The following is a 72,089-nucleotide window of genomic DNA, read 5'->3' as shown; positions in this document are numbered from 1 at the left end:
GTTTAATCCAAAATTTTAGTTTTAGTCCTAAAAGTTAGCCACTTACTACACATCCATAACAAAAGTTAAAAATAGTTTAAATTTCAAATATATCAACAACATCAACAACCTTTAAAACTGAGAAAAAGGTACGTAACATTTTTTATGAAGTAATAAATTAATACTTATGGAAAAAAAATTTAAATTGAATTTGACATAGAATTATACAAATGATAAATATAGTTTCTATTACAAAAGAAATTTTTTTACAACGATTTCTTAGATAACAACCACTTTATGTGAGGTTTAATACTTTTAATAATTCTTGTAAAGTCTCTCACCCGAACTTATCTAATATTCTATTCCAATGACTCCTCAATGCAATCCAAAAAATTTGTGCGTACGTGAACCTGAGAGAGATAAAAAAAATTAGGGTTAAACCAAGTATTTAAAATAAAAAAATTAATCAACAAACCAAAGTTAGAATTTAACTATATCATGGATTCTTTAAAATCTAATCATCAACTATTTAAATAAATAAGTAAATAAAAACAAAATTTAACGCCGTGAATAAAACTGGTGAAAAACACTAATAAAGGTGACAATTTTACAGTGAAACGCATAAATGATTATGTTATGGAATTCAAGATAGAGAGATATGCAATCAAAGAAATTAATCCTTCAAATAGAGAGATATATGCAACGCAAATAGAGAGATATGCCATCAACAACCATTTAAAATAAAAACAAAGATACTTATTCAAATGGGTTTCTCTGAAGAAAAAAAAAAAGAACACACAAACGTGAGCAAGCAAGAGCAAGCAATTCACACACTTGAGGATTGAGAGCGCGAGAGAGAAGATGATCTTCTTCTTCTTTTTTTGAGAAGTCATCCCTGGGATTTGAGAGAACGGGATAGGGAAGATCAAAATTACATCTTAAAAAAAAGAGTTAATGTGATACATATAAAAAAATAAAAATAAAATAAAAATAAAATAAAAATAAAATAAAAAAGTAGAGCTCAAAGAAAGACAATCATAAACCAAAGAAAAGAAAGCGAAGAGAACTTGCAAAAGATAGAACCTGGAAATTTGTTGGAGCCTCTGACAATAAATTTCTTTAATCTAAAGAAAAAGAAAGGAGGATGTAGAGCTAAACTAAATGTCTTCAATCTGAAGAATAATGAGAGATAAAAACTGTAAAGCGTACGTAAATTTGTAGGTTTTAAAATGTAAAAGTTTTAATTTACATATTTATCCTCGTTAGTTGAAAACTTGTAAGTGGATATGATGAGGGTACTTTAAGCATTCAAACTGTAGAATCCAAACAGGAGAAATCCCTTAAATAATAGTATAGATAAATGCTAGAACAAAAATAAAGCATTTCCAACTTATATTGTCTTATTAATGTATTATACCAAGGTCTTTAGGAGTCAATATGCACTGCTTTCAAAGAACATTGAACACCAAGTTGAACCTTTTTATTTATTTATTTATTTTTGAACAAAACAGAAACCTTGAGGTTGATACTATAGAATAAAGTCTTTATCCAAAGTGTAGAGCCTATATTTTTAAACTCGCAACCATTACCATTTTAACCATTTAGAATTTAATTTGTCTAATTGGACAGTGTTGAATTAATCCTTGAAACAAGATAAATTAAGTTTAGAACAAGTGAAAACTCAAGAATGAAGAAAATATAGTGCTGGAATATTGCGTATTGACTGCAAGCTTGACAAGTCAAAAGTCACTAATCTCAACCGGACAAAATGCACATCTTGACCAGTTGAAATTTGTATTGATTGGAATTTCAGCTTCTTTTTTCAGCCGTTTAATTTAGGGTTTTGATGGATTTTAAGTACATATATATACACATCCTAGAACACGTTTTTGAAGACACAGGAGTATAGTGTTTTGTACTACCTGAACTAGCAGTAGATTTAGGGTTTTCTAATGTACAAATTTCAATTATAAAAATAGATATTTTTCATTGAGGATTATTTAAATTAAATCTTTCTCAAGTTTTTAATTGTTAAACAGACAGTTTCATTGGTTTTCTTTGGTCATCATTTTATTTTTTCTATATGATTTGTACTTGTGTGATATGTTAATCAATTTAATCAAGAGCATAAATAATTAATTATTTAGTTAAATTTGATTAAGTTTGTGATAACCGGGGCCTAAAACCCTAACACTAAGATTATAGTATAATTTTTGCTTTGTTTAGGCACACAAAAGAGCACACTTCGTTGAACATAATGATTGGCCAAGAGAATAGTTATTCTTAAACTTTCTTATTATCTAATTAACTCAATTGGATAAATCTACTGTTATCGAATAAGAAATTTAGAGTTTAATTTTTGTAATTGATATTTGACCATAGAGTAGATGCTATAAATTTAAAATACTATCATATCAAGAAATGAAATATATATATATATATATATATATATATATATATATATATATATATATATATATCAAGAAACGAAATTTGAAAAAAAAAATTTCATATTCTTGAACCTTCCCTTTGTTTATTCCTAATAATTATACATAGTTTATCCCTCAAAGCAAGTATGAGATAATATACTATGTCAGTGATGTGATAAGCATAGACTTTAAAAATTGTGGGCTGGGAAAGGATGTACCACATTCTCCATCATAATGATAATATTATCATAATATTGTTGAAGTGCTGATCCAACTAATGATCCAACTAATTGTCTTGTCTAAACAACACCTCATAATACTGTTTAAGTCCTTTTACAGAAAATTTGTTACTTGCTGGTTTCAAATATTTTTTTCTTAAATTATTTTTAAGAACTGTTTGACTTCTCACTTATTCGAGAAATTATTGGTTCTTAATTAAATGGGAATATACGTGCCACCGATCCTTCCAACCAAAAAATGTGTGTCATGTAATTAACAAAACCCTTAAATGTATGATTTGTGAATTAATAGTATTTAGAGATAACTTATTTTCTTAAAGAAAGGAAGAATATAACTACTACCTTTTTTCTTTTTCTTTTTGAGAAAGAATATAACTACTACCTTTTTTTTTGAGAAACTAATATAACTACTACCTAAGTATATAAATTGACTTATCATACATGCTAAGATTCAAATTATTTGTTTAAAGTCTTCTTCTATCTTATTTTTAAATCAATAAGCGACCAAACATGACTTCTCAAAAACACACGATTATTCATTGACTAAATCTCTCAATGGGATCATGTTACATGGACTTCCAACCTTAATAAATAAATTTCATGTGATCAAACAAAAACTTTATCAAAACTGTACTGTACGAGAAATGTTAAATTCACACAGTCTACAGGCCTTTTGACATGACGGGTTGAAAAGAAATTTTGTTCTTATTCATTATTGAAATCGGAAATCATCATAAATCATACTTTTTGTACAATTATTTTTCTAGGAAAAGCAACATCAACACAGCTACCGTAATCATTCACCCTTGGATTTTTTAGGGGGCAGGGGACTTTTTTTAATTCTTACATTTTTCTGTGGCTATTTAAGCTCGTGGCTGGACAGCAATGATTTTTTTTGGTTGAAAGTGTGGAATTTATTCAACTACTGAAGGGTTAGTGCATCAGAGTTTGTCCACGGATCACCTCGGCTGGGTGATTACTTACATCAGAATCCATAGGAAACACTCTAGGGATGCCATATTGCCAAAGATATTATTATTATTATTATTATTATTATTATTATTTATGGAAAAACAACAACTTTATTAAGTATTTGCAAAAGATAATACATTATGGAGGAGAGCTTGTTTTAAAAAATAAGAATTATCTTCCAACAAAGTAGAGAAATCAACAATGCCCTTAGCATGTTTGGCTAAAAGATGAGCCAATCTATTACCCTAATGGGGTACATGGGAAAAGGAAACCTTGCGAAATTTCCTGCTAAACTCTAATAGTCCCCGCACCATAGAATCCTCTGAAGACGGAGGTGGAGACAGTTCCATTAAAGTGCGAAATAAAGACAAGGAATTGCTTTCTAGAATGAAGTCCTGAATACCAATGCCCCTATCAAACTGTATCCTAGCCTCCAGCGCTTTCGCTTCTGTCTCGACTGCCCCTAGAGGGGCCTTGAGTTTACTGCTTAGTGCCGCTATAACCTGACCTTGGGCATCTCTAACAACAACCCTAATCCCTATTGCTCCTAGCTCTGAGAAAGTCATGCCATCAACATTGATTTTGAAGGAAGGATCAAGTGGAGGAGTCCATGTTTATCCCTAGACAACTAAAACCGAGGGTGATGGGGTTAACTCTGAAGCTGCATAATACTCTTCCAAGTACTACAAAGCCCACTGCAGCAAAACTTTGCCCATTTTCCTCGCTCCCCCAAGTCGAACCTCATTTCTATTGTGCCACAAAGCCTATGCGCATGTAAGCACCTTAGTTGCGAGCTCAATTCTGGGTTGATCCGCCATCAATAAGCTCCACAACAGGTCCTTAAAGGAAATACAATGACTAGTCTTAATCGAGAAAACCATTTTAGAGCACTGCCACAGCTTTCGGGCTCTCAGGCATATCCAGAATAGGTGGCCTGCAATTTCCTCTTATTGATTACATCCCTCGCACCTACTTTCCTGCACATCAGGTTGCTCTTTGTTGGCAGAATGTCATGACATGCCTGCCAAGCGAAGTGTCTGATTTTGTGAGGTACATAGAGCTTCCAAATATGCTTCCAGAAACTCCTATTTTGGTTATCATCTGAGCACATGTCACTATTATCAGGTTTGTATAACTAAAGGGCACCATAGTAAGTACTTCAAATGCTAAACAACCCATTTGAGTTAAGAGCCCAAATCTGTCTATTAGAAGGAAGCCGAGAGCTAAAAGGGATACTTTTAATTACCTCAGCTTCATAAGGCATAAATAAAGCCTCAAGCACTTCATTCTTCCATGTGGCCTCCTCCTCATTAATCAATTCACAAACCCGTGTATCTGCACTCAAGGACAACCTAGGCGAGGAAACCTAAAATGAGGTAGGAGATAGCAACCACTTATCACCCCAAACATGAACTTGCTCCCCATTCCCGATTCTCCTTCTCATTCCAAACCTCACCAAATTCTAAGCAGCCATTATACTCCTCCATGTGAATGAGGGGTTGTTTCCCATAGATGCATTTATAAAATTACATTTGGGAAAATACTTTGCCTTTAGAACCCGATACACCAAAGAGTCATGCTTTAGCCTCCAACTCTATTTAGCAAGGAGAGCCAAATTGAATTGTTTTTAGCAAGGAGAGCCAAAATTTTCTTTTATTTCATTGAAAGTATTGCGCTTACGCCTCCCAACCAAAGAAGGTAAGCCTAAATATTTTTCATGTTGTTTGATCACTTAAGTTCCAAACCTATTTTTTATCTCCTCCCTAATGTCACCCGGGGTATTGTTGCTAAAAAATAGGGTAGTTTTAGCCTGATTCAACTGTTGCCCAGAAGCTTTATCATAGACATTTAAAATCCTTTGTAAAGCAGTACACTCCTTAGTGGATGCTTTGCAGAAAATCATACTACTATATGCAAAGAAAAGATGAGATAGTTTAGGACCACCCCTACACACTGCAATACCTCCCATATTACCCCTGGCAATTGCAAATTTTATCAAGGCAGAGAGACCTTAAGCACATAAAAGAAATAAATAGGGTGATAAAGGGTTCCCTTAACAGAGCCCTCTACTTGGTACTATGTGACCCGTCAGCTTCCCATTAATTCTAACAGAATAAATAACTGAAGTAGCACACTTCATTAAGAGCTCCCTCCATTTAGCTGAAAAACCCAGTTTCACTATTTTTTTCTCCTAACAAACCCGCTTCACTCTGTCATAAGCCTCGCTCATATCTAACTTCAGTGTCATTTACCTTGTTCTTCTCACTTTCTTTTGGCTGATGTGATGCATTGTTTAAAAGGCAACAAGGATATTATTAGTGATAAGCCTTCCATGTACAAAGGCACTTTGGGTATCACTTTCGGACTGTAACTTGTTATATGGGATCATTGTAACCACATGACATCTTCCTTTTCCAACCAACAATTTAGTTCAACCCTTATAGTTCTCATATCCTGAATGATTACTGAAGTAAATGGTTGAAGCTCCAACCATTCAAGATGCTTTTGCAGTTTGGTAATGGTTCTCCCCACATGGCCAAACTCAGCTTTGTTCCAAGCTTCCAATCTAGTACAACATTTGTCGAGGCATTTCCCCAAAACATAAGTTGAACTCTCCGCTAAACCTTCACCCTACGCCTCTTGAACAATCTCCTCACATCTTAGGTCCTTAAGCCACATCGACTCAAAGCGGAATAATTTTCTAGCCTTTCTTTTCCGTGGCTTAGGTACCAAATAAAGAGACAATGGAGAGTGATACAAAGCTGAAGAAGTTAAGTGAAAAAGCTTAGCTGAAGGAAACTAACTCAGCCAATCCGAAGCCATAAGGGCTTTGTCCAATTTCTCCTTTATTTGAGATCCATTAGCTTTTTGGTACAACCATGTGAATCTCGGCCCTAAAAAACCAATGTCCCCAGCTACACCAATTGATTGTATCCATAAAGCTATCCATTTGCGGTCTATGTCTAGTACTACCCCTCTCCTTCTCAGACATACCCATGATTTCATTAAAGTCACCAATCACCAGCCAAGGCAAAGTAGAGGTACCCCATAAGTGTTTGGGTTTCCCCCAAGATTTTGACCTTTTTGCTGTATCCGGATCACCATAGAACCTCGTCAAGTGCCACAATCCAACCTCCCTCCCACCATTCACAAGGGCATCTATATGGTTGGGAGAATAGGACTGAACATCCAATTTAACCCCCTTCTTCCAATACATTGCCAAACCATTGCTCTTGCCTCTACTTGGTACCATCAATCCATGTTGGATTTTACATCTATCCCAGACCTAAACCATCCAGTCTAAATTTGATTTCGTCTCTATAAGGAAAACGATTGTGGGCTCTTCTTGTAAAATCACATTTTCCAAGGCTTTAACCATCCGGATGTTCCCAACCCCCCGACAATTCCAGCTTAAGAGACTTATTGGACCTGGTGGGGTTGTCCAGCAAGCTCCGCCAATACTAATGATACATCCTCAAAGGAGTCAAAAGTCTTAGAGTCACCATCCATTTTAGATTTCTTATTTAGTTCCAACTCTTCCACCCCATCTGACAATAACTTAGACTTACGTTTCAGGCCCACCTCAACCTCCCCAATTGTCTCATTATCAAGATCATGGGCTTAATGGTAGTTTCAGACCTACCCACATTCTTGGGCCTCTTCATATTTGTTGTAGCAAGTTTGGACTTACCTTTTTTCCTCCCATTCCCTATAGCTTCCACGTTACCTACATTACATCCCATGCTAAATTTAATTTCCTTGATTGTAGGGTCGTGGCTATTTAAACTCAGCACCGGATAATGCAAATCAACATCCAATACTACCATATCCAATCCCTTTGAAATTGCCCCATTATCCGTATTTTCAAAAGGAACCAGATTTCCCTCCTTAGTCACAGTTGGCAGATATGAATTAGATTTTGAGTTCAAATTTCCATGATTCTCGTTAATGGACTTATCAGTCTCCTGGATTAACTCCTCAAATTTAGGAAGAGATTGATTTGCGAAGGTGTTTCAAGAAATAGCTGCCGCTGTCACCACCACCACCGCTGGCCCCGACTCCTCAAATTCCATCATGCACTCCTCATCTGAACCTAATTGTAGGTGGCATGAATCTGAACAACCACCATGTGAGCTCTTTTCCTTTGTTGCAAACTTTTGATTCGCCACCTCAAACCCTTGCACTTTGATAGTACTGTTCTTGTCTGGATTGAACTGGCTTGCTCTAATCCACGCACCAAACTGCTGATCCTCCGTAGATAGTGAACCTTTGCTTTGGAGCCAGATTAAACAATCTTTGTCATCATGGGACATCAACCCACACCAATAACAGAGGTTCAGAAGCCTTTCATACTTAGACGAAATCCATTCGTCTGAAGATTGATCCTAAGTAACACGTCGACCTCTACATAGTGGTTTCGAAATATCCATAGCCACCCTAACTCTCATGAAATTACATCCTCTAATCTCACTAGAATCTTTTGGTTTTGTGACAACGCCAATAGTTTCTCCTCGACTAGGAGCAGTCTCATTATTTAGCAGCGAATGGCATAGGTTGCGAAGTTGAATCTAGAATGAGGTAGTATCAAACTTCAAATTCTGTACTGGTGTAGAGCCGTCGTATCACTCCAAAACCACCAAGTGCCTGTCAAAAGACCAAGGTTCCCCTAAGAGCACCTTTTCCACATCTGCCTCCAAATCAAACTCAAATAGAACAATGTTATACCCGACATCACTAACCTCAAAATCTCTACGAGTTCTCCAAAGAGGGTGAAAAGTCCGAGCCACCGCTTCGATGTTCATCATACGCCTTGTAAGGAACCTGGCAGCCAAAACCAAATTCCCCTCTCTTTTGTTCTTTGATAAATCAATATTTCTAGCTTCCTTCTCTGACAGCAACAACTTCTTCCAATTCTACGTGATTTCCTCCATTCTATGGCCATTGTTGACTCACCTTAACCCCTACGAAAACCAAACTCCAAGCCCTAATAGTAACTTTACTTACTATAGGGGACATATCATCCTTCTCAAGTCGAGAAGGGAAACCTAATGCTACAGTAAGGAAGGATTCAGATCCTCTAGAGTTTCTAGGGTACTCTACCAAGTAGAGTTCATTAAATCCTAACCACTCTTTAAAGATTTAATGGTCTAGATTTTGCCATGTCAGCATTTCATTAACAATCATCTTAATTGTTTTGTTTACAACATTATTTTATTATTTCAAGAATATTATTAATGAAATGCTGACATGGCAAAATCTAAACCATTAAATCATTAAAGAGTAGTTAGGATTTAATGAACTCTACTGGTAGAGTACCCTAAAAACTCTAGAGGATCTGAATCCCAGTAAGGAAAGAGATCACCCTTACCCTGCCGAGAACTTTTTTAATTATTATTATTAGAGCATTAACATCATATACTCCAAAAAAATGTCATTTTAACATATCAAAAAAACTACTTTATTATTTTAACACATCATTTTACAGTTAACCATATATCACATTTTCTATACTTCAATTATATATATTAAAATAATATATACAAATATTAAAATAACATTAAAAAACCAAAAATATATAATAATAAAAATACAAAATAAAAAACCATGTCACCACCCATGATAACTCACGGCCACCCCACCACAACCTATAGCCCACCCCCACCACTATAAAAAAACCCATCACCATAACCCACAATCCACCTCAATCACAGCCCATCACTGTTACAAACCCACTACCACAACCAACAACCCACTACCATAGCCCACCCCCTGATGCATGCCATAGAGATTGGATGTGAGAGACGCAAGTCTTCATCCATTCAGGCAAGGAAGAAATGGCTTATAGCCAAAACTAAGAAAGAGAGATTTTGTTATCAAAGGTCTCATCCTCCTCCATCCTTATCTCTTCAAAAGTACTAGTGAGTCTTTGATGCTTCACAGTCTTTACTGCCTTGGTACCTTCATAGGTGGTCTTAAGAACGGTCCATGCTTCGTTGGCAATTTTCATTGATGATATTTTCTAGAATTCTTCATTGGTCACCTCACAAAACAAAACATTCACGACCCTACTATTGAAATTTGCTGCTTTGATTGTTGCTTCATCCCAATCCATCGCGCTTCCTTCAGCTTAATCTAGCCAACTTCAACAACTTGCCATACTTTTTCACCTAGAGCCTGCAAAAAAACTTTCAGACGAACGTTTCAGGACCCAGAATTAGTGCCATCAAATAGGGGAGGAATCAAAAGAGATTGTCCACGATCCATGACAACAGGGGTCAAGGATCACACTCAGGAAATTAATCCAATCAGAGTGTACTCGCTCTGATACCACTTATTGGAAAATTTAGACCTCGGTTGATAGAATTAATAAGTTTCAAACCCAAGTTGTTAATTAGATTGATTATGAATAAACTTTGTTAAAACAAATTAACATCAACATCATGTCAATATAATGCACAGTGGAATAGTAAATAAGACAAGATATGATGACCTAGGAAAACCAATTAAATAAACTAGTTTCACAGTAAAAAATTAGGGGGGAAACGTTCCTGAAAAGAAATCCACTATAATAAAGAGAAGTTTTAGATCTAGTACAAAACTTTTGTCTCTAGACTCTACAATCCCCATAGAAAAACTTATAGTAGAAACCTTCTACTACATCAGAACCTCTGAACTCTTCAATATATGAACGCTACCCTTTTGTATGAATCCCAATATGTGACTAATTAATGATGCACGGATCCTAGTATATGATTAACCAATGATACACAGATCCCAGTACGTGACTAACTCCACCAATTTGAAGAACATGTTGGCTGCAAAGTTCTTCACTTCATCAACAGTGAAGATCAAGTACTTGGTTACAAAACCCTAAAGCGCAAAAGGCGCAGTAACTTCTTATAGAGCCACTTTTTCACATAAGGCACTCGGTCACTTTTTCATATTTTCTCTATGTGCATACCACCTGTGACGGCCTCTAAAATAAGCCTTATATATGTCTTGAGTCGTGAGAAAAGAAACTCTACACAAATATTTCAGCATGGGTCAAAAATCAGATCTGAAAATTGTGATTTCGTAAGTCTCAATAGATAATGTATTTGTCGAGCAACTGTCGAGACCTCGATAGATAAATCTGTTGAGCTTTAATGAATCAACATTTCTTCACATGTTTCTTGGCTAGATTTGCATGGTTTCAATACTAGACTTGAACTCTTATTATTTGAAGTACTAAACTCATCCTAAATCTACCCAATTACAAGTAATGTGCGTTTTGTCAAAGGATTAGCCAATACTAAATGACATATGTACATAACAATTTCCACATAAAGAGTGCCTAGCCATCTTCGTCTCTCATCTCCACTCCCTCAAGTCCTTACATTAAAATATAGGTGTTCAAATTGGGCATATGAAACTGAAGATTAACTAATGCCCCCACAGGGAAAAGGGAATTGATTAACAAACAACAAAAGAATAAAACTAAAATAATAAAGTTTAATTGAAGTGAATTTTGATGGTTTAGTAAAGTTAATTTAAATTGAGAGAAAATAACAATATATTAAGGCGCTAAGATTTAGGGATCCACACATAACATATATATTCGTAGTCTTAACAATATTTATTTTATAAATCAACTAAAATTCATACGAATGATGATCGTCGTTGGATGATTTAACAATAAAAACTCAAGAATTAATTGTTTAAGGTAGTTTCATGAAATTGATTGACTTTAGGAAAAACAAAACTAGTGAATTAGTTTGCAGGGAATACTAAGCATTTAAAGTGCCTAGAGTCTACGATAAATCAAAGAATTACATAAAACTAAACACTTTTCTAAATGAGTGAATCAATCAAAAATATAATAGAATTAGCATTAAAACCATAAAATAATTGTTAAGAACTTACCAATAAACAGTTGGGTTTCACTTCTAACCTTAGCAAGACTTCTAGCAAGCCATAACACAAATAAAACACTAAAAACTATAAAACAATTTTAAGAAAACTTGAATTACGTTCTATGGCAGCTCTCCCCTGAATTTTTCCTTAAAGAGCCTTTAGATAGGTCATGGAATCTTATTACAAGTTGAATTCCCCATTTGGAGAAAATCCCAAGTTTATAGGCTTCACTTAACCGACGTTTTTTGCTCATTTGACTTCAGATTTATGACCTTTGGTAAATTACAAAGTTGAAGTACTTTAAGTTAACTATCCAGCCCAACTCAAATAATCTCAATTGGACATCTAAACCAAAAGTTATGCTCCAAATACTAACCGGTGCGCAGGCTGGAATCCTAATCCGAATTGGACTTAGATTTGGTGCAAATTTCTTTTGATTCCTTGCTCCAATTGGACTTGAATTTAATTAGGTTGTCCTTCTTTGACTTGATCAAGGCCCTTGTAAAAGTAAAGTCCAATAGCTTTTTTTCTTTGCCAAAATCCACTTATTTAATTTCATTATCCTACAAAAGACAAATTCACGTATTAAAATTCAATCAAGGACAAAATTGATTATTCAAAATTATTCTAAAACTAACTATAAAATGCATGAATTAGCTCAAAATACGTATGATAAAGTTTTCTAATAATGATATAAATATGAAAAGTTAAGCTATTATCCCACTCCCCAACTAGCTCATCGCTAGTCCCTAGCAATTTAATCGACTTGAGACAAAGACACAAAATAACAAAAAATTATTACTTTAGTAGAAATAATTAATTAAAGGTCAAAACACTAACAATCACCAAAGATATTCCACATGCCATCAATACTTAGAGTGTGAATAGTTTAACACAAACACAACCTTAGACTTAAAGATAAAATATGGCTTGAATTTCTATCCAAAGTTATGCTTCAACTCAAATCTTACAGCTGTTAACACTCAAAAAATAAATCACTCCGAAAAGGGTATAACACTCTCAAACATATGTGAGCAGACTAATTTAGAATAAAGGCTAATATCTCACATACAAATAAGATGAACAGTGAAGCAAAATAAATGACATTTATAGTCTCATGAAAGGATGCCAAACACTAAGAATATTACACTACACATATTGATTAGTCATGTCAAGATCCAAACCATACCTTTCTTAAGATCAAATAGGACTCTCATTGGGATGTCATGTACGGTAAAGAGCAAGAATTTAGAACAAAGGGTATAGGTAAAAATAAAAATTGTTCCCAAGAATAATTAGAGAGACAACTTCCTTTGAGTATATGAAAATTGATTTATCCTCTCAAGTTTCTTGAATATTGCACTTTCACTTTCTTTCTTTTCTCTTAAAAATTTCATCAACAAATTCATTCTTTATTTCTTCCTCTTTCACATTCTTTTTTTTTAAACATTTTTCCTTTCCTATTATGACTCTTTTTTTTTTTTGGAGTGAATTCTCCTTTTCTCCCAACTATTTCACCATAGATTTATCGCAATAAGACAATTTGATTGCATTCATTCTTGGAACACTTTAGGAAAGGATTTGAGAAAGAATGACTAAAATAATAGGCTAAAATGGGTGACTAGCAGTAATGTATCAAGAAAGAAAATAATAAAGGCTCAAAATTAACAAAGATGACCTAAAATCATCTCTTAAGGATTGGAAAGTTCTTCAAAATCCATGACTTTAACATATTCAAGTGTGGCATAAAATTGATGAATTCTTAGCATTCAACCAAATCAAAGAATAATGAGACTAAGCAACCACAAAGTTATGTGCTTCCAAATGAAAAATGAGATAAAAAGAAAATAACCCTCTAAAAAAATGAATGGCTCAAGAACTCACTTGGGTTATAGTCTCTACATTTTATTTTCAAGATTTTCAAAGTCATCTCTATCTCTCAACCAAGAAACATGTTCATGTGGCTAAAGTGCATGTGCATAATAGTTGAGCATGAAAAACAATGGAATTCTTTAGATAGAAGCAGCATAAAGAACTTTGGCTTAAAACTCTTGCTAAAGCAACACTTTTTTTTTTTTTGTGTGGAAAATTAGACTAAAAACTAAAAACAAAAATCACTAAAATCAACCCCAAAATTTTTTTTAACATAAAATAAAACCAAATGCAAATCATCTCAAGTTTCTCCCCCCAACCTAAAACTTACATTGTCTCCAATGATAACAAGGAAAAATAATAAAGAGTAAAGATTACAGAGAGTACCTTGAAAGGATGAACATAAATGAACAAAACAAACTTTAACACCTACAAAAAGGGTTATAAAAAAAATAACAAAAAAAAATATATATGTATAGTACGAAACAAACACTAAAGCTAATTGCTAGGAAAATCTTGATAAATTGGATCCTCCAAATTGATGGATTTCTCTTCTTGTGAAAAATTCTCAAGAAATGGCTTAAGACGTTGTCCATTCACCTTTAAAATGTTACCATTTTTACGATTTTCAATTTCTATGACACCATGGGTGAAAACATTTTAAATAATGAAAGGTCTAGTCCATCTAGATCTCAATTTTCAAGAGAACAAATGTAACCTAGAATTATACAAAAGAACTTTTTGAGATGGTTCAAAAGATTTCCTTAAAATTTGTTTGTCATGAAAAACCTTCATTCTTTCTTTAGAAATCCTAGAATACTCGTACGCATCATACCGAATTTCATCCAACTCATTCAATTGCAATTTTCTCAATGGACTATCCTTGTCTTAATTAAAGGTAAACATCTTTATTGCCCAATATGATTTATGTCCCAATTCCACAGGCAAGTGACAAGCTTTACCATAAACAATGTTAAGGACATATTTTATGTAATTGGCTAATCATTTGAAAAAACGCATTTTACTTGTAATTGGGTAGATCTAGGATGTGTTTAATGCTTCAAGAAACATGTTGTTCAAACCAAGTATTAAACTACAAAGATTTGGCCAAGAAACAAGTGAAGAAGGGCTGTTCATTAAAACTGGACAGATTCCCGACAGCTCTCGACAGATAGCTATCTCTCGAGGTTTAATGAGTCTCGACAGCTTTCGACAAATTCTTATCTATCCAAGTCTCGACAGCTCTTGATAGATTCTATCTATTGAGAATTATGAAAATCAGTTTTTCATATCAGATTTTTAGCTCATGCTTATGTATTTCTGTAGGGTTTCTTTTTTCACAATCCTAGACATATATAAGACTTATTTTAAAGGCCATCACACATGAGAATATAAGGAGAACACATGCAAAAAGTGACCGATACCTTATTCTCTCTGAAAAAAGCTACTACGTCTTTGTGCCTTAGGGCTTTGTAACCAAGTGCTTCTTGATCGTCATTATTGATAAAGTGAAGAATTTTACAACAAACAATATCTTCTTTAAGTTGGTGTGTTAGTCACGTACTAGGAACCGTATATCTTTGGTTAGTAACGTACTAGAATCCATGCAAAATGGTGGTGTTCATATATTGAAGAGTTTAGAAGTTCTGAAGCAGTAGAAAGTTTTTACTGTAAGTTCATCTTCGAAAATTGTAGTGTCTAGGAACAAAAGTTTTGTACTAGATCTGAAACTTCCCTTTATCATAGTGGATTGCTTTTTAAGAAAGTTTCCCCTCAAGGTTTTTTTTACAGTGAAACTAGTTTGTTTCATTGGTTTTACTAAATCATCATATCTTGTCTTATTTACTATTCCGCTATACATGATATTGACATGGTATTGATGTTAGTTTGTTTTAACAAAGTTTATTCATAATAAATATAATTAACAACTTGGGTTTAAAACTTATTAAGTCTATCAACCAGGGTCGAAATTTTCCAACAAGTGGTATCAGAGTGGGTACACTTTGATTGGATTAATTTCCTGAGTGTGATCCTTGACCCCTGTTGTCATGCTTCATGGACAATCTCTTTTGATTCTTCCTTTATTTGATGGTACTAATTATGCGTACTGAAAATTTCATATGAAAGCCTTTTTGCAGGCTCTAGGTGAACAGGTATGGCAAGCTGTTGAAGTTGGCTGGATTAAGCCAAAAGAAGCGCCGGTGGATTGGGATGAAGCAACAATCAAAGAGACAAATTTCAATAGTAGGGCTTTGAATGCTTTGTTTTGTGGGGTGACCAATGAGGAATTCAAAAAAATATCATCCACAGAAGTTGCCAAGGAAGTATAGACCATTCTCGAGATCACCTATGAAGGTACCAAGGCAGCAAAGACTATAAAACTTCAAAGACTTACTAGTAGTTTTGAAGAAATAAGGATGGAGGAGGATGAGATCTTCTATGAGCTCCATGTTAAACTCAAGGATATTATGAATTCTACCTTCAACCTTGGGGAATCTATAGCAGAATCCAAAATTGTTAGGAAAATCCTTAGGTCCTTACCTGAAAGATTTCATGCCAAGATCATCGCCATTGAAGAACTAAAGGACATTGATCACATTCCTTTGACTGAGCTTGTAGGGGATCTTCAAACCTATGAGACGTGATTAGGTTTAATGGGAAAAGGTCTTAAGGGTATAAAGGAAGAGAGTGGTGACTCTGAAGATGAAGATGAAGATGAAGATGAGGATGAGGATGAGGACTTTACCTTTACAGTTGATGCGATTATCAAGCTGATAAGATTATCAAGCTTCTTCAATTTAGGAAAAAGAATAAGGACAAACCTCCTAGGAAGTCTAAATCCTATAGGAAGAACAAGAATGAGACACCCCTTATCTAATGTCATGAGTGCGAATGTTTTGGTCATATGAGGATAGAGTGTCCAAACTACCTTATAAAGAAAGAGACCAAAAAGTCAAAAGATAAAGGGTTGGTTGCTACCTGGAGTGATACTAAGGATGACCCTTCTGATGAGTATGTGGATGAATGTGGTTACTTTATGGCTTTTACTGCCACAACCGATAAGGTGATTGTGGAGAGTACTGGTGACAGTGAGGATTTTTCTGATGCTGAAGTACCCAAGAAGATGACCCTTCAAGAAGCCTATAATAAGCTATGCGCTTTATAAAATTTGAAATGACTTCTCATCATTGTAAAAAAGAGCTTAATGAGGTAAAAACTGAAAAAACTTATCTGTTAGTCAAACTAGATGAGACTATAAGGTTAATTGAGGCTCTTGTTGTGGAGAACACCTCACTAAAAGAGAAGGTCAAGAATCTCGAGGTTGAGCTTAGTCAAGCTATAACTCAAATAGAGAGGATGTTTAATGCAAAGCTTGATGAGGTATTAAGTGCTTACAAGCCTTGTTTCGATAAGACTAGCTTAGGATATGCTGTTTCCTCTAGCCTCTCCTCTTCCACGGCTTCTGGATCAAGAATTGTCTTTGTATCCCCATCTGAGAAAAGTGATAAAGGTATAAAATCCAAAACTGATTTGGCTAATTCTAAATCCTTTGTTAGACCTCATGTTTGTCATCATTGTGGTGTTTCTGGACACATTCGTCCTAATTGCTTTAAGTTATATCCTAAAAATTAAGTGTCCAAACGGTCACAGGTTTCTTCTTAAGGACCTACACCTTTGTTTGGAGAGTTATTAAAAGCCTTGAGCTTTTTATCTCAATTTCAAGATAATCTTAATTCTTCTATGTCCTTTAGTAGACATACTAGAATATGTGTCTTTTCATCTTCACGGCCAAAGACTCGTGTTATATGGGTGAGAAAGGAGCCTAAGACTTAATTATCTTTTCTATTCGTCCTCTACCTTAATTATTTCTATCTAAAGTAGGACTCTCTTTACTTGATCTCTTATCTGCTTTTGGAATCATGCTTTCATGCATCTGCATCTATCTTTCATGTCTTCATGTTGTTTGTCTGTTTTTGTTTAGTTGTTTAGTATTCATTTTTTTTGTTTTTCAAAATAAAAAGAGAAAAATTAGAAAAATACAAAAACAGTGTGTTTTGTGTACATTAGTACTTGTGTACCTTAAATGACCAATGAAACAAAGTTTTCTAAACTTTGTATCTCTTGTAACTTTGATGAGCATCTCTATGCATAACTAAGCAAGTGAGCTTTATGGCTTGTGTGTGTGATGAGTAAGATTAAGTAATTTCTTGTACTTAACACTCTTATCACTCTTTTCGACGGGAATGACTAGAAAATTCTAAGAGAAAGGCTAAATGACCATCTTACCTCTATTGCCCACCAATCATGAAATGACATCTGTATGCTTCGGTATAGCAAAAGTGCAATATCAAAAGTTTAACATAATTGGGTATTTCATTTCTCTCTCTTATATATGCATGCATGAGATGCTTAATAAAAGAAAATATACAAAGAAAAATAAAATCTAAAAGAATCAAATTGCTTTATATATGATTACAAGCGTGTCTTCTAGGAGATGTGGGAGTTATATTATGTACCTCGAAGGTGATAGTCTCCATCAAGTAGTAATGATTGTGTGTGAGTTAAAGTGATTTTATCATATCCCAAATTATCATAACATGAAGACACCTATGCAATCTTACGATGTTATTCATACACAACATGCATTATTCTTTACTACTTTTGATACATGTGCAAGTCAATGTGATTTGGCCATCACAACGTTTACATGTGTTAATGTATGTTCACTAAATTGTCTTGGCTTGTTTTTAAAATATAAAATTGGTTAGACTTGTTTTGGATCTATATGCTTAACATTTTTCCTATTGAGAGATGTTTTTGAGAGATTAAAATGTTGCTCGGATCCTTGTTTGTGTAGCATGCTTGATTGCATTCGTATCTGTCTTTCTCTCTTCTTGAAAAACTATTTTTAAGCAATCTCAACAGCTGCTAGACACTTCTCGACAGCTAGGTTATCTATCGAGCTCTTTAGTTTATTTTTATCACATTCTCAATAGCTTCTCGATAGATTCTCGATCCATCGAGAAACTTTCTATCTACTCGATAGCTGATCGATCCATCAAGGTTGGCTTTTGCTCGATGTGTTGAGATCCTCTTACATGCATTGTTTTTTTACATGTTTTGCATTTTCTATTATCTTGTCATCCATAACATCTTGTTTCATTACATTCCTACATTTTTATGAATTCCTTTTTCCCCCTTGATCATCTTTGATCATCTTTATGTTTCTCGGGTGAGACTTTATAGATTCTTGTACCCTTTGTCAATCATGACAAAAAGGGAGAGAAATTGTGGAGAAAATGTGGTTTCTTTTGAAAATTCTACATGTTAAGGGGAGAAATACATACCCTTGTAAGGAGAGATGTGTTTCATCTTGTTAGGGGGAGTGCTTACTTCTTTCTTCTTGTACAACAGTCTTGTGACCAGGTTTACATACATTGTGCTTATCTTTGAGATATATATATATATATATATATATGATGTATGTCTTCTTCACCTATCTCTATATGTGTTGTTTCTCTTCTCTTTTTATACACATGTTTCTTTATTGTATGTAATCTTTTATTTCTATTTCACACTAAGATGCCGTGATGAGTTTTGTTTAAAGTGTTTCAGAAATACAGGTTGTCAAGGTCTTCCATTTTTTGCAAAGTTTTTCAAGAGTTTGTGTTAGGATAAATTTTATTGCATTCAACAATTGGGTATGAGTTGAGTGATTTATGGCTTCTCTCATACTTCATTTGTTTGTTGTAGTTTTGTCACGAATTTCCAAAGAGGGAGATTGTTAAGGACACATTTTATGTAATTGGCTTATTCTTTTAAAAAAATGCACTTTACTTATAATTGAGTAGATCGAGGATGTGTTTAATACTTTAAGAAACATGTTGTTCAAGCCAAGTATTAAAGTTACGAAGATTGGACCAAGAAACAAGTGAAGAAGGTTGTTCATTAAATCTAGATAGATTCCTGACAGCTCTCGACAAATAGCTATCTATCAAGGTTTAATGAGTCTCAACAGCTCTCGACAGATTCTATCTATTGAGGTCTCGACAGCTCTCGACAGACTCTATCTATCGAGAATTACGAAAATCAGTTTTTCAGATTTGATTTTTGGCCTATGCTTATGTATTTGTGTAGGGTTTCTTTTCTCACAACCCTAGATATATATAAGGCTTATTTTAAAGGCCGTCACACATAAGAATACAAGGAGAACACATGCAAAAAGTGACCAATGTCTTATTCTCTTAGAAAGAAGCTACTGCGTCTTTGCACCTTAGGGTTTTGTAACCAAGTGCTTCTTGATTTTCATTTTTGATGAAGTGAAAAAATTTGCAGCCAACAATATCTTTCTCAAGTTGTTTGTTATTCATGTACCGGGAGCCGTGCATCTTTGGTTAGTCACGTACTAGGATTCATGCAAAATGGTGGCGTTCATATATTGAAGAGTTTAAAGGTTCTAAAGCGGTAGAAGGTTTATGCTGTAAGTTCATCTATAGGAATTGTAGAGTTTAGGGACAAAAGTTTTGTATTAGATCTGAAACTTCTCTTTATTATAGTGGATTGCTTTTTAGGTTGGTTTCTCCCTAGGTTTTTTACTGTGAAACTAGTTTGTTTCATTGGTTTTTCTAGATCATCATATCTTGTCTTATTTACTATTCCGTTGTGCTTGATACTGGCATGATATTGATGTTAGTTTGTTTTAACAAGATTTATTCATAATAAATCTAATTAACAACTTGGGTTTAAAACTTGTTAATTTTATAAACTAGGATCTAATTTCTTAACAAACAAGTCTTTATGGAGACAAACCAATAATATTTTTATAAGCAGTGCGGTACGCCCAAAGTGCATCATTCAACATCAAAGACCAATCTCTAAGATTTGGGTTAACCATCTTTTCCAAAATTTGTTTAGTCTCCCTAGATGGTGTGTCATTGTCTTTTAAATAAATCCTATGGGTACAAACCAATGGACTAAGTTCTTTTATGTTAGCCATGTTCCTTCCTATGACACCCTCATGTTTACACAAAACATTTAAATAACTTACATTCCTGCAAGGAGTCAAGTTCTGAAGATATTACCATAGGAAAAGTCTCATCGGTTCCTAAAAAAGCATACTTGAGATCATTTGGCCAGGGCTTCAACTCCCATTTAGGTACTTGCTCACTAGATGGCAACAAATTTATCTCACAAGGTGGCAACTCCTCATATTTCAATTTCCAATTGCTCACTTCCAATTCCTATGCAAATTCAAAGAGACAATGAATGTATACAATTTCAGAATTCTCATCAGAGTTAAAATCACATGTATTGACTAAACAAGTTTCTAATGTTTGGTCTTGAACAACTGTTTCAATCAAGTTAACTTCATGCACATCCTTTTCATCCCTAGTTTGCTTGCAAGTATTAAAAATATTAAGCTCAAGGGTCATATTGCCAAAAAATAATTTTAAGACCCCACTTCTACAATTTATCAATGTATTAGAAGTTGCAAGAAATGGGCGTCCTAAAATCACAGATATTTGAGAATTAGCATTAGAAACAGCTTGCATATCCAAAATAATAAAGTCAACAAGTAAATGAAATTTGTCCACTTGAACCAAAACATCCTCAACAACACCCTTTGGAACAATCATAGATCAACCAACAAGTTGTAAAATTATGGAAGTGGATTTTAACTCGCATAGACCTAATTGCTCATACACTGAATACGACAAAAGATTCACAGTTGCCCTAATATCAAGCAAATCTTTCTCTATTTTTGAATTACTATTCACACATGGAATAGTGGGACAACCTAGATTTTTGAACTTAGAAGGTCTGTTGTTTTGAATAATTGCAATAACTTGTTTAGTAAAAAATGCCCTCTTATGTACATTTAGCTTATGCTTAACAGTACACAAATCTTTCAAAAATTTAGCATATAATGGAATTTGCTTTATGGCATCCAAAAGAGGAATGTTCACTTTAACTTGCTTAAGCACTGCAAAGATTTTAGAATTTTGATTCACTTTTTGAGGTGGAATCAACCTTTGGGGAAAGGGAGAGGATAGGACAAATTTCAATTTCATTAGATTTAGGCTCAAAGACATTATTACTACCCTATATTTTGGAAGATTCATCATGTATATTGCTTTAGGAATATCTTTTGCAATGATTTTTCCACTATGAAGAGTAGTTACAGATTTAACTTGACTTACTTTGTTTTCAAAGGAACTACAATTATCAACACAAAATTGACCTTGGGGGTTTGGTTGTGGTTGAGATGAAAACTTACCCTTTACTATTGTGCTCATGGATGTGGTCAACTTAGTGAGAGTGCTCCTAATGTCATTTATGGCTTTTGAGTTATGATTATTAATGGTAGATTGAGTTTGCATGAATTGTTGCAAAGTGTCCTTAATACTCTTCTTTGGGGGGGGAGGGGGGGGGGAATTATAGGGAACAAAATTTAAAGAACAATGTGTAGGAGGTGAACCACATTATCATTCCTCTAACTAAAATTTGGGTGATTCCTCCACCCTGAATTGTATGTCTCTGAATAGGGGTAAGGGTATGATTTTTTCACCATGTTCATAGCATTTGCTTAATCATAGCATTGGTAAGGTGTTCCATGGTCTCACGAATTCTATAGACCTCATCAATTTTAGGCACAGTATTGACTCCATTGACTTTCCTTAATTCCATGGCTTCAAGCTTCCTAGTCATACTAGCCACCCTAGCAATAAAGTCATCATCTTCCCTAAGTTGGTACTTACCACCCCTAGAAGGGTTGGTAAATACTCTAGACCTATCTGAGGTATTAGTGGTATCCCAAGATTGGGCATTCTCAACTAAGAGATCAAAATAATCAAAAGTCTCATCAGGATCTTTATTCAAAAACTCTCCATTGCACATCATCTCTACAAATTGGCTCATCTTTGGAGTCAAACTTTCATAGAAAAAACTAATTATACACCAAGTTTCATAGCCATGATGTGGACAAGCATTAAGCAAATCTTTAATTCTTTCCCAACATTGATAAAATGTCTCATTATCTTTTTGTGAAAAATTCATTATTTGTCTTTTAAGTGCATTAGTCCTATAAATTGGAAAAAAATTTCTCTAAAAATTCAGTTTGCAACTCTTGCCAAGTACCAATTTACCAAGGTCTCAAAGAATTAAGCCAAATTTTTGCCTTGTCTTTAAGAGGAAAAGGGAACAACTTCAACCTAATGGTCTCTTCATTACGTGATTGGTCATGGAAGGTAGAACATACCTCCTCAAATTCTTTAAAGTGTAGGTAAGGATTTTCAAAATCTAAGCCATGAAATTTAGGAAGTAATGAAATCATACCAAGCTTAAGATGAAAATTATTTGCATTAGTTGGAAAAATGATGCATGATTGTGCACTACTCCTACTAGGTTGCGAATAATCCCTGAGAGTTGTAATGGGTTGGTGAGCATGAAAGTTTTCATTATTTAAATTATTCTCATCACCATGATTACCCTCTAAGTCCGTCATGATATCAAGTGTGTGGGAATGTGTTAAAGAATTAGATAAATTGCCAAACAAATTATTAGACTCAATTCTAACCATGCGATTATCACTATCATGAAACCAAACACGCGTGCAATAGAAAAGCAAGAAAGAAAAAGAAAAAGAAAAGAAAAGAAATACCTTTAACAAGAAAAAGAAGTTAAAAAGAAGAAAAACTCTAAAGGAAAACTAATTACTTAAAAAGAAAAGAGTTGGAGAGATATTACCAAATATGTGAAGAAATTTAATGCTAAAAACCTCTCCAAATGAAGTGGAATGCTTCTCTACTCGCCTAATCCCGGCAATGGCGCCGAAATGACATTGGCAATCATCCATATTTTTTGGCATTAAGTACCAAACTGCAAAGACCTGATAATGGACATACATAAAAACCTGACTATCATAAAATGACACTAAACAATAACATTCATTCAAACCTGTTGGCAATCATCCAAATTTTTTGGCATTGAGAAATACTAAATCGTAAAGACAATAAGGAAAATATAAATGACAAAAAAAGGGCATCATAAAATGACACTAAACAAAAACATCCATTCAAACATGTTGGTAATCATCTAGAGTATCCAATGGTCAAATTACATGACATATCAAACTTGTCAATACACAACATAACTTAAAATGAAAATCCAAAGTGCATGAAACAAACTAGTAATTGACTTAAAACATGAATCCATAATAGAATATAACTCAAATTAAATACAAATTCCAATAGGTCTTTAAAATGAACATACTTGGCAGTCAAGAATCAATTCATGCACCACCGTCATGGAATATATTCATTTTGTAGACATGTTGGAATTTCATTTATTTTGAGTTGGCTATCACTTTTTTGGTTGAACCTTTATGTAGGGTCTGTAAGAAAATTAATTTGCCTTGGTTGGAGTTTTGTTTTCATGAAAGTATTAAAGAAATACTCGAAACTGGTTATGAACTATTTATGATTTGCCTCTCCACTGTGTTGTAGTCTCAAAGAAAGTAGAGTTTCTATTACCAGCACCAAGTAATCTATTTAAGGAATTTTGTGGTCAAGTAAGCTGTCTGAGGGCATAGTTGTGGAACCAAAACTGCGTGGTCAAGAAAGTTTATAGAGAGACTTTCTTGGAAAGCTCTATGCCATGGATAAGCCCTCTCATTATTCCTTGTTTGCCTAACTTATTGAATTCCTTATTTGCCTAACTAGATCTTGATGGAGGCACAAAGCAATTTACACTTGCTAGTAGGCAAAAGTTGCAAGCTGCTTTTTCTTTGTGTTCTTCCTCATCCATTGTATCAAAAAGTGCTCTACCCCTTGTCTTTGGCAGGCATAAAGAAAACAGCCCACAACACCCTATCACCAACCCAAACACCACATAGGATGAAATTCCATCTCTTCTCTCAGCAGCCACCAGCATCGAACCAAACACTCCACCCCCACATTCACATAGGTGAAATTTTGTCAAGGATGCTCTTGTAATTTTGACACCCCACTCATACGAGGTACAAATTTCATTAAGATTTTTTACTCAACCTCTATACATTACAGGATAAATGCACTTACATCATAGGGATGAACAATTAAAAAATTATTTATAAAATAAATAATTAAAAAATAAATAGTGCATTTCTTACGACCATCGTGTGATTCATTTTTTCCATTGAACCCAATTCTCAGGATCTCTGGTCCTTGGGTTGGGTATCCTCATACATGGCTCATGAATCTATAAACTTTAGTCTTATCTCCCTCGATGTATTCCAAACTCTATCTTTTGCCAAGACCTTGAAAAATGGATCTACAAGATTATCATTAGATTTAATATAGTCCATAGTTATGATGCGACTACTCAAATAAGATTGCACGATACTGTGTTTTCTCCTTATAGGTCGAGATTTACCGTTGTAATAACGGTTTTTAACTCAACCAATTGTGGCAGTGCAATCACAATGAATTAATATAGGTGGAATTGGCTTCTCTTAAAGTGGAATTTCATATAACTAATCTCTAAGCCAATTTGCTTCTTCACTAGCTTGACTTGCTCAATAGCAAGCCAATGATCTTTACTAGGCTTGCTAGTAAATCTACTACGCACTTCTACTGCATATGTAATGTTAGGTCTAGTACAATCAGTAACATAACACAAAATACCAATGATGTTAACATAATCCTTTTGATTAAAAATCTCATCATCATTATTCACAGGAATAAATGAACACTAGAATAAAAAGGAGAAGCTACACTTTTGTGATCATGAAAATTATATTTTCTCAATATAATGTGATTGATCAAGAAATATTCCATCACATGTTTTCGTAATTTTCATGCAGAAAATAAAATTAGCATCACCAACATCTTTCATATCAAAATGGCTTTTAAGTATATTTTTTTGTCTCATTTATAACATGCATATTTGAGCCAAAAATCAACATATCATCTACATAGAGGCTAATAATAACATGTAAATTATTTCATGATTTAGAACAAATATATTTATCACATTTATTAGATTTATAACCATTCCCAATCTTGCAAGGATCAAAATTTTCATGCCACTATTTAGGTGCTTGTTTTAAGCCATATAGGGATTTAGTTGGCTTGCATACCTTGCTTTCTCGTCCAAGCTCTACAAAGCCTTCGAGTTAGTCCATATAAATCTCTTCCTCAGGTCCTCATTTAGAAAAACAGTTTTTACATCCAATTGATGAATTTTCCCTTGCCATTGCTACAATCAAGTGTGGGCTGTAGCTAGGCTTGTGTAGGCACACCTAAGTCCGTTGTGTCCAAATTAACCATGCCGTCACTAAGAAGAGTTCCAGGTGGTGCTCGTTTGTAATAAGCCAAGACAGTAGCTCCTTGAAATCAAATAAATGATTGGTTTGACAATAAGCCCATAGAGAGGCGTCTTCCCATACCACACCCAGTTCAGAACACAACCATAAAGCATGGAGAGCTGATTCGGTTGTGGCCTTGCAGCGGCCACAAACTAGATTTTCGATGATGGTTTAGATTTTTAATTTTGTTTGGTACCTGTAAGGACGAGACACCACTCCACAAAGCTCTTTCCTGCCTCAACTGTTCTTCATTCTCCACATCTTCTTCCTCAGATTTTAAGAAGTGGTATTTTGACTTACTTGTGTATGACCCATTCTTAGTGAAAAGACCAAAACTAGCTGTCCTCCGCCTCATGCTGTGGAAATGGCAATTTCTTGATCAATTTGGCCTCCTCAAAAACAAACATGCCATCAATGAGACCTTGGTTCCATTGCTTTCCTTGTTCATCTATTAGAATTTCAACTTTATTACTCAATGTAGTGTTGATGATAGGAGATAGTACCTATGGTGAGTTCTTCCTTGGCAGCCATGAATCTTGCCATATACTCACCGACTTCCCATTGCCAATCCAACATCTACATCCCCAAAGCAAGACATCCCTACTATGTAAAGTGCTAGCCCAAGCATAGGATCCAAACCTTGAATTTTTTGCTTCCATTATAGAGCAATTTGGGAAGAAATGGTCTTTGAAGACTTTATAAAACAATGAATATGGATTTTGCAGGAGCCACCAAGCATGTTTCTCCAGTAAAGAGTAATTGAACATGACCAAGTCCCTAAACCCCATACCACCATCCTCTTTGGATTTTGTCAGTTCATCCCATTTTAACCAGTAGATATTCCTTCTATCCCCCCTTTGACCCCACCAATATTTTTTTTTATCATTGTTTCAATATCTTGGCACATACCTGTGGACACAACGGGTTTTGGAGTCACCACTTAGTTTTTGCAATGGCCTAGGAACCATATATATAGCGTCCTTTTAAGGAATGACCTTTTGAACTTCTTACCAAAGATATGGGTTTGGAGTTAAGGTACAACATTGGGAAGGTGTTAGGCACCCAAAACTGCCCAACCTTAAGGTTGGCATCCTATCACTGTGTCTTATGTCTTAACCTTAATAAAGGAATACTCAATACTTGTATCTAACTCACACACACATTAGCATACATCTAGTAATCAGCATGGCGTCAATCGTCCCTAACCATACATCTATCATGGCAATCAAACAAGACCTATCATGCATATAATCATGGCATATCCTATCATTCATCTAGCATACATGTCATAGTATCAAAGCATTAATCACACTACAAGCCCTAATCATACATCTAATCATGTGAAACAGAAGCTTTGAAAGTACAAAAACATGGAAAAGAACCTGAGCAAAAGTATACATGTGAAAGTGGAAGCAAAACAGAAGAAAACAAAAATTTGGGTTTTGGGGCTGGTTCATACTTACGCTTGAACAACCCTGCGTGCACATAATTAAGCCTGTGTACACAGCCATGATCATGCGCATGTGGGTTTCTATCTAGAAACCCTAAAAACACAGCAAATACAACAGAACTTCAAAACGAGAATTCTAGTAGCCTAACATGCTTTTAAAACATACAATTCTATAAATCTAAGCTATATAAACATATTAAATCATATTATAACAAAGAAATTAAAGCAAACAACAAGATTAAAGCAAAAAAGAAAAGAAATGGAAAATAAAAGTTTAGACTAAATACCTTGAACAAAAGCTCTTCAAGCTTGATTTTAAGCTGTTTCCTTCAATCAAATCTATCACAAATCAATAAAAATGTGATTAGTAATATTAAAATTCAAAGATTAAGGCCAAAAAAAGTGCTCTAATCAAATAAAATTTACTTGAGGATATTTTGTGAAAACCCCCCTCTTTGATTCACTATTTCTAGTGAATATTAATGTTTTCCCGTGGAATTTCGATGTGTTTTTAAAAGATACTATGTAAGGCTATTTATATTGTGAAAATGATGGTTTGGAACGGCTCCTAGACGATGTAGGATTTGTTTCAAATCTCAGTCTTTAATGTAGAAAACTTGCATTTCTGGTGCTTTTGAAACCCTACCAGTGCGCACAGGCTCTTGCCTGCATACGTAGGCTTCTAGGTCACGTACCCAAGTTCGTGCTTGCGTACGCAAGCTCAGAGCTTCTTTTGGCCTTTATTTTCCAAAAATAGATTTTTAGCTCATTAAAAAGTTATATTTCCCATTTAACATCTCTCAAGTCAATTTGTAATCTGATTGGGCTCTATAGCAACTTTGGGCCTTAAAATTTCAGCATCATTGGAGAACGGGGGCCTAGGTCATAAGGGGTACAAAATGCGGTATCTAAAAAACCCAATGAAAGTTTAAAGCACTCAATTGCATATGTTGGAATTGCTTGTATTACTGCCTTGATCAAAACTTCACAGTCATATTAGGACAATAGCTTCCCTTCCCATCCCTATAGCTTTCTCCACACCTTTTCCTTGATGAAATTGAAGCTTTCCTTTTTCCTTTTGCCCACCAATGATGGCAGGCCGAGATATTGGTCATACTGTAAGATCTCTTGTACACCAAAAGTATTTTTTATCTCCTGTTTTGTGCATTTTAGGGTGGACTTTCTAAAGAAGATGGCAATTTTTTTTTTGTTCACCTTTTGACCCAAGCCCATCTCATAGCTCTCTAGAATCTCAACAATCTTCCTACACTCTTCCATAGTTGTCCTGCAAAATAGGAGACTATCATCTACAAAAAATAAATGGGTTAGTTCAGGACCTTTCTAAAAAAGAGAGAAACCCTTAATATCCCCCACTCTTGCAACTTGTTGAGTTAGTCCATGTAATCCTTCTATGCATAGAAAGAAGTGAAATGGAGACAGTCTCCTTGACAGATGCCTTTGGTAGGGTGGACGATTCCATGAGGCTCATCGTTGGCAAGGATGGAATATGTCACTATTTTGATGCATACCATGATCAGTCCAATCCATTTCTTAATGAATCACATTTTTCTCATAATATTTTCTAAGTATACCCATTTCACACAATTGTAAGCCTTGCTCATGTCAAACTTGATAGCCATGTAGCCTGTAATCTCTATACTCAATTTTTTCATGCAATGAAGTGACTCAAATGCAACAAGTATATTGTCTGTTATCAGTTTGTTTTTGTCAAAGGCTAATTGGTGTTTAGTTTTAATAGAGGGTAAAATTTTCTTAAGTCTATTGGTTAAAACTTTGGAGAAAATTTTATACAGCACATTGCACAAATTAATAGGCTAATACTCTTTAACAGATTCAGGGTTTTCAGTTTTGGGGATGAAAGTGATAAAGTGTGGTTTAACGGATGAGAGATGGTACTTGAGTTGAGCCAAGATAATACTGAGCTTGTTACATTGGTGTCTACCACACCCTAAAAATGTTGATAGAACAACAGGGACATCCCATCGGGACTCGGAGCTTTGAGATGTATCATTTGCTTTAGGGCGTCTTTTGCTTTTGCTTCTTGAAAAGTACCAGTAAGTGCTAAATTCATTTCTTCGGTGATCACCACAAGGATGTGGTCTAGAGGTGCCCATTGTGGGTTCGGGTTTGAGGTAGTGAAGAGGTCTTTGTAGAAATTAACCAAGATTGATGCTATCTCCTTTGATTGTACCCTCCAAGTATTTGATTCATCCATAATTCGCCTAATATGATTTTTCCTATGTCTTTGAGTGGCTTTTCAATGGAAGAAATTTGTGTTGTTATCGCCATTTTTTTAACCAAAGTATACAAGACCTTTGACTCCATAATTGGGCTTCCCTGTCCAAAAGAATATTGATTTCATCCTTTAGGACTCTTACCCTATTATTCTACCCACTTGCGAGAGTTTAAATTTCGGCCTTGATTAGTAGTGCTCTCTTTTTTTTCTAATTCTTTCCTTACATTGCCAATGATGTTGCGATTCCACCAATCTAGATCCCTACCACAATTTGCCACCTGTTTTAGGATATCACCATCATTATTGCCATTGGAGTGTGAGGACCATGTACCTTTCACCATTTCAGCACAATGCTCATCTGATAACCACATCTCCTCAAACTTGACAGATTGATTAGTAAAGGGCAATGGTCTGATGAGGTTCTTTGGAGGTGATGAACAATTGTACAAGGGAATTTTAGGAACCAAGTATCATTTTCCAAACCTTGATAAAGTCTTTCCCAAATAGAGTGTCCATCTGCAAAGTGTTTGCTCCAAAGAATATGGGACCTTTGACTCCATAATCGAGCTTCCCTATCCAAGAGAATATTGATTTCATCCTTTAGGACACTTACCCTATTATACTTCCCATTTGCTAGAGCTTCAATTTCAGCCTTGATTAGTAGTGCTCTTTTTAAATTTTTTTTTTTTTTACTTTTTTCTAATTCTTTCCTTACATTGCCAAAGATGTTGCGATTCCACCAATCTAGATCCCTTCCACAATTTGCCACTCGTTTTAGGATATCACCATCATTACTACCATTGGAGTGTGAGGACCATGTAGCTTTCACAGTTTTAGCATAACTCTCATCCGATAACCACATCTCCTCGAACTTGAAAATTCTTTTTTGAGGTGATGGTTCAAATCCTAACAAATTGATTAGTAAAAGGCAATGGTCTGATGAGGTGCTTTGGAGGTGATCAATTGTACCTGGGAATTTTAGGAACCAAGTATCATTTGCCAAACCTCGATAAAGTCTTTCCCAAGTAGAGTGTCCATCCACAAAGTGTTTGCTCCAAAGATTACGGGACCTTTGACTCCATAATCGGGCTTCCCTATCCAAAATAATATTGATTTCATCCTTTAGGACTCTTACCCTATTATTCTATCCACTTGCTAGAGCTTCAATTTCAGCCTTGATTAGTAGAGCTCTCTTTTTTTCTAATTCTTTCCTTACATTGCCAAAGATGTTGTGATTCCACCAATGTAGACCCCTTCCACAATTTGCCACCCGTTTTAATATCACCATCATTACTGCCATTGGAGTGTGAGGACCATGTAGCTTTCACCGTTTCAGCATAACGCTCATCCGATAACCACATCTCCTCGAACTTGAAAATTCTTTTTTGAGGTGGTGGTTCAAATCCTGACAGATTGATTAGTAAAGGGCAATGGTCTAATGAGGTGCTTTGGAGGTGATGAGCAATTGTACCTGGGAATTTGAGGAACCAAGTATCATTTGCCAAACCTCGATAAAGTCTTTCCCTAATATAGTGTCCATCCGCAAAGTGTTTGCTCCAAGTGAAACGGTTGCCCACAAATCCAAGGTCCATGAAACCACACTAGTCTAGCACGCCCCTGAAAAGTTACATTTGTCTATGGTTTCAGGTTGCTCCCCCTAACTTCTCATCTTGTTGAGTCAGCTCATTAAAATCTCCTACACACAACCATGGTACATTTGGGTGGTGATTTAAATTTCTAAGACTATCCCATGCCTCAATTCTTCTTGAGGTATTCGGTTCTCCAAAAAACGTGTGAACCTCCACTCATTGTTAGAACCCTTGTCAATCTAAGCATCAATGTAGTAGTGTGATGACCCAACCACCACCATATTCACTGATGACTTCCAAAAGAGAACTAAACCACCACCTCGACCTACTTTTGGAACCACCTTTTTATTTTTTATTTTTATTTTTATTTTTTATTTTTTCAAAATCAATATTCCTTTGCACTATATCTAGCCTTGCTTCATTTGCCAATGTCTCGGCTATAAACACGACAGATGGATCTTTTGCCTAGATTATATCTTTAAGCTCTTTCTCTGTACACAAATTCCCAAGCCGCGATAATTCTAAACTAGGCAATTCATTATGACTAGCAGGGCTAGATATCAGCTTCCACCAATTCAATATTGTCATCCTCCTCACTCCTTAAAACCTGAATATGTTTATTAGATAACTCGGAGTGGTCATCCCTTAGCATGAAATTTCTTTCCCCATGGCTCAAAGTAGCGTGAACCGAGGGATCACAATCAGTTTGGTTCAGTGTATCAATTCTGGTCCATCTTGGCTTAGGTGGGTGAGAAGAAACCCTAATGGTCTCTTGCTTGTCACGTGTTACATGGCTGGCAACACATGGAGTAATTGTAGGACTTGAAGCCAAAGATAATGGTGATGGAAGGTTTCCTATTCGGATAGGGAGTGTTGAATGGTTGACAACGGGTATAGCTGTGAATGGACTTGAATCCAGAATTAAAGGTGTTGGTGGGTTTCTTTTTTGGATAGGAAATTTAATAGGATCAATCACATGTAAAGCTGCATCAATCTCATTAAGTTGCAATTCAAAGCTCCGTGTGGCTGAGGGGGAGGAGCGGCTATTGATATTTAGGGTTGCACTTTGGAGCGTTTCTGATGATGGTGAGTTAATTTAACGGTTTCCTTGACTTCCGTTGTAACCACCTCTTTTGAACTGTTTCTTTCTAGGTTCTGTGCACCTTAACCAAATTAGGTTGGTGGTGGGTGTAGTCCCGATTCAGGTATGTCACTTCGCGGAACCTGTCTCGCTTCCTGTGTGTCAGTTCCAGCCATGGGAACAGTTGCTGAAGTTGAAAATGAATTCTGTCGAGACTTGTAGAAACCTGGAACTGAAATAACATTCCTTCGAGAGGATGAAAACGGTGGTGCTCCGAGGCTGAGACTGAACTGCCTCTACTCTTGTGAGAAAGTGCCTTCGTTGTTCAATCGTATATCGCAATTCATGTCGTCATGGTCGAAGCAGCCACACCAGTAACATATGTTAGGCAAGCACTCATATCTGAAGCTAATCCAAACCTCCTTCTCTCTTCCCAATGATACAAGACGTCCACGGCGCAGAGGAATGGTTGTCCATTGAAACTCTGACACAAATGAAATTTCCTCCCTCCATTTCATTTGGATTGGCAGAAGGAATACCTCTGCCAAGGACATTAAAGATTTTCTCTGCTGCCTTCACCTTCATAAACTTGATAGGAAGACCATGAACTTGCACCCAAAAAGTTGTCCTATCAAATTTCAGCTCTTCAGTGGAAAGATTTTTGTCGTACCTTTTTATGACCATTAAGTGTTTGTCAAAGCTCCATGGTTCACTTTGGATCACTTTGTCATCCTCTTCCTTATTTTCAAACACAAACAACACTCTATGGCTTCCTATATTACGCACCTCAAATCCGTTTCTAGCGCGGCAAAGTGGGGTAAAGGTCTTGGCTATTGCATCAATGTTTCTCGCCATTTTGGTTAGAAACTTTGTGGCTAGGAAGAATTCTTGAGAACTCACTTCTTCATTTAGACGGCAGCCCGGCCCTTCTTTGTCTGATAGTGTAATGTGATTCCAATTGGTGGTCAAATCTTCCATGGTATTAAGAAACAACAAGAAAAACCGAGGCAATAATGGAGGAAAAAAAAAAAACACAACTGTTTCCCAAAATCCCACGATAAAAATAAATAAATAAATAAATAACCCAACAAATCTTAGAAATAAGGAATACTAAATAAACACCTCCGTTAAGAAGAGACCCCGATTCTACTATCTAAGAGAAGCTAAAGAGAAAGCTTCTTAGAAACAAAGGAACTCTCATTGAACACCAAGTTGAACCTTTTCATTATTATTTTTAAAAAATAAAATTCAAACTTTGAAGTTGATACTATAGAATATCGTATTTGTCCTAAGTGTAGAGCCTATAGTTTAAATTCGCAACCATGAACTATTGTAACCATTTAGATTTAATTTGTCTATGAACAATTGTAACCATTTAGAATTCAATTTTTCTAATTGAACAATGTTGAATTAATCCTTGAAACAAGACAAAATAAGTTCAGAACAAGTGAAGACTCAAGAATTAAGAAAAACAGAGTATTGGAATATTGCATTTTGATTGTAGGCTTGACAAGTCAAAAGTCACTAATCTCAAGTGGTCAAAATGCACATCTCGACCAATTGAAATTTGTGTTCATTTGAATTTCAACTTCTTTTCTCAACCATTTAATTTAGGGTTTTAATGGATCTTAAGTGTGTGTGTGTCTATATATATATATATATATATAACTGCACAAAGACCAAAACTGCTACAATACTTACTCAAGGTTAAAGTTTCGATTATTACTCTACTTGCTCCAAGGACTGCTAATGCTTTCGGCACAAAACAGCAAACTACTTTTGGCACAAGATGCCAACCTGTTAAAGTTGGCTCTTTTGATAAAGTTCCAAATTTTGCTCCTGCTGTCCCTCACAGACCTTGATATAAATAGTGAAAAAGTCACTCTTCACTTTTACTATTTACTGCTTTATTTACCTATATAAGGGGGGTTGTCCCTTATTGCAAATCAGAACTTCTTAGAGAGAGAACTTCCTAAAAAATAGAATTTTCTCTTAGAATTTCCTTCTAGGATTCCCCTCTAGAATTCTCATTTGTTTATCCGTGCTCACAAAGCTTGTAACTAGTGTTAGGGTTAATGCCCTTAAATCCTATTGTATAATACTATGTAGGATATTAAGTATGACATTATCTATGACTTAATATTGTAATTGATAAAGTTTTTATTATTATTATCTAAAAATAAAGGTAACATGAATATTGGGACATTCTCATATAGTCCATGAGATGCATAGTATGTGATTAATGTGAAAATTCACAGAAGATATAAATCACAAGTTCTTTGTAAACTCAGAATTATAGTTTGTAGTCGGTGATAAATTTAGGTATTTCATTTGCAAAGTCTATAACATATCAACTAAGATAATTTGTCTTGATCATGGAAGTAAAGACTTCTAGTTGATATGTTGATATGTTTTAAAAGTTAAGACATATTGAATTGGAGCGCTATGAGATTTATTATTCTCCTAACGACTATTAAATGAATAATAAACTCACGACTTCTATTTACATGAACTCTTAATCCTGAGAGGATAATGGACTTAATCATGAAATGTTGATTGCTTTGATATATCAGAAGTGAGGTCTAAAATCACGATCAAAACCTTAGTATGTTGAGCATCCACATTTAGTGTTGATGGGACATATATTCTCAAGATGGAATTCATATTCTCTTAATAGAGATACAAAATATTCCCTTAAGATAAGTTTAATGAGTTTGGTTATTCAAAGTATTAGGCCTAACCACTATAGTAAGGAGTTACTAAAGTATATATTTATGGAATTGGATTTTATAAATATATGATGAATAACTTAAAGAATTAAACTTAGTACTCAAGGAATTAAGATGTAGTAATATTCAAAGTGGCAGTCTATATTCATGACTTTGTATTACTACGAATATTTTATGAATGGGTTGCATGTATAACAAAGTCTTGGGATATAATTTATAAATAAGGTCTAGAGTGCAACTATATTTATATAGTGGTATTGAATATAGTTAATAGTAACTTTGGACTTATCAAGAGTTGACAAAAAAGCCCAATGCCCATTGGAGCTAGTGTCTTATTGGTCCCACTCCAAGCCATACACTTAAGCCCAATTGGGAAGGTCCAAAAGGCTAGCCCAATTAAATAATCAATTAGATACAAAGGGAGAAATATACAGAATTTACATAGAGAAAACAACACTCTTATGAAATTGTGTATGTGTGAGTGTAAGCCACTTACTTTAATCGTTCATTGGAAAACTGATTAAGAGACCACACTTCTTGGGCGTTAGTAGAATTGGAGTGAAGATTAAAAGTGTTCCCAAGTGCTTCTGATCTTCGTTTTTGAAATTCACCGCACCAATGTACATTCTTTTGTTCTTAAATTCTGAAACTTACATAATGCATGTTATTAATTGCTAATAAAGTAGATCCGTTATTTTTCCGCTACATATGTTTTGTATGCGATACAAACAGGTATTTATCCAACAACTAGAACTAGTCTTCAAGTCTTGTTGCTAAACCTGTTCAACACTATCCTGTTGTAATCTTGTAACAACTACTATTGCTATAAGTATTTTCAATCTATGTTCAATATTATCAACTACTTTCTGTTTTAATTACTTTGAATTATTAAAACTGATTGGCCAGTTCTACCGCCTTATTTTAATTATTTATATCTTCAATATATTGTTCACAGATTTTACCCATTTCATATTTAGCTTTTTTCTTGTTTTTTAATTGTTGTCTTAACAATTTTTCATCATTACACATGTTGCTTCCAAGTTTTTTTTTATAGTACTAAAAATATCACCATAAGTTAAATTATCATAGTCAACAGAATCATTTTTACCAATTAATTCTTGTTTTACCTTATGAGCAAAGATAGAAGGCAGACTATCAATAAACTTCTCTTTCCAATAAGGCTTCGTGGAGGCTTTCCAGGGCATTACTCTAGTTTCCCTGTTTAATGAATTTATTTCTACCAAAAACAGAAATAAAAAGAAAACTTTACCAGAGCACTTTTCCTCAATCTGAAAAAGACCGTGTTAAAAGAAAATGGAAAGGAAAAAAAATCATTTGCAAAAGCATATTTTGTTTTTTGATTTTCTTGAAAACTACTATGTTCCAAAAGATGAAGCCTCTAAACTTCATTTGAAAGTAATAAAGAAATCAAATTTTGTCAAAGAAGACAAAACCATTGTTAGGTCTACTCATCCACCCCTTGAGACAGTTCCTGTAGCCTATCAAGGGACTAAAGTGAAGGTATCTCCTTTCAAAATTGCTGATGACAAAACCCTTGTTTTTACTATTATTGAACAAAACAATTTTGCTAATGAATCCTTGCATGTTATTGGTCAACAACTTGACCGTATTGACGAAAAAATTATTGAAAAAACTGCTGTTTCAAACCTTGAGTTGCCTTTGATTGATTTACCCAATCAAAAGGAAAAATTGAGTTTCAAAGCCTCTTAAAGTAAAACTCTTAAAAAGGTTGAAAAAATGCTTATTGATTTAAAAGTCAAAATTGAGACTGATACTTCCACCAGTACTGCCTATGCTATTTCAAGAAATGAGAAAGAAATTGTTTCAAATGAAAATACAATTTTGAACTCATTTTTTAAATAAGCAACAGTAATTCTTGTTTAAGATTAGCATTATCATCTTTAACAATTTTGAACTCATTTTTTAAATTAATTATGTCTTGTTTAATAGTATCAATTTCATGTTAGAGATCATTAACATTTAAGTCTTTGGGCTTCTTTTTATTAAATCTTTCCAAAGTTTCCTCAAAACTGATCTTTGATTTAAGTTTTTTAACAATTCAACTTCTTATTAAGTTTTGCTTAAACTTATCAAGATATTCTTTTTGTAGTTCAAGGTTTTCAATTTTACTTATACTAGCAAGTTTTCTTGTTCTTCACCTTTGTTAACACTACTGCCATAAATGAAGCCTATACTAGTCAACTCTTTGGCAAAGAGGAGATCCATTCAAAGGATAAAATGGCTGACTATAATGGGTACTGATTATGCTGGATTGAGTCTTAAGACTCAATCTCTGCTAAGAAGTGCTATTGCCAACTTGCCAAAAGAAATACAGTATTGTATTCTTGAGAGCAAGGCTATGTACAGATCTCTTGATCTCTGGTTCAATCATTTTAAGATACTTGTTACAACTACTATTCTTAACCCTGCTAATTCAAATGACATTAATGACATCTACATGCAGTCGATATGGGAAGAACACTTAGGGAGCAGTCTTAGAGTGTATGAAAAGAATTATCCATTTCCTGGCCTTCTGGTCAGCTATGAGGATGGTTCAGATGATGATGATAGGGATCCTTGCTGGCTTTCCCAAATGTTTTAGTTCGGCTTTATCAGACTCATAAAACTAACGAGTCAAGACCAAATTAGCCAATTACCACAAATTATTTAGAAGGCTGTTACAATGATAAATAGTCTTTTTGTCTTTATCAGATGCTGGAGTACCTTGCCAAAATGGGAAAAAGATAACTGGATGAATGTCTAGCCATCAAAACATTTCGTCCTTATCAATGGTTACACCCACCAGGGACAATGGTATGAAGGAGATTCTTTCTTATCATATAAGAATCCCTATGCTTTGGCAGAATGTTGGAGAAATCATTTCAATAATCAAATTCTTGATGCCATCCAGGACCTATGGAAAGACTACCATTTCATAGGAAGCACATATAGAATTAATGTTTTCGGTATTAAACCTTATTTTTCTATTGTCCATCATCTACAGAGAACTAGTCAAGATGATCCAAGAAGGTTTCTTACACCAGGGAAAAGTCCTGCGTATGAACCACTTCTGTATTGCGGATATTGCAACCAATATGCTATCTACCATGAACATGAATGTAATGATGATCCCCCATGGGATCCCTATGATGGCTATCCATCTGATGCCCCTGACACTGATTGATGCTCTCACTATTTGACTAACCTGCACAAAGGTCCTGATTGATGCTCTCACTGATTGTCTAGCCTGCACAAAGGCCCTAATTGATGCTCTCACTATTTGAAGACATGGGAGGATAGTGTTTTGTACTACATGAGGTAGCAGTAGATTCAGGGTTAAGTCTACTGTACAAATTTCAATTCTATTAATCGATATGTTGCCTAGAGGATTATTTAAGTTAAATCTTCCTCAAGTTTTTAATTGTTAAACATACAGTTTCATTGATTTCTCTTGGTTATCATTTTATTTCGTCTATGTGATTTGTGCTTGTGTGATATGTTAATCAATTTAATCAAAAGCATAAATAATTAATTAGTTAGTTAAAGTTGATTAAGTTTGTGATAACCGAGGCCTAAAACCCTAACACTAAGATTATACTATAATTTTTGCTTTGTTTAGGTAGACAAAAGAGCGCACTTCATTGAACATAATGACTGGCTAAGAGAATAGTTATCTTTAAACCTTCCAATTATCTAGTTAACTCAATTGATAAAATCTATTGTTATTGAATAAGAGATGTAGAGTATAATTTTTGTTTACACAAAAATTAAGTGAATCGATATATTGACTATATAACAAAAAGAAATCGATATAGAGTGGATGCTATAAATTTAAAATATTATCATATACATAAATAAAATAAATAAATAAATAAATAAATATATATATATATATATATCAAGAAATAAAGAAAATTTGAAAAAAAAAAAAAAACTAGCATATCCTTGAACCTTCCCATTGTTTATTCCTAGAAGAGAGAGATATATATATATATATATATATATATATATATATATATATATATATATCCCTCAACCAATAACATTTATTCCGTTTGTTTACTACTATCAAAACATCCCTTCAAACACAAGGACCGCCTACCCATGACAAGACAGCCAACAATTTCTATCATCTACCATTAATTCATGAACTCACCAAGATAATTATCTCCCAGCTCAAGTGCATGTATGGTGTAGTTTTTTCTCACCTTTTCTAAACACATTTACACACTTCTTACCCAACTTGGTTTAGATCAAAATAATCGTATAAAAATAAATTCTACAAAAATAATAATAATACTAAAATTATTATTATTATTATCCTCATCTCTTCGTATGTGCCTGAGGCTTGTTGCTTTTTTTTTTTGGAGCAATTAGAGAATGAGAGACAAAGAGAAAGACAAAGTGAAAGAAAAAACAATAAATAAAATTTTTTTTTTTTCATAAACAACAATAGATAATTCTAAGTACTTATACATTTACATCTAAACTTTCTTTATCAAATATGGTAACAACACATTCACAACAAATTTTAGACGGTAAGTTGTTAAGTAACAACCCACCACTTAAGATTTCTTATTAAAGTGTTGCATCTAATCCGGTTATTGAAAAATGAATTATACATATACACACATATGTGGCAACAGATTTTCAGAACAACTAGATTCTATTTTTTTTACAATTGAATAATTCGGAGAATGAGAGTTTGATCCTTAGATTTATTTTTTTTGGAAACACCAAAATGTGCCAACTAATTAAGTTTCAAGATTCTTGGCACAACTAGATTCCACTTTGGACCAATTTTCATTTCATCCTAAAATCTTACCCCCTTTTTTTTTCCTTATCTTTCCCCCCATCAACAATAATCTGTCAATTTCCTTTTTTTAGAGTTACAAATAGTGATAAACTATATTAAATTACATTAATTATAACTCAAAAGATAATTCATAATAGACGCAGAATTTGTCTTTTTTGGATAGTTTACTGGTTAACCTTTTTTTTTTTTTTTTTTTTTTAATTATGAGAAGAAGAATTCAATACTTAAAGCCAAAAATATTTATTCATTCTTTCCCATAAGTAGATCAATCTTTTGCACTTTTGGTTTCCCATGACCATTAATGCTATCAGCCAATTTGGAAATTATTGCCAACTCAAATCCGTCATAATATTTACTTCTGTCAACGCTTTCTAATACGCAGACAATGTAAGTATTCTAGTGGAATTTGTATCATTATAGGAAAATAAGCTGTAATGTGTCTTCAATCACATTACAAAAGTTGTTGTTTCATATACTTCACGTTTCTAATTGAAATCCACACTAGCTAATTTTTAAGGATAAAAAAATAAATAAAGAATAAGACTGGCAATGCCTTCCATTGCTGCTCAGAAATATTTAAAACAAAAGGCATCTACAATATGGGTGCAAGTTGTAAGGCTTCCTCAATTTTGAAAAGGATTCTATTTCATGTATAGTTGAACATTACTACACTAGTAGCTGTTCTGATACTGTCATGGAAGAAACTGATGCTCTATGAGGGCATGTTATTTTCTAACTTTAGCTTGTGGTGCTTGTAACACAACTAACTGATTGAAGTATGTTTGTAAGCTTGAAATGCATGTTCTATATTCTTTTGTACAAATTTCCATAGGTTGATTTCATCTATATAGACATCAGTAAATCATTTTGTACCTACTACTAAATCGACTTTTTTGATGTCTTCACTAACATAATACCTATTTGACATCTTTACTGACTTAATATCTATTTAACATTATGATTGATGATACACAAAAATCATCAATGAGTTTATCATCAACACGCATGCCAAATAGGGTACTTGAAGAACAAAACATGAGAACCAACAGAGCACCAATAGGGTGCCGACCAAAGACTCTTTGAATGTTAAGTAGTGATACAAGAATCTCCAATAACTCAAAGGTGTAAGAGTTAGGAAATTTCACATATCTTAGAGAAGATGAGGCTTGGTGTTTATATAGTAGTATAGGGCTAACTAAGATCCTATGAACGTAGGATTTTTCCTTGTAGGGAGGATACAGAGTTAATATTCAGAGAACTTAGGGCTTTACTTCCCATTTTTGGAGAATATGAATATGTAAAAGGATCTTTACACATAATGTGCAAATTCTTTCCATATAGGGATGCATGAGTGGAAGACATGCAAAAAGAGTGTGGACCAACTACGCATTCTTACCCGACGGTTACTTTACTACTTGTCGTATTGGGTAACCAGACAGGGAACACAAGTGGAGAGCTTGGCTAATGGTGCCCTAATCAACCTGAAAGGGGCCTAGTACTCGAAGCATAAAAGAAGGAGATTGAAGGGTGATCCGAACTCGAAGGAGAAAAGGAGTTAGAAAATTTTTATGTCAAAATATTCTTATCAATGATCTAATTCTTTTTCAAATATATATTTGAAATATGTTATAGTTTTTGTTTGTATATCCTAATTTGTTATAACATTATGATCTAATGGTTTTCTAATGTGATATGTGTCCTAATTTGTGTTTGTTTTTCGTAAATAGTAAATTTAATGATTCTTAAAATTAATGATAAAATTTTTAGGCTCTTTAGAAATGAGATGGTTTTTTTTTTTTTTTTTGTTATAAATAAATTCTTGTTTTGACCTATACCATTATTCTTTATAATGAAATGCACGTGTCTTACATACATATGAAACCCAACCTAGTTGTTCAACAAAAAAAGGCAGATAGTCTCAACTCTCAAGCCATTGTTAGAGATTGCTGGACTTTAACGGTTGGACTAGTAAGTTTCTTGACAAATCCATTTCAATTCCATTTTTTAAACGAAATCCACCAGGCCCATGTCTTCACTTATTTTGACAATGATCCGGTGGCCTATTTTTTAGGCCATCGGTTTTCAAATGTGTAAACCAAAGTATGGTCATTTGTTTAAATGCCAAAGCCCGTGTCTTCGTTAGAATTTTTTTTTTTTTTTTTTGAAAAACACACACGCACATATATAGAAGAAGGGGATGAGATAATGGAATACACTCACAAGCTAACATCAAAACTGCATGCCGCAGTTAGTATCGCGGAGTAAGTGATTAACCCTTCTCAATATCACACTTACCGATGTGGAACAACTTAACAATACTGAATATATTTTTTTTTTAGAAACACACACACACACACACACATATATATATATATATATAGGAGAAGGGGGATGAGATAAGGGAATACACTCACACACCAAGTGTTGACTTATCTTTTCTCACTTTCTTTTTATTTTTTTTTTTGTAAAATATTATCCCAACACTTCCCTTGAAATAAATTCAGAAAAAAAAAAATCATTTTTACTTTTGTTATCCAAATATTAACTTAAATGGGTCACTTTTAGCATGCTACACATAACAAAATTGATCTTATTTAATCACTTAAAACACTTCTTGTTACTTTCGTTATTATTATTGCGATGGAAGCAGTTTGAAAATGAAAAATTGTCCTGTCTAGAATGGGCTTCTAGCGAGATTGCTAAGATGTTAAAAATAATTTAGAAGAAATTATCATTTTGGTCCTAATATTTTGAAATGTATCAATTTAATTTCTCACCTCTTGATGTGTCAAAATTGTATATGTCCTTTAGTAATGGATGGAAAATGTTGACTTAGCTAATCGTGATACTCTATTAAATAAGGCTAGAGGTATTTCATATTGTACTACAAGTCATATCCTTTACAAAACTGAGATGACCTATTACCGCATCAACTATTAACCACTAAATTACCAATTTATATCTAGTTTAAAAAACTAAACAACAAATAGAATTGAAAAAAAAAATCTTAACCAGCAAAATCACCCCAATCACACTTGTCATATGCGTCCAAAATTCCCTTCTCACTGTCGGCATCATTCTCAATTTGCTTACTGGCAATCAGATTTTGACCATTCATATCCTCCTTAGTCCTCACATTTAATCACTGCATCATTGAGTAATCTGCATCTCACCTAGCGCCACCGTTTGTTTCTTCCACTTGGATTACTATCATTCAATGGAATATTAAAAGAGAATATTCTCATGTATTATTAGACTCTAGAACTCTACTTTCTATTTATTATTATTATTTTTTTTTGCTAAAGAAAAATACAATAAACTCTCAAAACACAAACAAATAAAAAGAAATAAAGACTACAAATTACAAGGTGATTGAAGGATAGATCTCATATGTAGAACTCTACTGTTAAAGTATTGCTTTTCCTAACAATATCAAATAGATCCGTTCGGATTATTTCAACGTGTAAAATTTTTTAACATCAAATAATAGACTCTATTAAAATCTCGCCAATATATTATTATATTTTAAAAATAATAAAAAAACAAAAACAAAAAGTATTGATGTCTCTAATAATAAAAAACAATTACGATATCATAAATTTCAAATATTATCATATATCTAAACAAAACAACAATAAATAAAAAAATCAATCAAACAAACAAACAAACAAAAGAACCTATCTAAATCGATTTCTGCGGGTCAATTTAGAGAAATTGGCCTCTGTCATCATTTCATTATTGACGAGAAGACTCGTGAATTCTCTGGAACTTCAATCTATTGGGTCTATCTTTATAATGAAAGGATAACAGCAACTAAAGTGAAAAAGAGACACGCTGGCTGCCGGGACCTCCTATCATTTAGGAGCGCCCACGCCGCCCAGTTACTTTCATACTTTAACAATGTCCAAAGCACATGCAAAGCAAAGTAGCAAAGTATGAGATAATAATATATTAATAATTGTATATTGTGGCAAGGATGATCCATTCTCCCTCAGAATGATAAAATAGTATAGTGCTACTCGAACTAATTGTCTTTTCTAATCAAAAGCTCAAAACCACTTATTTAGCGTGCGTTGATGATTCAGCATTTGTATTTGGCTGGTTCCATGGCATTATTCATGGCCAGTCATAACCTAAAAACACATGAACAATATTTTTTATTTTTAAAAAATATTTAAATATAGTATTTTCAGTAATAAGTTTTCAATTTTCAACAAATAAACGATATTTAAATAGACCCTTAATTGAGTTGGAAAACCTCGATAGAAATTTTGTTACTTAAAATCATGTTTAAGTTGTTTATACAATTCCAATTAATAAATCTATATATATAGACAAAATTTATATACAATACCTTAGGTACTATTTCTTAAATTTTCCTCTTAAAATTCTGTCATATAATCACTTAACTAAAAAATGCACTTTCATTTAATGAGAAAAAAGTCACAGATCAGAATTTTAAGAAAAGAACAAAAATAATAACACATAAGTATTATATCTAAGTTATGTCCTATATATATATAGTAAAATGATACTTTTTACATTTTTAGTGTCACACCATATATAGTAAAATGGTACTTTTTACATTTTTAGTGTCACACCATTTATTATTTTAAGTGACTTAATATTTTGTATACTGTTACATTTTAAGAATAAAATAAAATCTTAATATTAAAATGAATTCTCTTTATTTCAAGTAATATAAAGAGAATCTTGTTGTAAGATTCATCACCAACTCTATAAAAATAAATAAAAAATAAAAAAACTCTAAAAGTAAGTCGGTGCTTTGTTTTGAAGAATTTTACAAGCGTGCTATTTCATAAATTTATATCTTCAGGCTGTCAACAAAATAAGATATTGACAATATATCATTTTAGTAGACATTTCAATTTGACATGAACAAATAAGTAATGTTAGCATAGCATTCTTTTTATTTATTTATTTATTTTATTTTTTTATAAGATAGAATTTCTACTATAACCTAATTTAAGTGTATATGTGTGTGAAACTTCTTCCTAGAGACTTGAATTTCAGTTTTTGCTTACAACATTCCACAAAAATTTATACTTGTGGAGTGACCGACGCACAAGAATGTGCAGTATGGCATTTTGAATGTGAAAGACTTCCACACACAACTCCTCATATATTTTGCGTGAATGTAATGAGACTAATAGCTGTTAGCATTTCCTCCACACAAGCATAACAAATAAATAAATTCACAATTAGCATATTGTCATATATTGTCAATATGTTCTATCATTATCTTAACATTATAAAGATGTATCCGGCTAGGCTTGTGGATTTAGGTCTTCAAATCGAATTACGTTAGCTCATGTATTCTATTATTCTCTTAAATTTAATGGATACTATATATAGATATCATTATTGATGACCAGCTCACATAAAAATAGAAGCACCATCTTCTTCCAAAAAATTTAATTCATAAAACATTAAAATATATTTATCTTACATTTCCTGATATTTGTATTTCATTTCTAAAAATCAAAATTAAAAATGATGTTTTAGAATGGCTTATGCACAGGATGTTTATAAACTTAAACATTATGAATGGTGTAATATAAATAAATAAATAAAATTTAAAAAGAGAGATTTTGTATTTCCTTTTTAGATGGTTAAAATCCAGGCCAAATTCACATACACTCAGAAAAGAAATTAAAAAAAAAAAAATTACCACCAAATCAATCTTATGAAATTCTTCACAAGAAAAAAAAAAAATCAGGCTTATGAAAGATAAATGTTGTTTATTTTAAAGATTCTTGACCAATCACTGCACACAGTTTTTACATAATTTGAGCAAACCAAAAGCTAATTAAGCCAAGACATCACCTTCATCATTACAAATTGCCTTCTCTTTGTGCTCTTCCTCATCCATTGTATCACAAAGTGCTCTACCTCTTGTCTCTGGTAAACAAATTGCAAACAGCCCACAACAGCCTATCACCAACCCAAACACCCCATAGGATGAAATTCCATCTCTTCTATCAGCAGCCACTAGCATCGGACCAAACACACCACCAAACACAACTGCTTGTCTCACCAACGAAGTAGCTGAGTTCCTAACACAAGTAGGGAACAACTCTATTGTGAATATGAGTAATATATCGACAGCAGTACAAGCACTGAAGAAGGAAACTAGCTCAAGTGCAATCTGCAATCTTGTCCACACCTCACCTTTCAAAGCACACATAATACTGAAAATCCCACTAAGAGTAGTGAAAGCAAGCACAGAAAATTTTCTGTTCAACTTACCTATAAGCAACATAGTGATCAATGAAGATGGTATCTCAGCTAAGGCATTTAATGTGACACTCAAGTAGAGATTGAATGACAAGTTTCCTAGGCCTAATGGCATGCCATAGTACACCATTCCACTCCCAAAACCTATCACCAAAACCGGTAACAACCTTCGGAAAGCCCATCTTTTCTGCACCAACATCTTTATAGTCGAGAAAATATTACCATTATTACATCTTTCTTCCTGAAACGAAACCTCAGAGAAGCTCCAAGTTAAACAACTACTACGGCTAGGTGTTGCAATGCTTTTCAACGTGGCCACTGCTTCCTCTTTTCGTCCACGCACAAAGAGCCATCTAGGAGACTCACGAACAAAGAAGTGAACTAGCATAGAATAAAAGATTCCTGGGATAGAAGTCCATAAATAAAGAGATCTCCAAGATGAACCTCTATTCAAATAAGCTATAGCTGGTAGTGATAAGAACCCAATTGTGAAACAAAAGAATCCTATCACACCCACTTGGCCTCGCCACCTTTTTCCCACGAGCTCAGCTGTTAACACAAGTGCAGAAGTTCCAATTGTTGCACGGCCAAACCCACAAACCAATCTTAAAGCTGAGTAAACCCATATGTTGGTGGAGAAGACAGTAAGCAAAGAAGATAGGGACATGGTAAGGCATGAAAGAAAGATCATGTTTTTGCGACCAAGTGAGGAATCGGCAAGTGTGGCAAGAACGAATCCACCCACTAGGCAACCCATGAAGAAGGATGATGCAGGCAAGCCAGTGATAATGGAAGAAGAACATTCTAACTTCCATTCTGATATGATTGATGTATAGGAAGGCCAATCCCATGCCCATGAATTTTTTGGAAGATAGCAAATGTTGTAGACCGAGTCGCAACCATGTTGATGAGTAGTACAGTGCCATGTTGGATATGCATCAGTGAAGACACTAATGAATGTTTGTTGTGCATCAAATAGCCATGCCAAGGATACAAGTAGAGTTTGGAAGAATTGGGCCCACCCAAATACTCCTATACACCGTTCAATGATGGAATCAAGGGATGGACGGTGTTTCTCTAGAGGTGGGGTGGTGCTTTGTGACTCGGCCGAGTTGGGTTGGGAAAGAAGTGGTGTTGAATCGGCCATTTGGAACTATGTTTATGAAAAGGCAGAATTGGAGTGAGTGATGTCTGAATGAATAAAGGCTTTTACAGTGTTTTTTAGGCTAAGGAGAGGCGAGAGTCTAAAACTGTGTGCCAACTGCCACGTCTAGCATCTATGTATGACACATCACACATTGTAGCATCTATGTCTATGTATGACATATACATACTGTATGGGTTTTGATTGTCACGCATCCATTGTTTCCTCTCTCTCTCTCTCTCTCTCTCTCTCTCTCTCTCTTTTGCTTTTTCTTTTTTCCAGCTACTTTTATAGGTTAAAATTTAATCATTTTTCATCAATTATGAATATGTGTTTGAAATAATGGATATTTATATTTTCCTAATATTTTTTTTTATCTTAGAAAGATCAACTACAGTTTTTAAATTTTGATTGGATCTAATATTTATATTTATACCAATGTTATGAATACCGTTTAGAAATCTGTTTTGATTTGTTCATTGGAATGAAATATTTCGATACCGGGCAATTTCGGGTACCGTTTCAGAATTACTACTAAAATATATATTTATATATTATTATTACTATTACTATTATGTAAAATAATAAATTTAATATAGTTTTCTATTAAAACAAAGTGGGATTATTATTATTTTTTAAAACATTTATTTTATGGTTTTTTTCAAGTAAAACTCACATTTTGGGTAATTGTAACAAGTAAGTAGTACACTACAACCTGCTCAAATGCAACTTCTTCTATCTTTCATTATTGTAGATTGCTATAGTCTTTCACTCTTTCTTAGTCTTTTCTCATCTTTTTCATCTCTTTTTTTTTTACAAGTCATGCCATTTTCACTTCATCTTGGTCTTCAATTTTATTTTCAAGTTCTCTATCACGGTTAAGAGGGTCAGATAGTGAGAGATGAGAGAGAGGCTAGGAGCTACAGGACGCTAATCAAGTTCAAGAAGGTAAAATAAGAAGCCAAAATACATACTGGCCAAAAAATGAATTTCGGCCGAAATTGGCCGGAATTGATTAGAACAGGCCGAAATGAGGCAAAATTTAATCCGAAGTGAAATGGATGGTATTATCATTCTGGTTTACTTACTGATACAAGAACTTCCAGTCGTTCCAATTAGAACAAAACGAAATCCATAACATTGAAAAGGGCTTCTGTTGTTTGGGATCTTCATTTTTTTGGTTAAAAAATGCCCTTATGCCCCTATGTTTAAGTAGAAACAAAACTAAAGGACAATCTGGTAAGAATTCTACTCTAACTCTCACTAAAAAATTGCCTAAAAATATGGTCACTCTCCTGATAATTTTCAAATTACTTGATCCACTTATAAATTAGATTCTTAAAATAAAAATTATATATAAAACATAAAGACAAAGGTTTTTTTTTTTTTTGCTATAAAATAGGACCACTAAGGCTAACATTTTCATTTTTTTTCTGCTCATTTTTTCCCTTTATCAGGACTTAATGTGGCGTTTGGTATGAGGTAATGTTTTAAAATTTCTAGGAATGTTTAAAGATTCTCACATTTGGTGCAAATCACACTAGGGAATCAAATGTCAAGGGTATTTTGATTCCCCCTCAACCCCCTTTTTGTAGGAATGTGGATTCCCATTAAAATAAATGGGTATTCAGATTCCTAAATTTAAAGGAAATTGTATTTTTTTTATAAAATGACATTTTTAACTATTTTTTCTAATCATTTATGTAATGAAGATAAACAATAAAACAAATTATCTATATCTTATAAACCTAAATGTTGTCAGGTTGTTTCGTTATGAATTAAGCTCTATTTAAAATTATGGCTAAAAATTAATTTTCCCCTTTTTATATTTCCTATTTGGGATTGGTTAGATGCCAAAGTAAATTAAATTATTTGTTTTTATCAACAAGATTTTTCATAAAGAATAAGAATTTAAATAGTTATTTTTGTATTGTACTTGTCATTTTGAAATGTTAGATTATAGTTTTAATGTATTTGTCATAATTTATCATTTACTTTTTTTGTCATTATTTATTTGGAGGATAATTTAAAAGTTACAAAAATAAAAATAATAAAAAAGACTTGATAATGGATTTACAAATCTAAAGATAGTGTGGGAAAAATAAATGATTCATTTAAGATTCTTAGGAATAAACCAAACATTATAATCTCACATTCTTAAGAATCTTATTAGATTTCCAGTTAAATCAAACATAGGAATAGTTATGTTCCTAAACATCTAGATTGCAAAGTATCATATTCCCAGTAATTTAGATGTCAAGAGTAATGTGATTCCCTGCTCCAAACTCCACCTTAGGTTTCCCTCTCTCTCTTTTTTTTTTTTTTTTCCCTTCTTCTAAATACTAGGTCCTACTGATTGGTGGGAGGATTTTTATTTTTGTTTTCAAAACAATATAAAAACAATTTTCAAAAAATTGAACTTGAAACTAGTTTTCAGATAATAATTTTTATGTTATACATGTTTGACTCCCACTTTTAATAACAATTTTTAAAATATGAAAACAATAATAATTTTTTAAGAGTCCATTTCTATTTTTGAGATTTTTTTTTAAATATTTACAAAAAGTAACGTGTAGAATCTATAGATTACTCTTGTTTTGTGGATAATGATAAGGGAGTAGAGCTCATCATGTACTTTTTTTTTATAATGTTAAGTTTCAAATTTGAAGAGTAGGAATTCTTTTTGCAATAAAGATGAACTCCTTAATTAAGAGATAAAAGAGTTTGGACAAATATGTGTGGTCCACTATTTTCAATTTATTTACAACGAAAACATTTTCAGTATCTTGAAAACACCCCCTTATCTATTTTCAAAATCTTGTTCTAAATCAGGAAAATAGGATATAGTTTTTTGAAAACTATATTTAGAATATATTAGCCAAATAATAAATTCAAGAGTGGTATATATCTGTGGAGAGTAAAAAGACCCTGATGGGAATGTGGGCCTTTGGGCCATGCTAAGAAAGGCCGACCTGCTCTTGGGTTTAGAACTTGTTAGTACTACGGGTCGGCCCATACGCCGAGGATCCGAGGATCTAGCCGAGGGTGAATTTCCCTTCGGACGGACACCGGAGAACCCGGGACTTCATGGTAAAGGTTAGGGAATGACACGGTCATGACCAATGGTTAAAGAGGGAGAACCCTTGAATGTCCTAGAAGCACCGATGTTAGAGAAATACCAAAGATAAAGGCTGCCACCTCCACATTAAAGACCCTGCACCTACCACCCTGGCCGCATTAATGGGGAAGTGACACCTGAACAGTGGAAGGGAAACTTCTGGTTACTATTCAAAGGTACTGAGAAAAGAAATATCTAGACTAAGGGGGAATGGGGGCAACACGTGTACAAAGTATCAAAAAGAGGAGTATTTAAGAAGAAACCTAGAACAGGAATAGGGGGCTCTCTTTTTTGTAATCTAAAAAGAAAAAGAAAAAAGAGAAAGAGATAATAGAAGAACAGCTCTCGGCTTACGTCCGAGGAGGTTGATTTACAATATTCCTTGTTGTTTTCAAGTGTTTGCAATCTCTGACTTGTCATTTAATCCTTAGACACTTCTAACCTGGATTTCAAGCCCACACTCTACAAATTCATATTGTTTAAGGCTCATTGGGCCTGAGCCCGTAACTGTTCTTGGGGCCAGGTGCAATTGTGCACTTACAATATCCACCATTTTTTGGATTGCAAAACAAAAATATATATTTAAATACTCTTACCAAACATTTCCCTAATCTTACCCCATTTTTTTTAGTTTTTGTTTTTATTTTTTCTAATCTCTTCTTTATTTTTGAATTAATAAAAAAGATAATTTTTAATATAATTCCTTTTTTTTTTCTCTTTTTAATGATTTATTTATCTACTTATGTTATAGCTAGATGGCAATGCATGGCAGATTTTACTGTCCATTCCACAATTATCCTCTTGTCTCTGCGATTCAATTAAATGTATTCGGAAAGGGTCATTGATCATAATAGATGCTAGAACAAAAACAAATTACAAAAAATATTGTATTATTGATGTATTATGCCAAGGTCTTTTTGAGTCATTTATTGACTGTCAATACGCACTGCTTTCAAAGAACATTGAACACCTAGTTGAACCTTTTTATCTTTTATTTTTAAAACAAAACAGAAACTTTGAAGTTGGTACTATAGAATATCGTCTTTTTCCTAAGTGTAGAGCCTATATTTTTAAATTCGCAATCATGAACAATTATTGTTGAATTAATCCTTCAAACAAGACAACTCAAGTTCAGAACAAGTGAAGACTCAAGAATGAAGAAAATAGAGTACTGGAATATTGCATTTCAATTGCAGGCTTGACAAGTCAAAAGTACACATCTCGACCAATCAAAATTTGTGTTGATTGGAATTTCAGCTTCATTTCTCAACCGTTTAATTTAGGGTTTTGGTAGATCTTAAGTGTGTGTCTATATATATAAACCCTAGAACATGTTTTTGGAGACATGTGAGGATGGTGTTTTGTATTACATGAGGTAGAGTAGATTTAGGCTTAAGTCTACGGTACAAACTTCGATTCTATTAATGAATATGTTGCCTTTAAGTTAAATCTTCTTCAAGCTTTTAGTTTCTAAATAGACAATTTCACTGATATTCCCTGGTCATCATTTTATTTTATCTATGTGATTTGTGCTTGTGTGATGTGTTAATCAATTTAATTAAGAGAATAAATAATTAATTAGTTACTTAAAGTTGATTAAATTTGTGATAACCGGGGCCTAAAACCCTAAACACTAAGATTATAGTACAATATTTGCTATGTTTAGGCACACAAAACAGCACACTTCATTCTTTCTCAAAAAAAGAGCACACTTCATTAAACATAATGACTGGCCAAGAGAATAGTTATCCTTAAACCTTTCCATTATCTAGTTAACTCAATTGATAAACTTTATTATTATCCAATAAGAGATTTAAAACTTAATTTTTGTTTACACAAATATTAAGTCAATTGATATATTGACCATATGATAAAAAGAAATCATTATAGAGTGAATGTATTAGATTCTAAGACCTTGGGGACTAATGTATTAGAACTTCAATGTAAGTTGTGTTGGCAAACCATGAGCAAAACATTTAGTCTAGGTTAAGACTTGCTCAAAATTTGGTTTAATGTAAATTTGGAATCGAGTAGTTGTAAGAAATTACTGTTCTATTTCAGCACGGCTCGATCGATCGAAGAGTAGACTCGACCTATCGAGAATCGTGCATTAGGAATTTTCTACAGAATTTTAAGTCGACCCAAACAGCAGTTCTAGCACATTAAGAAATAGGGTTTCAGATCTACTTCTCCTACTAGATAAAGGAAACCCTAAGCACGTTTTTAAAGGCTTCGGAGAGAGAGAAGAGAGTGCCTCTTTTTGGATCTAGAGTTTGTACCCAAAATCTCTCTAGAGTCTTGGTTGCTCATATTACTTTTGTGTGAATCTTTTGTGAGATCTGAGAGGTGCTTGCCTTCACACAAGCTTAGGATTATCAAGAAAGAGATTTCTTTAAGAGCTTGATGATCATTCAGTTGCTGCTATAAGAGTTTAAAGATACACAAGCGGGAATACTTGTATTTGCTGGAGAATCCAAGAAAGAAGGAGTCCGTGGTCTCGAAGCTTGCACGTGGTCGTGTCAGTAAGTTCTACTAGTGGGTAGCAATAGGATGTTAGTAGTCTAAGTCGCTATTGTACAATTTCAATTATTTCATAGTGGATTCAGGTTTACCTTGAGGATAGCTAGGTTAAATCCTCCCTAAATTTTTTACCGGTTTGGTTTTTCTGGGTCATCATATCTTTGTGTTTTTATATTTCACACTTTGCATTGATATGATTATATGATTGTGTTAACCTAGATCTGAAATTTGGACTAAATAATAACTTAGTTTGTTAACTAGGTTAATTCAATTGTGATTTAAGGGATCTAAACAACTCTACAGAATGCTATCAATTTAAAATACTATCAATAAGAAATAAAAATAAAAAATAATATATATATATATATATATATATATATATATATATATATATATATATATATATATATATATATATGTGGTACGTGGTTCTTGTGTTTAAAGGGATGTTTCATAAATTAGTCGCAGACAAACAAAATATCCGCCAACCAATAATATCCCTCAATCAATGACCTTTATTCCGTTTGTCTACTACTAATTTATCAAACATCGACCCCTCAGAAATCCCTATATATATATATATATATATATATATATATATCTGGGGGGTTGGGGTGTTCGGTGGTTCTTGTGTTCGAAGGGATTTTTCATAAATTAGTAGTAGACAAACATATATATATATATATATATATATATATATATATATATATATATATATCTGGGGGGTTGGGGTGTTCGGTGGTTCTTGTGTTCGAAGGGATGTTTCATAAATTAGTAGTAGACAAACAAATTATCCCTCAACCAATATCCCTTAATCAATGACCTTTATTCCGTTTGTCTACTACTAATTTATCAAGCATCCCTTCAAAAATCCCTTAACCAATAAGATTTATTCCGTTTTTCTACTACTAATTTATCAAACATACCTTCAAAACATCTTTTCAAACACAAAAACCACCTACCCATGACAAGACAGCCAACAATTCCTATCTTCTAGCATCAATTCATTAACTGACCAAGATAATTATCTCCCAGCTCAAGTGTAAGTATGATGTAGTTTTTTCTCACCTTTTCTAAATACATTTACACATTTCTTACCCAACGTGTTTTAGATCAAAATAATCCAACAAAAATAAATTATACAATAATAATAATAATAATAATAATAATAATAATAATTAGCCTCATCGCATAGTGTGTGCCTGAGGCTTGTTGCTTTTATTTATTTATTTATTTTTTTGGTGGAGCAATTAGAGAATGATACTTTATATATATATATATATATATATATATATATATATATATATATATATAATAATTCTAATTACTTACACAGTTACACCTAAGACAAATTAATATTCATATCAAATATAGTAATAACACATTTACAACAAATTCTAAGCGGTAAGTTATTAAGTAACAACCTACCGCTTAAGATTTATTGTTAAATTGTTGCATCAAATCCGGTTATTGAAAAATGAATTATACATATATACACACACATATGTGGCAACAAATTTTCGGAACAATTAGATTCTACTCTTTTTACAATTCAATAATTGGGAGAATGAAAGTTTGATCCTTAGATGTCTTTTTTTTGAAACACCAAAATGTGCCAATTAATTAAGTTTCAAGATTCTTGGGACAACTAGAATCCACTTTGGACCAATTTTCATCTCATCCTAAAATCTTACCCTTTTTTTTCCTTATCTTTCCCCCATTGACAATAATCTGTCAATTTCCTTTTTTCAAAGGTACAAATAGTGATAAACTATATTAAATTAAATTAATTATAACTCAAAAGAGATAATTCATAATAGCCACAGAATTTTTGTCTTTTTTGGATAGTTCACTGGTTAACCGTTTTTTTTTTTTTTTTTTTAAATTATGAGAAGAAGAATTCAATACTTAAAGTCTTAAAGTTAAAAATTGTTCTCGTATAAGTCATCTACCGTGTTTATTCAATATTTATTCACTCTTTCCCATAAATAGATCAATCTTTTGCACTTTTGGTTTCCCATGACCATTAATGCAATCAACCAATTTGACAATTATTGCCAAATCAAATCCATCATAATATTTTCAGAGAACAAAAAAAGGACAATTTTTCAATATAGAAAAATAAATAAGAGTTCTAGTCAATTAACCTCAGCCACAAAAGTTTTGATTTCTTTGACGCACATGTTTATCAATCAAAGTTTAAACCATCCCTGCATACCTTATTGTACACTTCCATATTGTAAGGCAGACTTTATTCGACCCCAATGTTAGCTAAGAATTTCTGACACAGACGCGCGCGGGTATATATATATATATATATATATTTGATTTCTTAAAGATCCTTCTATTTTTTAATAGAATTTAATAATTTGCATAAATTATAATTTGAAATTATTATATTTTTCAATCACAAAATGCCTAGAGGTGTGATAAGTATTATGCGTTTGAAGGTAAAATAATTTTCATCACCTCTTAGGTATTTTTGTGATTGAAAAATAAAGTAATCTCAAAATAGAATGGAGGCAAATTATTAACTTTTACAAAAATATATATATATATATATATATATTAATAAATAAATAGAAGAGCAATTTGAAAACCATTAGGAGAGTAATCACGTTTTAGTAGGAGTTAAAGATGTATCTACTTATATATAATAAAAAAGTGTATATATCTATTTAATTTAGTTTTTTTTTTTTATAACTATTAGTTTTATTGATTTGGATAAACATGAGGTGTTTTTTTTAAGGAAAAAAACTGCAGTGCTTTTTAACTCTTTTGTTTATATTTTTATAAAAATAAAATAATAAAAAAAAACATTATTTTTCTATTTTAAAAAAAAACATATAGTTACTTTGAAGAAGTGAATTAGTGGAAAAGTATTCCTATTTTGTAGACAATATTTTAGTACAAGTTAGACATGTATTTTTACCAGACTATCATGTAGTTTTGTCTCTACCTAAATCTAGGGGTGTATGGGTATTTTGGAATTAAAAAAATCCGGTTCAAATAGGGAAAGCCCCTTAAATAGTAATATATATATATATATATATATATGAATTTCTACATTGATAGTATTTGTTTTTAGATGTACTTTCTTACTTTCTAAGCAAGTCCTACATAAAATAAATAAAAAATCAAAGTCAGAGAAAGAGGTAGCTAAACCCAAAATCTAAATGTATTCTCCACTTGATCATCCAAGTACAACAAAAACTAGCTTATGAAAAGAAAAAGTACATCAAAAACTAATTTTATAACAACATAAAATAATAATACTCCAATTGACCAAGGTAAACACAAAACACTAGCCAAAGACTAAAAGGTCTAGTGCAGTAAAAAAAAAAAACACTTATTTCCATGCTATGTCAAACACCCCCTCAAACTAAAATAAATTCATTCTTATTTTGTGTCAAACACCGCGGCAAACTAATAATTACATTAGGCATATAAATTCTCACTCTCATCAATAATTATTTTATACATTCAATATATATCATTCTTATCATAGTATATGAATTCTACAAGCAATAAGAAATATAAATATATGATATATGCTTATCAAAAAATAAATATATGATATATATATATATATATATATATATATATATATATATATATATATATATTGCATGTATGAGGCACATTTTTGCCTTCCTCCTTCTTCGTCATAATGACCGGCTAAGAGATTAGTTATCCTTAAACCTTCTCATTATCTAGATTACTTAATTGATAAAGTCCGTTGTTATCGAATAAGAGATTTAGAGTTTAATTTTTGTTTATACAAAAATTAAGTCAATTGATTTATTGACCATATGATAAAGAGAAATCATCATCGAGTGGATGCTATAAATTTAAAATTTTATAAAATTATATATATATATCAAGAAACAAAATTTGGAAAAGAAAAAAAAAACTAGCGTATCCTTGATCCTTCCCTTTGTTTATTCCTAATAAATATATATATAATTTATCCCTCAACCAATTTAATTTAAAATATTAATTCCGTTAGTCTACTACTAATTTATCAAAGCATCCCTTCAAACGCAGTAACCACCTATCTTCTAGCATCAATTCATGATATCTATCAATTCATGATAAGCATAGACTTAAGAAATTGTGGGCTGGGAAAGGATGTACGACATTCTCCATCAGAATGATAATATTAGGATAATATTGTTTAAGTGCTAATCCAACTATTTGACTTGTCTAAACAACAACTCAAAATTATTTATTTGATTGAGTTCAAAAACGTCGGCAGAAATTTGTTACTTGCTAGTTTCAAATAATTTTTTTCTTAAATTATTTTTAAGAACTGTTTGATTTCTCACTTGTTCGAGAAATTATTGGTCCTTAATTGCATAGAAACATACATGCCACCGATTTTTCCAACCAATAGATGTGTGTCATGTAGTTAACAAAACCCTTATAATTAAGCACTTAAGTACTACAACTAAATTTATGATTTGTGAGTTAATAGTGCTAAATATTGGTATTGATATACCATGTTGAATATGCTAGTAAGGATGTAGAAGCGAAAGCATAAAGTGTAGAACACAATAACACTCGAGAATTACATGGTTCAACCTAACAGCCTACATCCACAGAGAGAACCCTAAAGAGCTATATCAATAATATATTAGAGTGTAATAAAAATCATGTGTTATAATGAACCATTACATGTGTGTATATATATATATATATATATATATATATAGTAGACTAAACTCTAGACTAAAAGACTTTTAGTACAAGATGGAAACTTGATGAAACCTTGAGATTTGATACACCATGTTGAATATGCTAGTATGGATGCAGAAGCGAAAGCATAAAGTGTAGAACACAATAACACACGAGAATTACGTGGTTCAACCTAACAGCCTACATCCACGGAAGAAATCCTAAAATTCTACATCAATAATATATTAGTGTGTAGTACAAATCATGTATTACAATGAATCATAACATGTGTATATAGAGTAGACTAAACCCTAAACTGAAAGACTTCTAGTATAAGTAAGAGACTTGACTTGCACATAAAATAGAATTAAGTTTGGGTTTATACTCATGGGCTAATATATCTCTAACAAATAGTATATAGAGAAACTTATTTTGTTAAGGAGAGGAAGAAAATAACTACGGCCTAAGTATATAAATTGACTGAAAAAGTTTGGTACAACACCCTTGGCCACAACATTGGCCACAACATTGGCCACAACTCGCCCAAGTGGCAAGTTGTGGTTGGTGGAGGGGTGACTCATCATCACCCCTTCACCAACCACAACTCGCCACATGGCCAATGGCTAAGAGTGGGGTATCCGAAGTGCTCAAATTGACTTATCATACAAAAACTTTATCACAACTGCATTGTACGAGAAATATTCAATTCACAGTGTACATGCCTTTTTTTTTTTTTTTTTTGAGAAGCCACCCTCACAGAAAAAGGGGGGAGGATATCATTGAAGAATTTTAGAGAGGTACACAACTTTCACCCCTGGAGGAACATCCTCCATCCAGGATTGGAAAAGAGAAAAATTACATGCCATTCTAGCCATGCCGTGGGCAACTCTATTGCCCTGCCTGCGAGTATGACTAAAAATTACATTTTCAAGTGCTGAAGACAATCTCTTGATATCCTTGATAATGTGGTCAAAGCTGGAAGAAGAAAGACCATCACTGGTGAGAGCTTGGATAGTAATCTTTGAGTCTCCTTCCACTACTAGCTTGGTAAAGCCCAGATCCTTTGCAAAACAGAGGGCACTTCGGGCTGCCAACACTTCCACCATCTCTACTGATGTAGGCAATAGAATGGGTTGTGTAAAAGCAACCATAACTAGACCCAAGTCGTTTCGAATTATCGCTCCCAAGCCTGTAGAGCTGGAGGCACCGAAAGTGGCTCCATCGAAGTTGATTTTCACCCAATTAGTTGGAGGAGGCAGCCATTTAGTGTCCTTTGGGGGAAGGGGAGCTTTTGGGGGATTTAGGGAGGACTGATGGAATTCCTAGAGACTGACTGAAGCTAGCTGGTTGATCAAACCCAGAGGAGGAACAGCATCACCAACATAGAGTTTATTGCGCCTAGTCCAGATCTGGGAAACTGTCATAGCAAGCAAGTCCACTGGATTACTCCTCTCCGAGCACAGTTTCAACACATCAAGAAAACATGTTTCCTTACCCGCTTCGCTAACCAACCAGCCAAAGTTGACACTCCAACCCTGCAGTAGGGAGGGACACGACCAAATTGCATGCATTGTGGTTTCTAGTTCCAAGCCGCAACTTGAGCACGTTGCATCAACTAAGATTTTCCTTTTCCTGAGATTTGCCTTCGATGGCAGTGAGTCCGTGCTCGTTCTCCAAATTAGAGTCTTAACTCTGTTAGGAACTCTTAATTTCCAAATGCCCTTCCACGGCTTCTTGGTACTAGAGAGGTCCGAGGTCCTTGGCATTTAGTTCCAGGTCTAGCAGTTGTTGGTAACCTGATTTTATAGAGTACACACCATCAACTTTTAGAGGCCAGGTCCTCACATCCGCGCAATTACTCAAGCTGAGAGGGATGGCCTTGATTGTGGCAGCTTCTCGTGGAGAGAAGTTTGCATCAATTACATCTCGGGACCAGCAGTGCTTCTCCCAATCAATAAGGGATGAGACCTTGTCTTGGCTGTCTAGCAAGAGAGGTTTGGATAGGATTTTCTTGATACTGGGATTCGGTAGCCAATTGTCATGGTAAATCCGAATTGATGAACCATTTCCCACTCTCCAAAGCAAGCCTTTTTGGATTATCTCTCTGCCCTTTAGGATGCTTTTCCATGCAAATGATCCATTACCTTCTTTTGCCTCAAGAATGCTTCCTGAAGGAAAAAATTTTGCTTTGAAAAATTTGTAAAACAGGGAGTCCTCATTTGTTAGCAGGTGCCAGACTTGTTTCCCTAATATCGCATCGTTAAACTTTTGGAAGTCTTTAAAACCCAAGCCGCCTAGAGTCTTTGGCTTACACAGAGTGTTCCATTTGGCCCAGTGGATTTTCCTTTGCTCACCCCTCTAGCCCCACTAGAATTTCTTAATCAAGGATTCGATTTCATTGCAGAGGGTGATTGGGAGTTTGAAGCAGCTCATGGCGTAGGTCGGAATTGCTTGGATGACCGCTTTGAGAAGCACTTCCCTGCCTGCTTGAGAGAGGAGCTACTTTTTCCAGCCTTGAAGTTTTGCCCAAATTCTTTCCTTGTTGTACCCGAAACTTGCTCTCTTGTTTTTTCCAATTAGGGAAGGTAAGCCCAAGTATTTCTCACATTGCTTCACTTCTTGGACATCGAGAGAGGCTTTTATCTGATTAAGGGTGTCCGGGTGGGTGGATTTACTAAAGAAAAGACCCGTTTTTTGCATATTTAGGAGCTTCCCCGAAGCTTTCTCATAGCATGAAAGAAAGGACTGGATTTTTTGGCATTCTATCATGGAAGCACGGCAGAAGATTAAGCTGTCATTGGCAAAAAACAAGTGAGTGAGTCTTGGACCTTTTTTGCAAATGGACACCACATGGATATGGCCTGCTATATTCGCTTGGTGAAGTAGGCTATGAAGGCCTTCAGTGCACAAAAGAAACAGATAGGGGGAGAGTGGATCTCTTTGTCTAATGCCTCTCGAAGGGCGTATCAGGTCTGTAGGAACACCATTTATAAGAATGGAGTAGCTCACCGAGGTGATGCATTCCATCATTAGAGCCACCCACTTTTCATCCAAACCCATCTTCCTCATAATCTTCTCAAGATACAGCCACTCTACACGATCGTAGGCCTTACTCATATCTAGTTTCAATGCCATGAACCCCGACTTGCCGGATTGGTGGTTTTTCATATAATGAAGAGTTTCGAAGGCCATGAGCACGTTGTCTATTACAGGCAAAACAACCATGAGTCTGTTAGCTAGGACTTTTGAGACTAGCTTATAGATCACGTTGCATAGGCTGATGGTCCTGAACTCAGTGATGTTTTCTGGGGATTTTACTTTGGGGATCAAGGTAATGTTGGTATGATTTATCTCATGAGGAATTTTACAATTATTTAAACAATCTAGAACTATAGAGCAAACCTCATCACCTACGAGAGACCAAAATGACTGATAAAACAGAGGGGGCATACCATCGGGGCCCGAAGCTGTGGTGGGTTCCATTTGCTTGATGGCAACTCAATTTCCTCCTGCGTGAAAGGCCTAAGGAGTTGGGCATTCATTTCCTGAGTAACTAAGGGGAAGACAGTCTCCAAAACTGCATTGAATTCAGTGGGGTGGGAAGTGGCAAACAGAGTTTGGTAATATTAGATTGCAATCTCTTTAATCTGGGAGTCATCTGTGCACCACGCATTTGATTCGTTTCTTAAACCCAAAATCCTATTCCTACGGAATCTCTAGGAGGCTTTACTATGGAAGTACCTTGTGTTACGATCCCCCTCCTTCCAAAAGAGAGCCCTAGACCGTTGGTGCCACATTTGGCTTTCTTTGTCCAAGAGATCATTGAGCTCTGCTTTCAAGGTCCAGATTAAGTTTGCATCCCCCTTTCCTTTTGTAGCTTCCAATTCTACTTTATTAAGCCTCTTCGATTTCAATTCAATTGCTTTTTTAATGTTACCAAAAGATTGACAACTCCAAGATAGGAGTTTATCACCGTAGTTTATATGCTTACCAGCAACCAGCGCCATTGAAGCTTCGGGAGAGGGGTGACCCCAAGCGTCCTCCATAGTCTGACTGCAGCCCCCATCACTAAGCCACATTTTTTCAAACCTGAACGGTCGGTTTAGCCTCGGGAAAATACCTTCCGGATTGATGACAATTGGTTTGTGATTCGAAGAGAGGGAATGGAGATGGTGAATCGAGGTGCCCGAGTTAAGGAAGGACCACTGATTGTTCGCTACTGCCCTGTCGAGCCTCTCAAAAACCATACCTCCCTGCCTCTTACCCTTCCAAGTAAATTTCTCTCCTGCAAACCCCAAGTCCTTAAGACCATACTCATCTAGGACATCCTGAAAAAGTTTCATACCTCCTTCCTGTCTCAGGCCGAGACATAGTTTTTCATGAGACCACATTATTTCATTGAAGTCCCCTGCGCAGAGCCAAGGGAGGGAAATAGTGTGGTGGAGCGACCTGATCATGGACCAAGTTTCGTGCTTCTTGGCTGCTTTTGCGAATCCATAAATACCTGTAAACCGCCATTTGGTTTCTAGATTACTACCAACAATGGTGTCAATATGATTGGGGGAGGAAGAGATTACCTCAATGTGTACCAAATTTTTCCAAAACAGAGCTAAACATCCCGTTTTATTTACTTGAGGGACTATCCAAAAACGGTCAAACAAGAGCTCCCTACAAAGTCTTTTCAAAAAATCTTCCCCTGACCAAGTCTCGGCCAAGAAAAGAGCAGTGGGATCTTGTGCTCGAACCAAAGATCCGAGTTCTTGAATGGTGCGTCAGTTCCCAAGCCCACGCACATTCCAGCAAAGCCAACTCATTGGGCTCGGCGGGGCTGGGGTGCAGCCGCCGCCGATGAGGAGAAGTTATCATTTATGTTTGCGTCATGAGAGGCTATGCATTTTGCTGGGAGATGGTCTTCGAGGAAGGATGGGTGGAGATGTTTGCCTAGAACAATACCTAATGACAGGTCCTTTGAGAGAATTGAAGGCCTTTGAATACGGGTCCATTTCTTCTCTCCCTGGGCGAGGAGTTGGGGGGGGGGTTTGTGCTAGGTTAGTAATGTCTTAAAGGGCCATGGATTTGTTGGGTTGGGTTCTTAAAGTGGGAGATTTTGGGCCTAGGACCGAAATAGCGGAAGGCCCATTGGCATCCATTTGGGGGGCCTCAGATTGGTCAAAGCGTGAGATATCCTGGTCTATCTCTGTGATCAGTTTCTCGAAGTCCTTTGTGGGGGGAAATTTTGTCGTGGGGTCAACTTTCGAGTTTGAATTGGCCTACAGGTCCCCAGCTTTCTCGGGATTAGATTTAGTGTGGTCTTTCACATTAAATGTTGACAGAGGGAGAGGGGTGGGCATCAAGGTCATTTCAGGGCCCGCCGTGGGTAGTGGGGGCTGCGTACCAAGAGAGTAATGGACTGGGAATTCTTTGTTTCTCTTCACAAAAAAACCAAGTACATTTATGACATTTCTTCGTGAAGCTTGGAAGGGTGGGGCCTTAAGCTAGGGGCCAAATTGCTGATCTTTTTGCTGTAATGAACCTTCACTATCAATCCATTTATTGCAATCCTTATCCCCATGGGTAAGGAGCCCACACCAGTAGCACAAGTTGGGTAAACGCTCGTATTTAAAGGATACCCCTGCAAAGGGAGAGGGAAATATCAACTTGCACCCTGACTTTGATGAAGTTGCCTCCGTCACGTCAAGTGCATCAGGGGGGTGGATGACAGATCCCAGGACTTCACAGATTTGTTCAGCTACTTCTCTATTTCGGTCTCTAACTGGTATATCGAAGACTTGAACCCAGAAAAAAGACCCTATTGAAGTCTAATGGGTTTAGGGAAGTATCCTTATCATAATGTGTAAGCACCATTAGGTGCTTGTCGAAGGACCAAGGCTCCGATTTAAGAATTCTATGATTGCCAAGATTTTTAATTTTGAAACCTGATTTGGTTCTCCATAGGGGATGAAGGTGTTGGCGACGGCTTCGATGTTGAGGGGGCGCTTAGTAAGGAATCTGGCAGCAATGGCAAACTCTGTAATGGCTTGCTCCTTTCTCAGTCGTAGTCCTGATCCTTCTTTTTCAGAGAGGGAGAGCGAGCTCCAATGTTTAGTAATGTCCTCCATTGATGTCTTCGTAGTGCTTAGAAACTATCCTACGTGTTTCCCAGACCCCTGAGAAAAGACCCACTAGCCTTGAGATAACTTTGTTATCACAAGGGACTAAGTCTCCTTCAGCAAGAAGGGACGACAGTGCCACTGCCTAGGCGAAGTTTCCAGAGGGAGACTTTTCTAGCGACATGCCTTTTGACATGACGGGTTGTAAAGAAATTTTGTTCTTATTCATTATTGAAAAAGGAAATCATCATAAATCTTTTTTTTTTTTTTTACAATTATTTTGCTAGAAAGTAACATCATCACGACTCCGATATTCATTCGCCCTTGGATTTTTTAGGGGGTGGGGGAATGTTTTCAGTTCTTACATTTTTCTGTGGCTACTTAAGCTCGTAGCTGGACAGCAATGATTTTTTTGGTTGAAACTTGAAAAAATGGAATTTATTCAACTTTAGAAGGATTAGTACATTAGAGTTTGTCCAAGGATCACCTCAGCTGGGTGATTAGTTACAGCAGAATCCATAGGAAGCTCTCTAGCAGTGCCATATTGCAAAAGATATTATTATTATTATTATTATTATTATTATTATTATTATTATTATTATTAGAGCATTAACATCAAATGTTTTAAAAAGAAGTCATTTTAGCACATTAAAAATACTACTTTATTATTTTAATACATTATTTTACAATTCACCATACATCACATTTTGTATTATTCAATTTTATATATTAAAATAATATATACAAATATTAAAAATATATTAAAATATATATATATATATATATACAAAATAAAAAAATCATGTCATCACCCACCACAGCTCATGGCCACCCCCACCACAACCTATAGCCCACCCCCCACCACTATTACAAACCTACCACCACCAACCATCAACAACCAACCACTGTAAAAAACATTGACACAAGCACCGAGAGAGAGAGAGAGAGAGAGAGAGAGAGAGAGAGAGAGAGAGAGAGAGATTTGGTGAAGAGGAGAGATCAGCGGCATGACAGCTCCAGGTGAGATTGACGGCAGCAGCTTAAGATTGGCGGCAACATAAGAGAGTGAGAGATGCCAGAGAATGAGAGTGAAGAGAGCAAGAGGGAGGCAAATAGGAGAAAGGGAGGCAGACATGTGAGAAGTGAGAGGAGAGAGAAAGGGTTGATTAAAAAAAGGAAAAAAATTTACATCTATCCGAGCCCACCAGAGTGTAACTAAAACTTTTGAAATTTAGTTACGGTATTTTTCTATTATTAGAATGGTACTGTAGAATGTTGCAAAAAATTTTAAGATTTGAAACACCTAATGAAGCAATGATTTTGGTGTTCAACGTGCCAAATGCCAAAATTTTGGAATTTGGCACACCTAACGTCAATGCTCTTATAGGTAGATAGTTGGAAAAGGGTGGAAAACTCAAAGATATGATATATCACAAAAGATACTATTATTATTGGGTTATCTCTCAAAGCCTAGTTAAGTTGAATTTATACTCTCTTTTTTTTGTAATATTGAATTTACGTTACGTGGAACAATAAATTTGATGAAAAGTGAGATATTCTTCTTTGTCTTAAATACATGTTTGTATCACATACAAAACATATGCAACAGAAAATTAACGGATCTACTTTATTCGCAATTGTTAACATATACTATGCAAATTTCAGAATTCAAGAACAAGAAAGCGTACTTTGGTGCATTAAAATTCAAAACAAAAGATCAGAAGTACTCAGGAATACTTTTAATCTTCACTCCAATTCCACTTTAGCCCTAAGAAATGTGGTCTCTCAATCGGTTTTTCAAAGGGAGAATAATCGAGTGTCTCACACTCACATACACACCATTTTACAATGATGTTACACACACACACACATACAAAATTCTGTATATTTCTCCCTTTGTATCTAACTGATTATCTAATTCGGCTAATCTTTTGGGCCTTTCCAATTGAGTTTTAGTGTGTGGCTTGGAGTGAGACCAAAATTGACCAATAAGACACTAGCTCCAATGAGCATTGAGATTTTTTGTCAACTCTTAACAAGTCCAAAGTTACCATTAACTATATTTAATACCACTATATAAATATAGTTGCACTCTAGGCCTTATTTATAAATTATATCCCAAGACTTTATTATACATGAAACCTCTTCATAAAATATTCATAGTAATACAACGTCATGAATGTAGACTGCCACTTTGTAAATTACTACACCTTAATCCTTGAGTACCCAGTTTAATCCTCTATATTATTCATCATATATTTATGAAATCCAATTTCATAAATATATACTTTAGTTAATCTTTACTAAAGTGGTTAGGCCTAACACTCTGAATAACCAAACTCATTAAACTTATCTCAAGGGAATATTTTGTATCTCCGTTAAGAGACTATGAATTCTATCTTGAGAATATATGTTCCATCAATACTAAATGTGGTTGCCCAACATACTAAGGTTTTGATCATGTCTTTAAATCTCACTCCTGATATATCAAAGTAATTTACATTTCGTGATCAAGTCCATTATCCTTTCAAGATTAAGAGTTCATGTAAATAGATTAAGAGTTCATGTAAATAGAAGTTGTGAGATTTATTATTCATTTGACAGTCGTTAGGAGAATAATAAATCTCACAGTGGTCCAATTCAATATGTTTTAACTCTTAAAATATATCAATATATCAATATATCAACTAGAAGTATCCACTTCCATGATCAAAACAAATCATCTTAGTTAATATGTTATAGTTTTTGCAGATGAAATACTCAATTTCACCATCGACCAAGAACTATAATTCTTAGTTTACAAAAAACTTGTGATTTATATCTTCTGTAAATTTCATATAAATCACATACTATGCATCTCATGGACTATATGATAATGTCTAATATTTATGTTACCATTATTTTAGATTATAATAAAACAACTTTATAAATTACAACATTAAGTGATACATAATGTCATACATAGCATCATACAATAGGATTTAAGGGCACAAATCCTAACAATCTTCCACTTGCCCTAAAGACTATTGTGTACTAATCTAACTCACATTCCCTCCAAATGTAACTCAAAAGTCCTTTGGGGCAAGATTTTGGTAAAGGGATTCACTAGATTACTTGCACTATTAATCTTTACTACTACTACATCTCCTCGAGCAACAATTTCTCTAATAATGTGGTATTTTCTCTCAATGTGCTTTCCTTTCTTATGATTACTTGGATCTTTGGATTGTGCAACCGCTCCACTATTGTCGCAAAACAATGTGATGGGAACTTGCTCCATTCTCACAACACCAAGATCAGAAAGGAATTTATTGAGCAAAACAACTTCCTTTGCCGCTTCACAAGTAGCAACATATTTAGCTTCCATGGTGGAATCTGCAATACAAGATTGCTTAACACTCCTCCAACTTGAGCCTTTAATGGTTCTTCAATTTTCAAGGTCTCATTGATTTATTGGATCTTTGAATGTTCTTGGATCCTCAAGACCTCATATGACTCTAGAACCATTAGAATTGTTGGCGCTTGTGTCTTTGATTCTTGTATCACTAACACTTAGATTACCGATCCTTGAATCGTGGACTCTTGAGTGGGAGCCTCCATTGGTGCATCAAGAATTGGTTCTTGGTTCTCCGGTATGATATTTACGGGCTCTTGAATCTCAAATTCTTATGTGGTAGTCTCCATTGATGCATCAAGGATTGGTACTCGAAATCGATCTTGTAGGGTGCATATGAAATGAACCCAATTTATGAACAAACCCGATTCCTCCGCATGTAATAAGAGGCAATGGAAACCATAGGTTTTAATTGACATATCATCAATCACATAAAAAAGTAATTCAAATAAAAATAAATTAAGTTGTTGAAATTTGTCAATTACAATCATTATTATATTATATTGTGAACATTTTGTAATATCTCTAGTATTTTTTTTTTTTTTCATTTCTAACAAGACTTCCAAAATAGGAGACCAATAGAAATTTAAACCAATTGAACCCCTAAAATGTTTCAAAAAAGATGCTGCAAATGTGAGAGACTATCAATGATGACTAATCTCCTTTAATAGTTTGAGACTTTAATTTTTGTAAACTAATCTCCTACAAAGCCACCCACCAAATAATATCTATATTTTTCTCTTAAAAAAAAATAAAAATAAAATTTAGATTACAACTGTACTTAACTATGCATAGTCATATATCCAAGTTAAAGTAAGTTTCTTAAAAAAATATATATATATTTTTTAGTTCTTTTTGTTTAAATTTATGGTTCAACTATGATATTCAATCCTCTATATGAAATTAACCTTAGTTTAGTTAGTATTATTTATTAATCTCTGCATTTACATCTAATTAGTCTTAATTTAATTAATATTATATAATTTTATTTAATTAATGTATACATGTAAAAAGACTCCATATAAAATTTTCACCTTAGACCCCAAATTTTTTTGGGCCGGCCCTGTTTGTAATCAAGATTTTATTTTAGAAAAATGTGTATAATAAGGTGTCTATAAAAAGAAAAAGCCATGTGTGTGTGTGTTTCTCAAAAAAAGAAAAAGAAAAAAGTGTGTGTAACCGTCACTATCTTTTTCTAAATACATTTACACATCTTACCCAACTTGTCTTTAAATAAAAAATAATATAATAAAAATAAATTTTACAATACTAGCATTCCTATCATGGGAGTGCATGCAAAGCAAGTATGAGATAATATATTAATATCAATGACTTGATAAACTTCACTTTAAAAATTGTGGGCTGGGAGTGGATATACCATTCTCCATCAAAACGATAATAATAACATAATATTGTTTTAAGTGCTCATCCAACTAATTGTTTTGTCTAAACAAAAGCTCAAAGTTTATTTATTTAATTGAGTTCGAAAACAGCCAACTATGGTCATGTTGTTTAAACAACTCCAGTTAATAAATCAATGTATTATATTCCATTCCAACTGTTGTCTCACACACAAACATATATATATATATTGTACTTAGCAACGCATAGTTATGGTGTTACACTAAGAAAAAATAAAATAAAATGATTTTGCTAGTTTCCAATGCTTTTTCTTAAAGTATTCTATGGAACTTGTTTGATTTCTTGCATTTTCCAGAAATTATTCGTTCCTCAATAGAACACACGTCACCAATTTTACCAACCAATAGATGTGTTTCATGTAATTAACAAAACCCTTAAAAGCACTGCACTTAAATGTATGATTTGTTCGTAAATAGTATTTTTATAAGCATGTAAATTGACTTTATAAGAAAACAGAGGGCTATGAAATGGAGAAGCTAGAGAGAGAGAGAGAATCAAGATTGAAGAAACTTTTTTTTTTTATAAGTAATAAAGCTTTATTGAAATCAAAAGGAGAGAGACACCCAAGTACACAGGGAGTATACAGGGGTGAATAAATCAAATACAAACATTACAAAAATCAAGCAAATCCAAAATGGAAGAAAAGAGATGGTTTCTCCACACGGAGAACCAGTCCAAGTCCAATAAGGTTCTGAAAAAAAAAAAAAAAAAAAAAAAAAAAAGAAACTTGAGATCAGACAAGAAAAGCTCATTGTCTTCAAAACATCTACTATTTCTTTCCTTTCAAATATACTAAATCAAACAATGAGGAACAACCATCCAAATATCTCCATTACGATGGTGACCAAGTTGACCTTCCTAGCAAGCAAATAGCACAACAACAAACATTGACATAACCCAGCAAACTCCAAATAAACCAAAAATCATATCCCACAACTCCAAAGCAACCGGGCAATAAATGAATAGATGGTCAACAGTTTCACTATTACACTTGCACATATAACACCAATCCAAAATGCAAACCTTTCTTTTCCTTAAATTGTCAATTGTTAGACATTTTACCAAGGCAGCGATCCTTACAAAGAAAGCCACCCTAGAGGGAATCTTCTGCTTCCAAATGCTTTTCCAAGAGAAAAACTGATCACTATGGCCTACTAGAAGATGGTAGTACGCACTGACCGTGAACCCCTTACTCTTACCAAGCAGTCAACATCTCTTATCCTTCCTAATCCCCCTTACAGGAGTGCTATAAATAATGTTTATGAAGCTCCTGAAAGCTTCCAATTCCCGATTAACAAAAATGAATCTCTCAATGGAGGACTCCATTGGTGAACCTCATTAGATTTGCCACACTTGCCTCTTTGATACGATAAATTCCATATAATTCAGGATAACGGTCTACAAGAGAAGAAGATCCACACCAACGATCAAGCCAAAACTGCACTTTTGATCCATCTCCGATTTCATAGAAAATAAACCAAGATAAAGAGGTCCACCCCCTTCTAATAATTTTCCACAAATTGACTCCATAGGGACCAGAGAAAGAGCTAAAACACCAACCACCCTAATCACAACCATACTTCACCTCTATCACTTAAAGCCATATAACATCCTTGTCTTGCCCAAATCTCCATAACCAATTCCCTAATAAAGCTACATTGAAAGTTCTCAAGTTCCTAATCCCTAACCCACCTGAAGAAAGAGGGGTACACACCATAGACCAATCAACCAAATGAATTTTGGGCTCATCTCCTAGGCCTCCCCAGAGAAAGTCCCGCTGAAGTCTAGCAATATGGTTGGCCATGGAAGCAGGAATAGGGAATAAAAAAAGAAACTAAGTAGGGAGATTTGAGAGAGTGCTTTTAATTAAAGTGACTCTACCTCCCTTGAATAAATATAATTTTTTCCAACCTGCTAATTTTCTTTCCATCTTCTCTAGAATTGGATTCCATATTGACTTGTCCTTAAATTTTGCTCCCAAAGGAATACCCAAATATTTCATTGGGAGAGACCCTTGCTTGCAGCCTAAGACAGCCACCAACAGATCCATGTTATGAACTACTCCCACAACCACCAATTCAAACTTACCCAAATTTACCTTCAGACCAGACACAGCCTCAAACCAATTGAGCACCATACGGAGGATCAACATTTGATCAATATTAGCATCACAAAAGATTAGAGTATCATCAGCCAAACGAAGATGGGAAACCACTAAAGATCTTCTAGCAGAGTCATCTACACTAAAACCTGACAAACGACGTTCATGGACGGCCTTATCCAACATTCTACCGACAGCTTCCATAACCAACACAAATAACAAAGGGGAAAAAAGTTCACCTTGCCGCAACCCCCTTGAACTTCCAAAAAATCCATGGGGTGAACCATTAATAAGGATAGAGAAACGAACCAATGATAAACAAAAAGAGATCCATCGCCTCCACTTATCAAAAAATCCACAACGCTCAAGCAAGTGAGTAAGAAATCCCCAGTTCACATGATCAAAGGCTTTCTCTATGTTCATTTTACACAACAACCCTGGCTGACCAGACTTCAATCTACTATTAAGACATTCATTAGCAATGGGAACGGAATCAAGAATCTGCCTATTTAGAACAAAGGCATTCTGAGGAGCTGAAATGATCTCTCCTAAAACCATGCGAAGACGAACAACCAAAACTTTAGCAAGAATTTTATAAACCCCCCTAACAAGGCTGATAGGCCGAAAGTCCTTTACTTCCACTGCTACAACTTTTTTAGGAATGAGAGCAATGAAAGTTGCATTCAAGCTTTTTTCAAACTGATCTGTAACATGGAAATGGTGGAACACAGCCATGATGTCAGGTTTGAGAATCCCCCAGCAAGCTTGAAAGAACGCCATCGAAAAACCATCAAGCCTAGGAGATTTATCCCCATTAAACTCCTTGATGACTTCGAAAATCTCATATTCCTCAAAAGGTCTCTCTAACCACTCCACATTATCCCTTGAAATCCTTGGAAAATTCAATACATTCGGGAAAGGTTTAGGTTTAGGTTTAGAGGTTTTGGGTTTTTGGGTCATTTCAAAGGTTTAGGGGTATTTTTTTCACTTTATAGGTTTGAGGGAATTTTGGTCATTTTTTAGGTTTTAGGGGTATTTTGGTCATTTTAAGGTTTAGAGAGTATTTTGGTCATTTTATAGTTTTAGGGGGTATTTTGGTCATTTTCAGGTTTTGAGGTTATTTTCGTCAATTTTTAGGTTTCGGGGTTAATTTGGTCATTTTTAAGGTTTAGGAGGGTATTTTGGTCATTTTTAGGTTTCTAGGTTATTTTGGTAATTTTTTAGGCTTCAGGATTATTTTGGCTATTTTTTAGGCATCAGAGGTATTTTGGTAATTTTTAGGTTTCAAAGGTATTTTCATCATTTTTTAGGTTTCGTGGGGTATTTTGGTCATTTTCTGGTTTCTAGGTTATTTCAGTAAATTTTTAGGCTTCATAGTTATTTTGACTATTTTTTAGGTTTTGGGGGGTATTTTGGTCATTTTCAGGTCTCAAGGTTATTTTGGTCAATTTTTAGGCTTCAAGGTTATTTTGGTCATTTTTTAGGTTTTTGGGGTATTTTGGTCATTTTCTAGGTTTTGGGGGTATTTTGGTCATTTTTTGGGTTTTGGGGGTATTTTGGTCATTTTTTTAGGTTTTGGGGTATTTTGGTCATTTTTTATGTTTAAGGGGGTATTTTGGTCTTTTTCTTTTTTTTTTAAAGGTTTTAGGGGTATTTTGGTTATTTTTAATTT

The 72,089-nt window shown here is 34.2% G+C and overlaps 1 protein-coding gene and 1 non-coding gene across 2 annotated transcripts; one reads left to right on the top strand and one right to left on the bottom strand.

Annotated features, from left to right (window-relative positions):
• The first annotated feature begins 22,352 nt into the window (after positions 1 to 22,352).
• On the top strand, positions 22,353 to 22,459 carry LOC142618131 (small nucleolar RNA R71). The gene has a single exon (XR_012841181.1). It is a non-coding gene; the product is annotated as a small nucleolar RNA R71 (small nucleolar RNA).
• Positions 22,460 to 45,415: 22,956 nt separating this feature from the next.
• LOC142614981 (organic cation/carnitine transporter 3-like) lies at positions 45,416 to 47,177 on the bottom strand. The gene has a single exon (XM_075787630.1). The coding sequence runs from the start codon at positions 47,076 to 47,078 to the stop codon at positions 45,504 to 45,506; it is 1,575 nt and encodes a 524-aa protein (XP_075643745.1). The 5' UTR covers positions 47,079 to 47,177; the 3' UTR covers positions 45,416 to 45,503.
• Positions 47,178 to 72,089: the final 24,912 nt, after the last annotated feature.

Source organism: Castanea sativa, chromosome 11 (assembly GCF_040712315.1).
Source record: "Castanea sativa cultivar Marrone di Chiusa Pesio chromosome 11, ASM4071231v1".
NCBI classification, from domain to species: Eukaryota; Viridiplantae; Streptophyta; class Magnoliopsida; order Fagales; family Fagaceae; genus Castanea; species Castanea sativa.
The sequence above is the reverse complement of the archived record's forward strand: the minus strand, read 5'-3'. Positions and strand labels throughout refer to the sequence as shown.

Excerpts from the sequence above, each read along its gene's own strand:
- LOC142614981 (XM_075787630.1), bottom strand. The coding sequence starts at position 47,078 with ATGGCCGATTCAACACCACTTCTTTCCCAACCCAACTCGGCCGAGTCA.